Below are 70,282 nucleotides of genomic sequence, written 5' to 3' on the forward strand. Positions count from 1 at the left end.
AGGTCTCTGCCACAGGACCTACATTCTACCGCAACTGTTTTTATACATTCACCTAAACTAGACTGTGATTTCCTGGGAGCACGAACCATGTTTTTCTTTTTCCTAGCACAGTGTCAGCATGGGGTAAGTGCTTGGCAAATTGTTGTTCAGTGAATATATGAGACAGGTCTTTAAAACATTGCGAGTAAGAAAATGTGCTACCAGACTCAGTTGCAGAGAGAGAAGGAGACAGAAAGTGGGTGGATTGGATGGGGAGAGGTTGAAATATACACGGTGCAATAAGTGTTGGCAATGGACTCAATGTTCGTGTCTCCCAAAAATTCTTGTGTTGTAATCTTAGACCCCAAGTGATGGTCTTAGGAGGTGGGGCCTTTGGGAGGTATTAAGTCATGAGAATAAGGTCCTTATGAATGGGATTAGTGCCCTTATAAATGAGACCCCAGAGAGTCCCCTCACTGCTTCTACCCTGTGAGAACACAGAGAGAAGGCACCATCTATGCACCAGGAATTGGGCTGTCACCAGACGCTGAACCTTCCAGTCCCTTGAACTTGGATTTTCCAACCTCCAGAACTGTGAGAAATAAATTTCTGTTGTTAAGCCACCCAGTCTATGGTACTTTATGGCAGCTTGAACAGACTAGAACAAGTATTCCTACAGTATTATTAGTTAAGGCATTCACCAGGAATCAGGCCTTCTTGGGAATTCTGTATTCCAAAGGCTGCAAACAGACAGACAGCCTGCATGTAGTGGCTCACTCCTGTAATTCCAGTACTTTGGGAGGCGGAGGCAGGGGATTACTTAAGTCCAGGAGTTCGAGACCAGCCTAAACAACATGGTGAAACCCCATCTCTACAAAAAAAAAAAAAATACAAAATTTAGCTGGGCACAGTGGCATGTGCCTGTAGTCCCAGTTACTTGGGAGGCTAAGGTGGGAGGTTCACCTGGGCCCGCGGAGGTGGAGGCTTCAGTGAGCTGTGATTGTGCCAATGCACCACTCCAGCCTGGGCATAGAGTGAGACCCTGTCTGAAAAAGAGAGAGAGAGAGAGAGAGAAACTTGAAGGATAAAGGAGACTGTAATGCCATATTTTGAAACCTGGCATCTTGATCAGATCTCATCACAGGGCTGGTAGCCATCACACACAGCAGTCAGTAGTGCCGGTGAGTTTTATTGTCTTTGTGCAGTGGTGAATCCCTCAGTATGTGCAGCCGTTTAGCATGGTAGCTATTCTAGTTCCACCATGAGCTAGCTCTGTGATCTCAGGAATGTTTCTTGACCTCTTTACCTCAGTATCCTCATCTCCAAATAGAGATAATAAAAATATCAACCTTTTTGCCTTTCTTTGACTATAAAATCAAATAAAACATGTAAAACAAAGACTTCAAAAATACTAGCTGATATTATCATGACATACATAATAGCATTGCAAATAGTGACAAATTTAGAGAATTTTTTTTGTCTAAGAATCTCATAGCATCCCTTCAGATTAGCAGACACCTTCCTAGAAATTTCAAAGGTAAAGTTGGAAGTCATGGAATTATATGTGCAAGAAGCTGCATCTGTTGGCAAATCCATATCCCAGGAATTAAACCCAGTCATCCAATATCAAGAAGAGCCATTTGGCATCTTGTTTTTTGCCGTGTAAGCTGAGGAATCACTGGAGACTGGTCATCTCAGGGAGAAAGTAAGCCCAGTGCTAAGTAACTCGGGATTAAAAGACCATCGATAGCTTGTGACAGGCGCTTCCTGAGAAACGCATCCTGGTCAAATAGCAGCAATCATTAAATATATGAGGATCAGTCAATTTAATCTGTGCTTTTCATATGGATTGATTGGGTTAGCAAAGTAACAGAGCCAGGAGACAATTGACATTTTCACATCCTTTTCAGACATGCTGGGAGGGAAGAGAAGGGGGCAGGGAGACTTGGAAAGGGAACCTGCCCCCACCCCTCACCTCTTGTGGTTTCCACCTGTGCCTTGCTTTAAACAATCTAGAAGCTCAGAGGGCCACGATCAGGGGGAGGTTCAAAGGCACAGACAATGAAGCTGGTGCACAAGTAGCTCCTCCTTGAGTCCTGACCATGGCCTTTTAGCAATTTCCTCTCCTTTCCTTCCACTCCCCACCAAGACCAATTTGCTCAAATCCCAAATTACAAGTGGAAAGAGGCCACTGAGCCCTAAAGTCAGTGGCCCTAAAGAGCCCTCTCCACCTGGGTATATAGCAAAGGAAATAAGAAATCAATGTTAGCTTGAAATAGTCAATGGAGTCCTGCCATGCCAAAGAAAGGTTTCTCTAACTGGAACATGTCCCCAGAAGTTGAAGGGTGAGACAGCTTCCTTGAGAAAGGCCTGGTGGGGTGTGGAGAGAGGTCAGAGTACTGTAAGGCAAGACTCCATCCATTCCATCAGCCACCTTCCTTCACCGCCATTTGGGGTAAATACAAAACTTTGCTGCCAGGCGCGGTGGCTCATGCCTATAATCCCAGAACTTTGGGAGGCTGAGGTGGATGGATTACCTGAGGTCAGAAGTTTGAGACCAGCCTGGCCAACATGGTGAAACCCCATCTCTACTAAAAATACAAATATTAGCCTGGCGTGGTGGTGGGCGCCTGCAATCCCAGCTACTTGGGAGGCTGAGGCAGGAGAATTGCTTGAACCTGGGAGGCGGAGGTTGGAGGTTGTGGTGAACTGAGTTCACACCACAGCACTCCAGCCTGGGTAACAGAGTGAAACTCTGTTTCAAAAAAAAAAAAAAAGCCAAAAAAAAACTTCGCTTCTTGGGGTACAACGTACCTTTGGCTTCCATAGCACCCAAATTTGTCACAGTTGGAGAGGGAGGCAATGATTTTTGTGCTCTGAGCCATGTCCCCTTGGCACACCTGATTTCAGCACTGGGGTGGTAGACAGTTCCACATCCAATGCCAGTGGACCAGTGGCCTCTCTCCAAACCTAAGGCCACCCTCCACCAATGGACGTGGGAATGTGCATATAATCCTACTTTCATTCCGTGGGCAGGATAGTACTAAGGTGAATTCTGTGTTATTCTTCAAACTCATGCAGTCACCAAATCACTTTTTCTTTCCCCTCCTTCCCTTTTCTGTTCTCCCTTCTCCTTCATTCCTGCTTCCTGGGATCATCGCTCAACAAAATGCCTGCACCTCAGTCCTTGTCTTAGGTTCTGCTTTGGGAGAACCCAAACTAGGACCCATGGAAGACAAAAGACCAGGAGCCCCTCCAAGGGCACGCACTTCAGAGTTGACAGATACCTGGTTGGCCCTAAATCAAGCTAGGGTTGTGCTGTGCCCTCAACATGCCCCACACATCACAGGTAGACTTCACTCCCCAGAAGGTGTTGCTCTGAGGCTGTGCCCTGTTTCCTTCCTGTGGTGGGGGTGGCCTGAAGGAATGATCCAGAAATTTCTGGAGACAGCTCATTGGTACAAGCACAGCCCTTGGACATATGACATTCTAATTTGAGCCTCATGACCATCTCAGGGTGCAGGGCAGGGGACTACCCTCATTCCCAGAGGAGCAAAACTGAAAGTATTCTTGTAAAGAGTTTCTTGAAATAGGTTTGATTGATTCTTTAATAAAGTTTTCAACAAACACATGCCAGTTTGGCATTTTCTAATTCTTTTACATAATAAATCCTTGCAATATCCCATCTTTGGGGCATGTGGTAATAACACATTTTATTTCACCTCTTCTAGTCCAGTATTTTTTAAAGCATGACATATTTTAGATGATACTGTGGGACATTACTTAATAAACTTGAATCACACAGTAAAAAAAAAAAATTCCTTTTTATGTTTTCTTCCAATAATATAAAAACAAGCAGAAAGCCTCAATTTGGTGCTAATATATCTTTAGCACCTCTCCAAAATTTGATGCTCTTTCTGTTTAAAAAGGAGAGAGTAGGCCTCAGGTGAGCAACCATATCTGGCTAGAATTTTAGGATGATGTTCATGGAGTTAATTTTCAGGTTTGCATCTTTGTATAGCGAAAGAAGGTCAACTTCCATTTATGGAAGTGATGTAAGCATTTTCTTTTGAATAATGCATTAAAGCAAAAAAAATGGAGTCAGTTAAAAATATCAAGTCATTGATCATGGTAAAATTTATGAATGCTGAGGAGAATGCCTGAAGTCTAGAAATCGTTGTTGTAAGCCATTCATTTCTCCACTTAGGCTAACCCTCCTCTGCTTACGTAGTCAGTTCCCTTATTTGATCATTCAAATGGAAAACCTTCCACTAAAAGGAAGAAACCATCTGGAAAAGGATCCCAGAGATCTGTTGTAATCTTGATAAGGTCCTTCCCCTTCCTGGAACTCAGCTTCTCCATTTTTAAAGTGGGTGGTGGTAGGATGAATAAGACAATCTCTAATAACCCTTGAAACTCTGATGTTCTAGGTTTCAAATGTGGATAACTCCCAAGTTTGGACCTTTTGCCCTGACTTCTCCTGCAATGGAGATGTTGGTACCAAATTCTGGTAGCTGGATCTGAAGGAAAAAATTAATCGCGTTGGGACAACATGCAAGCCCTTTACCGTGGTCTGCAAGATCTGCCACTATCTGTCTTCTGTTTGCAATTTCTCTATTGACATCTGTTGCCGTCTCGCACCTCACCCCTATCTGTTACCTGGCTCATTTCTCCTCATCCTTTAAGATTCATCTAAGGTATCACCTCTTCCAGGAAGCTTTCTTTGATCAACTTACCCATTGCCAGTCTGAGATAGGCATGGCTTTCTTCTGAGCTCTGTCATCACCTGGCTTTGGCTTGCATCCTGTCGCATCATAGATAAGTGTCCATGTCCCCCACCGGACTGCCAGCTTCTTTGTGTGCTAAGTGTCCAGCACAGGGACTGGCATAGAGTAGGTGTTCAATAAATGTAGGATCCAGCCTGGGCAACATAGGGAGACCCCATCTATACAAAAACTAAAATAAATTAGCCAGGTGTGGTGGTGGAGCCTGTGGCTCCAGCTATACAGAAGGATGGCTTGAGCCTGGGAGTTCAAGGGTGCAGTGAGCCATGACTGCACGACTGCACTCCAACCTAGGTGACAGAGCAAGACCCCATCTCTAAAAAAATCAAATAAAAATATGATCAATGCATGAATGATTCCATTTCCAATTTATCTCATAACTTTGTAAGTCTATCACTTAGTATACAGAATTCTTTCAGTTCACTCCGTGGTCTTCCTCTTCATGTCTTGACATTTTTTCACCTGTTACCTGATGAGGACAAGGTTACTGTGTCATCTACATCAATCCAGTTCCTTCCAGGAGGCTCGAAACTTCTGCAGGACAGAGATTGCCTCCCACTTCCCTACTCCCCGCTTGCTAGGAAAACCATAGGCACTCATGAGTAACTATAATTGTCCAGAGAGACACAAACTCCTCATTAACACAAATGGAATGTCCTCCAGGCCCCTGACACTCCCCCGTTTCTATTTTGTACCTTTCTAAGTCAGGCCCATTCTGCTGCTCCTAAGTCATAGCCTCTATGAGCTATAGTATGCCAAAGTACCAGATACAATTATATATGGGGGAAAGAAATTTCTATTTTGGTCTCAAGAAAATTATGTGATTTTGCTTAAGTTCAATTTTAAAACATGGAATATGACTGAACTTAATGTTAGTACTTAAGAAAAATGTTCACGGTAATTACAGATGAAGATACATATCTACAATTTATTTCAAATTTAGTAATACAAAAAAATTCTGGATCCTAACATAACTATTTATAGCTTGGCCAGGAGAACTCTAAGGATACCAGTTATTTCACCAGAATAGGTTATTTTTCATGTATCTTATTTAAGCAATAATGCATGACAGAGCATGAATTATGGCATATTAATTCTCACCTAGTGTGCTATTAGGCTAACGTTGATGGCTGAGAGCTGTCAGTGCAACTAGGCATGAATTACTATCTAATAATTCCCCTGCTGAAATGTCTTATTGAGATTATAGCATTTTATTAGTAAAGGTTATTCCTTTAAAAATGTTTTTGTATGCTAATTGAGAACAGGGGGCTCAGGAAGGGAAAAGCTTCTCGGCTTTCCCCAGTAGCCATTTCTGAAACTTCTCTTTGAGGTCCCCAACACTTCACCCTTGTTGACACACAAATATCATCTTTTGGAAGTTTTCTTAGACACTTGGCACAGAGGAGCCCCTCAGCAGTTGGGAATCTGGACGCAATAACTTGCTTTGGCCAGAGATTTCATTCGATGAAATTCAAATGGGCCTTGCAAATGTGAGTCTGGCCCCGTGAGGTGCTAAGGGAGAAGGCAGCATGCTGAAAATTCTTCCAGCACCAGCGGGGAGGCCACTGGTGAATATGGCAAGGACAGTGCAAGGTTGGAGTTTGAGACAGAGGGTTCAAATCCTGGCTGTAGCACTTGCTAGCTGCAACTCTTGGGCAAAGTCCTTTAACCTTCTCTGGCTCACAGTTTCCTTCTAATATAGTGGGCATTCTCCCCACCTCCTGAGCCTGATGCAATACAGAAGTGTCCACTGCCTGCAGCCCCTCTCCTTACCTACCTGTTCCTATATTGAAGCCAAAGTGATCTGTGTTACAGGCTCATCATTTGAAAGTCAGCATGTGCTGCCATCTCCTGCAGTGTCTCCTGTGTCCCTCACACCTCTCAGAGCCCAGACCAGAGTGTGGCCCCTGGAGTCATAATGATGAAGGTCATGTACATGTTGAAGGGCCAGAGCCCGGTGCAGGGCACCATCCACTTTGAGCAGAAGGAAAATGAACCATTTATGGTGTCAGAATGCATTACAGGATTGACTGAACGCCAGCACAGATTCCATGTTCATCAGTTTGGAGATAATACACCAGGCTGTACCAGGGCAGTTCCTTACTTTAATCCTTTAACCAAAAACCACAGTGGGCCAAGGATCAAGAGAGGCAGGTTGGAGACCTGGGTAATGTGGCCGCTGGCAAAGATGTGTCGCCAACATGTCTGTTGAAGATTCTCTGGTCTCACTCTCAGGACACTATTCCATCACTGCCCACACAATGGTGTCCATGACAAACCAGATGACTTGGGCAAAGGTGAAAATGAAGAAAGTACAAACACAGGAAATGCTAGAAGTTGTTTGGTTTGTGGTGTAATTGGGATTGCCCAATAAACATTCTCTTAAATGTGGTCTGAGTTCCATTAACTCATCTATTATCCTGCTAGCTGTAGAGATGAAATTTGATAAACATTAAACACTGAAATCTTTATTTTTTATTTTATTTTATTTTTTTTTGTGGCAGAGTCTCACTCTGTAGCCCAGGTTGGAGTGCAGTGGCATGATCTCGGCTCACTGCAAGCTCCACCTCCCAGGTTCACGCCATTCTCCTGCCTCAGCCTCCTGAGTAGCTGGGACTACAGGTGCCTGCCACCACGCCCGGCTAATTTTTTTGAAATTTTTTAGTAGAGACGGGGTTTCACCGTGTTAGCCAGGATGGTCTCGATCTCCTGACCTCATGATCTGCCTGCCTCAGCCTCCCAAAGTGCTGGGTTTACAGGCGTGAGCCACTGTGCCCGGCCTGAAATCTTTAAAAGAAAATAAAAAACTCAGCATGGCTTCTCTCCTGCCCCTGGCGTAGAGATTAACAGTCTTATGCTGGCTTCTATTTTTAAATTTTTAAAAAATAATTCCAATTAATTAATTAATTTAGAGACAGGGTCTCACTCTGTTGCCCAGGCTGAAGTACAGTGGCACAATCATGGCTCACTGCAGCTTCAACTTCCTGGACTCAAGAGATCCTCTTTCCTTGGCCTCTTGAGTAGCTGGGACCACAGGCACACACCACCATGCCCAGCCAATTTTTGTATTTTTTGTAGAGATGGGGTTTTGCCATGTTTCCCAGGCTGGTCTTGAACTCCTGAGCTCAAGTGATCTTCTCACCTTGGCCTCCCAAAATGCTGAGATTATAGGCATGAGACACCGCACCTGGCCCATATGCTGGCCGTGCCTTATTGGGATGAGGGCTATTGTGGTCTGGGTTCTGGTTCCTCGGGCTTCTTTCTGCTCTTCCATTAGGTTAGGATTCCCCTGCCCAGGGACTGTCACCACTTCCTAACCCCTCCTCCACTCTTCCTTCATGTTAGCCTGTCACTAGTTAAGTCTTTCACACAATTCAGATCTCAGCTAAACTAGAGAAGCCTTCTCTAAATCTATGCAGCAGGCGTTCTGGATCTCCTCCTTCTAGGCGCATGGGGGATTGCCCATTCCCATTCTCCTTCAAGTTGGGTGTGGCCATGTGACTTCAACTGGGGATGAAATGTGGACAGAGTGATGTGTGTTGCCTATAGGAAGAAACATGCTTTTATTTCCCCTGTGACTGTGGAAGCAGGGTTGAGATGAAGCCCCTCTCATTCTGTTTCTGAGTGAACGTAAGAAGCAGAATGTCCCTTCTGACCTACCTGAGAGAAATAAATAGCTCCTATTAACCCCATGAGGATTGAGGGCTATTTGTTACACAGCAAAACCTAACCTAACCTGCCTGATACACCCACCCTACCTTAATCGGTCCACCCTCTCCTCATGCTTGGGCAAGTCCTTATGTAACACCTTGGAGTCTGTCTCCACATTACTTACCATGACTATAAATAGTTTTGTGTAATTATTTTCTTAGTGTCTATTAGCTCCACCAGTGTTTCATAGTTCAACAGATTCAAATTTCTGATGCATAGGTCAAAGATGACTCCTACCCTCTGAGCAATATACTCTGTCTCAAGTTTGCTGTGTGACCTTGAGCAAGAGTCTTCTGCTCTCTGGGCCTTGGCTTCCTCATTTGTTAAGTGAAGGTAATCTTTTCTGGTACCTTCCATATGTGGGGTTGGGATATAATAGTAAAGTATGTATTTCTGTATTAATAAGTTGCACAAATACATCCTGTTGAGCAGGAAATCAGAATCTTCACACTGGGGTGAAGATTCAGTACCCAAGTCCTGAAAGCTGCATGGCAGCTGGCATGGCAATTCCCACTTAGAAACCTCTTTGTAGTGTCCTTAGGCAATGTCAACCCTAGGACGGCCCCCACTGAGGACAAGAATAAAAACACATTTTCTCAGAGAAGCTGGTGAGCATCCTTTCTGATTTGAAATATATGAGGGTTGCTTCGTACAACACAAAAATGAGACTGGGAAACAATAATTTTGTATCCATAGGCTACTGGCAAGAGAGAGGCTTATCTGGTCTTTGGAGCTCAAGAAACCTTCTCACTCCCTCCCTCCAAAACAAAAGAGAGTCTATGAGAACAGAACCAGTGAAGTTGCTCACATATTACAAAATCAATGCCCATCAGTGCCGAGCTGCTTGGCTGGCCCACCTGTGAACAAATGTGCCAGAGCAGACACTGCCCAACATCCACATAAGCACTGCTTCGCTCTCTGAACAGTTTTTACAGCCATAATTAGGTTTTGAAGGGATCCAGGAGAGCCCTTCACAAGGGAACAACCAAACTAAAAGGCCAAGGAGAAATCATATCCTGAGCCCTCTTAGTGGGACAACCTGTCTCTCAAATGACAATTTTTCTGTGGAGGCATGGCCTCAGGGGAGGGGTGGCCGACAACACAATGAGGTCTCCAATAAATCCTTGAGAGCCTAGCATTTCGAGACTCTCCACTGTAGCTTGGGATTCTCACGTGACTTCTGGTTTGACTCTGAAGCTGCTTGTGTCTATGTGTACTCCTAAATACAGAAAGAATCCAAATTTTCTTTCTGGAAGTCTAGGGGCAGACAGGAATCTGAGCTTCACCCTCCTTCCTTTCTGACCCCTTGTGGAAAGCTGGCTTCTAGTCTATGACAAGGCTGAGGGGTACAAGTGATGCATCCAAATGTTCTTTTAACCCTTAGTGGGCCCCAGGTCTCCACATGTCAGGGAGGATTTACTTCAGTTTCAATCTTTGTCCAAAGTCCCCATTTCTGTCTCTGCCAGGAGATAGCCTCAGAGATCAGCCCAGAGTTAATAAACAAGCTGCAGGCATCATTTGCAAAAGAAACCAGAGGCCAAGAATTACTGCATGGCAAAGGTGGTCACTTCTTGATGACCTCATCTACCCTCTGTACAAGATATGTATGTTATCTCCTTAGGAAGAAAGCCACCTGTTAGCGAGAACCGTGCCCTGCCCATGTGTACCTGCTCAGAGGCTGAGTTCTGAGAACCATGTGATTGAGAAGAGACTGAAGAGCAAGAACCCATTGTAGAGATAGGATTACTGAGGCAAGAGGAGCAACTAACTGTGATCAAAGGGAATCAAGGCCTCTCGATTTTCTCTGTGGGTTACCCACTAAACCAGAACACATGCATCAGAACCTCATGGTGCTTGTTAAAATGCATATTCCCAGGCCCTGTGCCAAGATCCACCACAACAGAAGCTCTGGAGCTGGGGCTCTGGAATCTGCAGTTCTAGCAATTTGGAAATCAGGAGCCTAGATTCATGCTTTCTCACACGCCCTCAGCCAACATGATACTGATGAGCCATGAAATCCAAGAATCTCTACAGTAAAACTTAATTCCTCCCATGTCTCTTTAAAGTTACCTTAAAAGGAGGCAGATTTGAAAGTCGACAAAGACAGCGCATTAGCAAGAGCTAAACTGGCCCAATGGACAAATACAAGTTTCTAAAAGTCCCTTTCTTCTGAATAGTATTTATCGGGTGGTTGTGGTTGCTGTTATTAAAAATCCCTTCTCTATGCACTTGTGCATAATCCAGCCTATTTCTGAAGCCGTCCAAAGGAATCTGAACCAGGTGTCACCAATTTTGGACCAGCCTCAGAGAAAAGTAGTGTGGAGACAATGTCAGGTCTCCAGTCCCAGGACTGTACCTCTCTCCAGGCCATGAATTTCAATTTCTTCCTCCTCTTCCTCTGGAAGTGAAGTTCTTCCCTGCCCTTGCCTCCTCGGAGGTACACTTCCCCTCTCAGTAAGCAGCTGCGCCCTTCTTGGCAGCTGCTGCAGATTAGTAAATTACAAGTTCGAGATTAAAAAAGAAATGACTAAAGAATAAAACCTTTAGTCTGGCGATTTGAAGTCAGACTGCCACAATGAACACCTGTTGAGAAAGACCATTATTAGAAACTGGAGGCTCTGGGTGAAAAGATCACTGTGAATTAATTTTGATTGCCTCACGAAACTCTGCATAACAAATGATCTCCAAAGGGGGTGTCATTGGACTTGCATTTGAAGGGGGTGGGGGGGAGATTTTGTTTCGAGCAAGGTAATATAAGCTCTACCATGACATTAAAATCCACCATTGGTTGCACTTGTCTGTATCCCTCTGTTGAAACAGATTGTGCATGCTAAGGTTACCATGTATTATGCTTCTGGGGAAAAAAGAGAAACAATTGATATCAAAATCTTTTAAAAAGGTTAGTTGAGAAAGCATGAGGTCAGAGACTCATGACTCCCAAATTGTTAAATCGTTTATTTATGTCTGTGTCTATGTAAATGGAGATTTGGGTGTGCTCTTGGTGATTTAACAGCCCTTGTTTTATTTTTTTAACCATATACACACACACACACACACACACACTGCACACCTCTATAATTTTTTTTGTAAGGGAAGAATAGAGTGAAAAATATGTTAAGAAATGGATTTGCTTGCAGTTGGATGACCTTTGTACTTTGTAATGTCATCAGAAATGAGAAAAAGGCGTGAGAGATCACAAGGTACTGTGGAATAGTGGGGCTGGGTGGGTGATGGGGGGAGGATACACTGAATATTAAGTAGTTTCATTCTTTCCTGAAAAGAAAGAGACTCCAACTAAAATATGCCGGCGTCCTACCTGTCTGTCAGCCCTTGATTAAATCTAAAAGCAGGCATCCCATCTGTTTGCCCAAATGAAAAGTGTAATATTCTACTAACTACTTTATATTATTACTCAACTTCAGAGTTTCCTGCAAAATGATCCTCAGTTCATCTGAAGTTTATCTGGCTCACAAAAAGAAGCTCCAGAAAGCTTTGTGCTTTTAAGCTAATAAGCAGTATACCCAGCTGACTCTGTGGCTGAATTTTCAACACTTGGCCATTAATATCACATGAATTTTCATAGCCGTGGACTTCCATTTGTTATGAGACATAAAACCTGGAAGCACTCGGAGAGCCATGGATAACTATGAATATAAGCAAAATCTTAATCCTCTGCCCCAGTCAGACTCTTCCCAATAGTGAGAGTGTGGAAGTTATACAACTGTGTTGGGTTATGTAACAATATTTCCCTGACCAAGCGTATCATTTTATTACATGATTCATAATTTGTTCTTTCAAATGTGTTGGGACTTAGCCCCAACGTCCGAGCAGAACACATGCAAGAGCCCCCATCCCCAAACCTCCAAGGGGCACCAACTCTCACAAAGTTCGAAGATGCTTCTGGTGCCTGCTTTTGTTTCTAGGTCATCAGAAAGATTTGGGGAAGCTTGCTGTGAGCGGAGCCTACTTGGGTTGCCTACAAATGCTCTCTCTCCACGAGCAAACGCTTTTAAAAAGAATTCCAATTTCTGCACGATTTGGAAAATCTCTGGGGGGTTCCTTGGAGATATTAGATAATTGAATACAGCTTTCTCCCATTGGAAAAAAAATCCTCACATCCAACAACATCCCCCTAACTCCCAACGTCCCTTAGCACACCAGTCAATTTTATGACAAAATTAATCTGCAGCGTGACTTGTGGAGCCCCAGAGGGAGGTCACGGAGGCCGGTAAATATGTAAACGTGGGTTTTTCGGTTTCCGTTTCGCATGAATACAAAATAAACTGCGGCCCTGCCCACGCTGGAAAGTTCTTCCTTAAAGTTAATAAAATCTGTCAACTTCCATAAAGGCCGAGAGAAAGGGGGTGCACAGGTGCAGACGTTCGGGCTGAGGCTCGAGAAGTCGAGGCAGCTAATAAAAAGCCCTGGGCACCGCGCGCCTCCTTCCCCATCAATTCCCATCAAGCGTTATTAGAGTCATCTGCCGTCTCCGAGGTGCGTCCCCCGCGCTCGCCCCGCAGAAGCGACAATGACATTTGGCTGCGCTGCAGGTGCGGCTGTGTGTGGCCGCGCGGCCGGAGTGGGGCCGCCTTTGTGGCGCTCGGGTCCTTTGATCTGGGCCACAAAGGGCCGAGAAGCTGCAGCCCCCGGCTTTCTGCGGACGACTCCGCCCGGGCCTGGGAGGGGGCAGGATGGGGGTGGGGGCGAGGAGGGAGGAGAGCCGGGAGAAGGAAGGGGGCCGCAGGAGGGGGTGATCCATAATATTTATTTCAACAATAGCTTCAAATCTTTTTAAACATCATAAGAACACGGCTCATTAAACCCACAACAGCCTTGAAATTGTGTTATAAAACCGCAAAACAGAAATCAATACATTTGCTAGAAAGGAGGTAATGAAATATATTGAGTTGCCTGAGAAGTGGTTTGTATGAATCATAATATTATTATGTGCGCATCAATTCCATTTCCAATACTTAAAGTTAACCAGCTAGCGAAGAGCACCCTGAACCCTCGTTAAACAAGCTCTCCCCGATTATTTGCTAGCCCAGCCCATCCTATAAATATCCTGGGGCGGGGGTCCGATCAATGCGGCCCACCCTAGAGCTTCAGCTGCTGCAGGCCTATTGCTTCCCGGCCTGATCAATACACGCTCACAATGGCCAGAAGAAAGCCAGGGGCAGGCCCGGAGCTCCAGGCTGGAGCCTCCAGCCCAGAGGAAGAGCATGGCCAGTTTCTACAAAGGGGCCTTTGGCCAGCTGCTCGTCTCCTCCCAACCAGAGACTGCAGCTTCCCTCCCCAGCCCTCTGGTGAGGAGGTCCGGGTTCCTACTGCTTCCTCTACTCTAGGGTGTGTGAATATGAGCAACCAGGTCCCTGCACTCAGCACCCTAGTATCCACCCCATGCAATGGGCAAGCTGCAATTTGTTTTCTCATTCCTTTGTTTGTGAATGATGCTGTATTCTTTACGCTGCACTGTCAGTGAATTAAAAGTGGATGCATGTTCCTCATTCTCCTTCTTGATATATTTCGAGTAGGACTCAATTCTATAATGTACAGGAAGCTGAAAATCAGGGAGAGATTCTGGTTTTCTGGGGTCTGTAGCTTATGCAATTTGGAGGAGAGGCTCTCTTCAAGAAAAATGATCATACTTTTGCAAATTTCATAAAAATATATGAACACATTGCTAAGATCGTTCCCAGGTCTTAGAGGGGGCTTGGTGGTTGGGGACCCCAAAGCTGGAGCTTCATAGCTTCTGCAGGAGTCTAAGCCAGAGGAAGGCCAGGCTCCCTGAAATTATCCATACATTTCTGTGCTGCCTCCACTTTCTGGAATGTGTGTCCCCTAAAGGATGCAACTTTGGCTTTCTTCCCTCTGTGTCCTGAGAAATAGTGACCATCACCTAATAGGTATCGGGTGAGCAGGTGGATCTGGGAGTGATTAGCTCTGTAGGGTCAGCCTGGAAGCCACAGGCTCGTGTCTCAGCCACAGCAATTTGTCTGAGGGCTTGAGATGGGCAGCCTCTTTGTACACCTTCTGGCTCCACCTGTGGCCTTTGCACCCGTGCATTTGGACTGACTTAAAACAAGAACTGGTTGACTCCTGGAACATTCTCGGGTAGTCAGTAGAACACAGGACAGCCGCATGTAAACCCTTACATGTGAACACGGGCACACACACCATGCCAGGTCAAGGAAGGCGTGACTCCCCAGGTAATCCACGTGCTGATAAGGCTCTTTCTGGTTTTGGGTTGCCACTACCTGGAAGGCAGGGAGGAGGTAGAAGGGGTGCAACGGGTGTTTAGTGAGTAGAGGCCAGGGATGCTGCCAAATATCTTACAAGGCACAGAGCAGCCTCCAAAACAAAGAATGTCCAACCCCAAATGACAATGTTGCTGAGTTTGAGGGACCTTGGGCTGAGGCTGCACCAACTTTTTTCTTTTAAGAATTTACAGTGCTGCTGTAACTGCGTCAACCACAGTTTCTTTGACATTCTCTCTAAATGGGTTTGGGGAATGCTGAAACTCCCTGTTCCTCTTCTGCTATAATATCATGGCTGGGGAACAGGACTTTTATTCCAGCCTTCCACCTGTTTACCACCAACAGCTGTTGTCCCCAGTATGCTGCTGCTGCTCCTGTTGCTGCTGCTGCTACAGCTCCAGGCCCTTGCTCTGGTGCCACTGGAGCAAAATCTCTCCCCAAGACCCCGGGTGAAGAGTGCTGCTCCAACACAACAACCAGTCACCTGCTTGCTGAGGGTTGGTTGTCATGCTCCTGCTTGGCCCACAAGGTATCTGACTTGATTCATTTCAGAATCATTGCAAAATCATTGCAGATTCTGCAGTACAAATACAGGAATCAGACAATAAATGTGCCTGTATTTCAGTATCTAAAAGCTGGGTGACAATAATTTTTCCAGCACTAGACTTTCTCCCGCTGATGTTGTTCTTATTTTCCAGCCCCCTTCTCCTTTTTCCCCTCCCCCACTGCTTGTTGTCTCGTGCTTATCCCAGAACTGATCATCCCTACCGTCCTGGCCGTCTGCAGAGACAGACTTTGCAAGAACCCAAGTTTCTGCTGTCACTGGCCAGGAGAGATCAGTGGTCACCTGAAACAGCACAAATGTGATTTTCTTTGTCTGGAGAGGGGACTGCAATTCCTGCGACATAATCCCAATTATGCACAATTAGCTGACTCAGGCCAATGCTGGCCACTTATTGACCAGGCAGATGCTCACCCAGGCTATGATTTTGTCATTGCAGAACCTGGAAACCAGTGTAATTTGAGCACAGAAAATTGAGAAATAGCCCCATATTTCCATACCTACAGATAATCCCCTTATCATATTAAGAGCCAAACTAGAAAGTAATCTGTTCTGTGTTTTTTTTTTTTAGGGTTTTATTTTATTTATTTATTTTATTTTATTTTGAGACAGAGTCTCGTTCTGTCACCCAGGCTGGAGTGCAGTGGCGTGATCTCGGCTCACTGCAAGCTCCGCCTCCCAGGTTCACGCCATTCTCCTGCCTCAGCCTCCCGAGTAGCTGGGACTACAGGCGCCTGCCACCATGCCCGGCTAATTTTTCGTATTTTTAGTGGAGATGGGGTTTCACCGTGTTAGCCAGGATGGTCTCGATCTCCTGACCTTGTGATCCGCCTGCCTCGGCTTCCCAAAGTGCTGGGATTACAGGCGTGAGCCACCGCGCCCGGCCTAGAGTTTTATTTTAAAACATTATCCTTAAAATTGTTTTTAGTTCCAGCATGAATCTGAGAAAGGAGACTAAAAGAAAAACTCTATGGGATAAAATTCTCCATATTGTAGAGCTCAGAAATGCCTAAGAAAAATTAGCCCTGATGATTTAATTGTAAAACTTTGGAGAAGGACAAAGTTTAGAAAAACAAAAAAAAAAATTGCCCAGTTCTGAACACATTAAACTAACTCAAACAAAATAACTCAATCCTCCTTTGAGTCAGAGTTTGTCATAAAAAAGTGTTTTTTTTTAAACCAAGCACACAAAACATTAGGAATTCCTCCAAAGTTTTAAGCAATTTATTCTTGTTTACTATGTTTATGATCTACAGTGTACCCATGAAGTCTGGAAACAGACAAATATTTAATAATGTGGTCAAAGACATCTTCAGTCATAAAAGCAACTCATAATATCTACATTTCTAGACTTCATGGACATCTTTTATTATCACTGTCATGTAGACAATACAAATGAAAATCTAATTAACATTTCTCATGCCATATGCAAATATGTAGGCAAGTTGAGAGTAAATGTATCTTCTTTTACCTGACAATGTATTACAGTTGTGTAAATTTTTCAGAGTACAGATCAAATTTTAAACTATTGAAGATGCCTTTGTAAAGTGAAGAATCTTTATGAGAAGTAAATTTACCAGTTCTTTAAATAGAGGTTTTCTTTTTCTTTTTTATTAAGAGGCAGGTCCTCACTACGTCATCCAGGGTGGAATGCAGTGGCTGGATTATAGCTCACTGCAGCCTCAAACTCCTAAACTCAAGTGATCCTCCTGCCTCACCCTCCCATGTAGCTGGGACTGCAGGGGTGTGCCACCATGCCTGGCTACCTTTTTTGTTTTTTGTTTTTTGATTTCAGTAGACACAGGTCTCATGATGTTTCCCAGGTTGGTCTCTAACTCCTGACTTCAAGTGATCCTCCTCGGCCTATCAGAGTGCTGGGATTTCAGGTGTAGGCCACCACACCTGGTCTAAACTAGAGGTTTTTGTAGATTGGATTTGCTTAAAGTAAGACACAAAATGATGATAGTAATCATGATGATGAAGATGAGGATAGTAGTTCATGTTCATTGAACTTTCTTATGTGACACACATTCTGCTGTGCACTTTACATGGTTTATTTCAACAGAATCTTCTTCTGTCTTTCCTGCCTGGATCAGGATACATCTTTCAGCATATAAACCCAGTACAGCAAAGATCTTTGACTTGATTTCTAGGCATGAATTCTATTATGAATTAGGCATGCAAGAACAGGAAGATCATAGAAAACTCAAAATCTACAACCCTGCATTCTGCTCCCAGCTCTTTCAAATAACAGGCTATATGACCTTGGCCAGATCACTTACCCTTTCTAGGCCTCGGTTTCCCTTAGTGTGAAGCAAAATTGTTCTAGGGCTAAAAGTTCTAGAATCATATTACCTTCAACTCTATTGATAAGAAAGCTCCCTTTGTTTTTAACAAAGAATCCAACTAACAGACGCCATTGCTTATGGGTAGGTAAAGTGTTAACCACAACCCGGACTTTCTGTTCTACTGGGAGGCCCATTGCACTAATGGAACCATTTGAAAGAAATCTTAGGAACCAATTCTAATGCTCTTACTTAGAATTGCAAAGTCAGTTTGAACCAGGGCTTGATGACTTACTTGACAACTATTTGTAAGCTTGTCTTATGCCCCACTTAGACTTCTAATTCTTGAGGGCAATGTTAATATCATATTCACATGGTATCGCCATGGTATCTGGCAGGCAGATAGATGCTGCCTAAGTAATTGTTGAATCAAAGATGAATTGTTGAATCAAGATTTGACTTGGAGATTTCTACTTGAGTTGGAGTCATTATTTTGAGAAATTCTGAAGCTGGAAGCACATTTGTCCACATTTTGAAGTTTATTCCCTACAACCACCTATTCTTAATACCTATACCACACAAGCCAACTCTAGTCCAAACTGTTTGAATCTGGGATTCAATTGACTATGAGCAAATCCCATTTGTCACACTGCCTAAGTTTACAGTCCTTTCCAGCTGGGGTTTGATCAGTTGGATCGTATGTGGGTGTGTGTTTTCAGAAGTAAGTTCTTGTGCAGCCACTTGCATGCTTTGGTATATTTTTATGTCTGCATACATGTATATCCTGCCAGTGAGAAATGTGCTGCCTTTCTACAGCCTTGCAAATCTTAAGCACTAGCTATATCATTTTCAGCATTTGAATCAATGTGTTAATGGAAAATTACAAAGAAAATGAGTATTTGGAAACCAAAGGTTGCCAACTAAGAGCAGAAAAAATAAAATACTGCACCTGAGAATTGACTTCCCATCCATCTCTTTTATTCTTGCACTTATTTTATAGCCAACATACTCTCTTTTAGCCCATGATTGCTTATTTTAAATTGTCTTCCAGTCTCAGGACTCTGTCTCTCTTCCCCAGCTCCCCCTTCTTCTCTCAGGCCTCCCAAATGATACAGTCTGTGTCATTAGCCGATGCTGTGGATTAGAGCCCAGAAAAACTTCTTGTTTTCAGCCAACCCTGGGGAGAGGAGATGAGGAGAAGGGAAAATGCCTTCCCCCAGAAGATGATCCGATAGCAAGTGAGGCTCCACTGACCCCTCACTGCCAGTCTGAGGCTCTGCAGATGAGCCCCATAAAATACTGCAGAAGGCTTAGCTGCCAACAAGCGCAGCACACAGAGATGATCTAGTCAGAGGCACGAATCGATCTCAAGACGTGAATCACTGACCTTAGCCCACGCTCACCCTCCCTAAATCCTGAGTCCATGTTAACTAAAGATTGCATTTCCGTTGTTACATCTCAGGCAGCAATTCTTGATTTCTGTTGAGTTTTATATCTCTTACCCAGCACCCATTTGGGAAGACTTTTTGTTTAATCTTCTAAATATCTGAAACACAATTCCAAACATTTCCAAGTTAAACTCCCCTTCCATTCACAATAAACCCCAGCAAGAATCTGATCGAAGAAAAGGTGCCGCAGACATTCTCTTTGTTCTGGATTGAACCAGTGGTATTTGGATCACCCAGGAGGTATATCATAACAAATTATCTCAATACCAATTGTCTCTGTGCAAAGGTTGGGTAAAGTCCCAAAGATCTAAGTCTTGGATAAAAGGGATGAGCGCATTTCTCAACAGAAGGGAAGGGGGCTGTTTTCAGTGATTTTGCCCACTAAATGTGGAATTCCCCAACAAATTCACATATTGCAAAAGCTATAAAGTTGTGAAACCTCCACTCAAGGAAAGGCTCAGGGAACACGATTCCAAACATCCACACTTAACTAAGTGCTCATCAAAACTCCTTTTTGAGTTTAGAGATCTAATTTCTCTAATGGCCAAATCACTTCTGTGTCTTAGAAAGTGTTTTCTACTGAGCTCGATCAACTAATAGCCTGGGACTGGCCTCACACACTCTCTATGCAGCAATGTTTACATGAAAGTATGGACCCAATCGAGGATGAATTCCAGAATCAGTAAGTCCATTCCTGGAGCTTAATTTTAAAAATACAATCTCTAGTTTCACTTTCCAGTTTCACTGGAATAACTGATATTTTAAAATTTCTAATAAAATAAGAATTATGCAGGTAAAATATCAGTTATTCTAGATTCTAGTAACTCAGTTATTCTAGATTCTAGTAACTAGACTTCTAATTAGCTGAGACATGATTCTAATGCAGAATCCCAGGGCAAAGTCCTGTACTTTTAATGATAGCATGCTAATTTGAATTTTAAGTGGATGTTGAATATTAACCCTGATACTGTCCTAGATAGTGAGTTTCTCAACCTCGGCACTATTGACCTTTGGGCTGGGTAATTCTTTGATGTTAGGGGGCTGTTGTGTGTGCTGTGGGATGTTTAGTAGCAACCCTGCCCTCTGCCCACTGGATGCCAATAGCAGCCCTCCTCTCCCCAGTTGTGACAACCAAAAATATCTCTGGACGTGACCAAATGTCTCTTGGGGGCAAAATTATCCCCAGTTGAGAACCACTACTCTGAACAAGGGAAAAATTCGTTTATTAGATGTTTCTATTCCATTTAAAAGAGAGCTAGCACAAAGTTAGAATGCTTTTCTGAACATAGAGTAAAATAAATAAAATTAATGATGTATTTCCATCCACATAATGGAATATTAAACAATCACTTAAAAACATGTTTGTAAAGATACTATAGGCATTAGAGAAAAGCAGAACATGGAATTATATGTTATGTGCCCTGTATGGATTCTGTAAGATATACAGATTTGAAAATATAGAAAGTATTTTAAAAGGAAAAACACAAAAATGAAAACCATAGCTCTCCGTGGGTGGTAGGACAATGCCATCTATATTTTCTTATTTAAATTTTTCTGCTTTCCCCAATTATCTACCATGAGCACGTATTTTTATAATTTCAAAATCAGACACAGAAAAAGGACAAAGAATGTTGTATTATACAGCACATGAACAAGAAAGCTGCAACATGCTGCCATCCTCTATTCCTAATTTAATTTTCTTCCACACCCTGAAGGAAGCAAAGCAATTCCTTTCCTACTCATCTGATCCTTTTCCTCATTAAACCCTCGCATCTGCTTCACTCTGCAGTCTGAAGTTTCTAAGGCCAGAACTCATGACATTATTTTATTCTACACCTTGCTTCTCAACCTGGGTGGACTCATGCATCCTTTCATTCATTCAATTCTCTGGCACTGTGTGAGGTACTGGGAATTCAGTGGGGGGAACAAGGCAGGTGGAGCCCCTACTCCCATGGAAGACAGACAGTGAATCAATAAACAAACACACAGACAAGATCATTCTAGAGAGTAACAGGGATTGTGAAGGCAATAGAGAGACTACGGGGGAAAAAAAAGAGAGAGACTATGGGAGACAGCACTACTTTAGCCTGGGTGGTCAGGGAAGGCCCCTCTGAGGAGGTGACATTTGAGCTGAGAACTGAAGAACAAAAGGAAGCCGGGTGCAGTGGCTCACGCCTGTAATCCCCACACTTTGGGGGGCCGAGGCACGCAGATAGCTTGAGCCCAGGAGCTGGAGACCAGCCTGGTGAAATTCCATCTCTACAAAAATACAAAAATTAGCCGGGCGTGGTGGTGCATGTTTGTAGTCCTACCTATTTGGGAGGCTGAGCTGGTAGGATCACTTGAGCCTGGGAGGTCGAGGCTGCAGTGAGCTGAGCTATGATTGCACCACTGTATTCCAGCCTGGGTGACAGAACAAGACCCTGTCTCAAAAAAAAAAAAAAAAAAAAAAAAAAAAAGATACAGAGAGTCACCAGGAAACTGGGAAGATTTGGGGATAGTTTTCCAGGTTTGATTTTTTTAAGTTCAAATATACAGAGCGAGCATGGCACATTCAGAGAAGAGGAGAAAGGCCATCAAAGCTGGAGATTTTCAAGAAAAGCTGGAGGCCAGGTTGGGAAGATGGCAGGACCCTGACTGCCTGGTCCTGATGCCACCAAGCTCAGGTCTACCCACATAGGGAGGTGGCAGCAGCAAATCAGAATCTTTGGGGCCAAAGCCCTGGAATTTGCATTTTACAACAAGCTTCCAAGGTGATATTGATGCACTGGAAATTTTGAGGGCCATAGCTCCAGAGTATTCCCTCACTCAAACGTTGTTGGGGTGGCTGGAACAGAGATGATGAGTGAACTAACTGTGTGGTCCACATGCCTGCAGCAACAGCAGCAGCAGCCCCTGGGAGCCTGTCAAAATGCAGAATTTCAGGCCCCTCCCCAGGTCTACCGGATTAGAATCTGCGTTTCAACAATAACATTCTATGTCATTTAAATATACATGAAAATCTGAGCAGCACTGATTCAGACCAGCATGATGTATCGTAACAAAGCTTTGACAGAGAAGAAAATGGAAGCTGTGTGATTTTTAGTGATAAATGATCAGAGAGTAACAAAATACCTGATCATACTGTGATTTTTGCTTTGGAATTAGGAGGCCACAGGTTATACCTATGTTAGCCTTTCTGGCTGAACTGTAGGGCCTGAATTGAAACCTTGAAATCTGAACTTATTGGCTCTAGAAAGATTCTTTCAAGTGGGCATTAGACCTTGAAATTTATTTTACCATTTATATATATATATATTTTTTTTTGAGACGGAGTTTCACTCTTGTTACCCAGGCTGGCGTGCAATGGTGCGATCTCGGCTCACCGCAACCTCAGTCTCCCGGGTTCAAGTGATTCTCCTGCCTCAGCCTCCCGAGTAGCTGGGATTACAGGCATGTGCCACCATGTTGGGCTAATTTTGTATTTTTAGTAGAGACAGGGTTTCTCCATGTTGGTCAGGCTGGTCTTGAACTCCTGATCTCAGGTGATCTGCCTGCCTCGGCCTCCCAAAGTGCTGGGATTACAGGCGTGAGCCACTGTGCCCAGCCCATTTAGATTATTTTTAAAAGACAGGGAATGTTCTTCATTAATGCAACTAAGCATACACATTTACTATGTTGTATAGTATTTCATATTTTAAAAAACAGAAATGCAAACACTGCGGAATCAGTAGAGACTTCTTTCACTAACCTTTAACAATCATGAATCTCACTCATTGCCCTTTTCCTCTTCCCCACGATACTTTGCAACACTTTACACGTCTCCTTGGCGTGGTCATCTATGTGATCTTCCTTGACTCTGTAAAATGTCTCTCTCTTTTTCTCTAATTAACATGGACTTTTTTTTTTTTTTAATTGCAACAGCTTTTGGTAATTTTAGGACAGGTCTTGCTTCTTTTCTTTCAGTGGTCAGAAAAAGACCACGTTTATCCAAGCCCTGTGCCTATGCTATAGCTCTCTAATCAAGAAATGTTTCTTTCAACTGACCACGGCTCCTAACTTTATCTCTTTGTCCTTTGAAGCCGATAGCTATTATTTCTAACGACCATCACTAATTCAAGAATAAACACTCTGTTTTCTCCCAAATTGCTACATTCTGTTAAAGGGAACTAGAATTAAAATCCCAATTTCTATCAGCACTCTATTTTATGAAAGGGTACTAAAGTAGGATGCCACAAGGCTTGAGAGCAGAAGCAAAGCGTGACTTCTCTGTGCTCCCTGAGTGGCCCCTTCTCCCACTGTGACGGTCAAGTCCACCTACTTACGGGTGTTCTCAGATTGACTCTACGTGGTGAATGAGGACTCAAAGATAAGGACTGCTACCTTTCTTTTTTCTTTTTCTTTGTTTGTTTGGGGGCATGGACGGCTACTGTTTTTTTTTTTTCCCCTGTATCATCATAAAGACATTTATTCTGGAAAAGATTTGATCTTTGCCCCTTATCTGGCTGGAAGTAATTTAGACAAGAAGGGGACCTTGCCTGGGGAGGAACAATCTCCCCCAGAACCACGATGGGGGCTGTTTTTTCAGGTTTCAGATGCAGCCTGTGACTGTCTTGGTTACGCTCTTGTGAAAAGGATCCTTCCTGCATCTAGAACTTCTACAGCAGTAGGGCTTTCTGGTCCTCCAGACTTCCAGAAGCAGAAGCCTCAGGAAATGAGGCCACTTATTTAGCTTGTTCATGGCCATTGGTTGTTTGGTCTATGTCTCACCGCATTGGCTGTTGCCTTGCTCTGTGCCCCAATAATACAGAATGTAAATATCTCTACAGCAGTTATTGCGGTTACGAGGATCTGTTATTCCACTTGGGCAATGCAATAGCTTTTAGAAAAGGATCTGCCTAAAGCCACGTAAATTACTCGTCCAGACATTTCACAAGAGTATAAGCAACCTGAGGGCAGACACTTATTTTGCTTTGGGCACTGATGAACCTCAGCACCTAGAACAGTGCCCAGTGCAGAGTAGATGCTCATTAACCATTTGCTGAGTAAATGAATGAAATCCACCTGGTCAGTCAGGCACATTCCCAGGGCCTGAGAAGGACTTCCTGGGCCCCTGTCCCTTTCTGTGGCTTCGCTTTAGTGTTCTGTGTGTCTAGAACACTTCACTGCGCTCTGTGAGCTCGCACAGTGATCACCACTGCTTTGTGAGCACCAGAGGGCAATCCTGGTGCTTACCAAACTGCCTGGCACTTAGGAGGTGTTTAACAGTTTACTATTTGATGAGGGAAGGAAGCAGGAGAGGGCAGAGGGAAGGTGGGAGGGAGGGTCTGGGTAAGTGGTTAATTAGAGATTGTTCTCTTTAGCTAACTCAGTCCCTTCTGGGGTAAGCTAACCTTTTTAGCTTTTGTTGTGACCAGGCCTGAGTTGAAACTTCAGACACAAATGAAGTACAGCCTTGTGGCCAGAGAGCAAATACAACTTTCAAAATAGTGAGTGTTGGCCAGGCGCAGTGGCTTATGCCTGTAATCCCAGGAATTTGAGAGGCTATGTGGGGAGAGCTTGAGTCTAGGAGTTCAAGACCAGCCTGGGAAACACAGCCTGTCTCTTCAAAAAAATTTTTTAAAAATTAGCAGAGCATAGTGGTGCATGCCTGTAGTACTAGCTAATCAGGAGGCTGAGGTGGGAGGATGGCTTAAGCCTAGGGGTTGAAGTTGCAGTGAGCTATGACTGTGCCACTGCACTCCAGCCTAGGCAACTGAGAAAGATCCTACCTCAAAAAAAAAAAAAAAAAAATAGTGGGTGTTTCCTTGGAAAGAGCACTGGGCTCACAGGGAAACATCCTGAATTTAAATAGCTCCCTATCATGTACTATCAAACCTCAGAGTTCACAGTAAATCCTCTAGACCCCCATTTCCTCACCTGAGAAGAGGGAATGGTGGTGCCATCTGCTCTGCACTGTACAGTTAATAAAAACAGAATGTGAAAGTCCCTTTAAAGCACAAAGCCTCAGCATGCAAAGGATCATCAGCAAAACTCCCTCTCCCGCTGTCAGGGTCAGCTTCCAGCCCTTGGGTTCTTTTTCTCCCTTTCTCTGTCTAGCATCTCCCACAAGAAATTCTGCAGGAAATCCAGGGTCCTGTCTGAACCCAAAGGTTGGCTTCCGGGTGGAGCCCTTCTCTTGAAATTACCTGTAGGCTGTGCATGGCCTTCTTTGGTATCTTTGTCTCTTTACCTTGAAGGTGTCTGAGTTGGGGCCATTCCACCGCAACCTGCCCCTGCTGGACTCATCTGTGGTTGCACTCATCATGAAAGCAAAGTCTTTCTGTCTCTCGGCCTTCCTTTCCTCCCTTGCAAGAAGTCAAACCTGACAGAGGTCGGCAGGCGGGTGGATGAGTGAGATGGCTGGGTGGGAATGAAAAAAAGGTGGAGAGCACATTTGTTCCCTCCAAAGGGGATGGTCATGCCTTTGTGCCAGCCCATTGTTGAAATGTGGGAAGGCAAGAACACTAGATCATCTGACATTCAAAAAAAAATCTGGAAATCTGAACTTTTATAGGAGACCTCCTGACTTTTAAACATTGGCAACACTTACAAATTTGTTAACTATGCTGCCTGAGCCAACTAAAACACATCTGTGAGCCCAGCGCAGTCTGTGAGTCTCCAATTTGTGACCTGGGGGCTCTGGGCACCTTTTTAGCTCTGAGAGCCATGGTCTTTCTGAACTGTGAACTCTGCTAAAAAATAAAAATAAAAATAAAATACCCAAAGCTCTTTTCATACTTCCTTTTCTTCTTAGGTCCTCATTGTGCCTCACCTGAGCTATTGTGACAGCTTCTCTCTAACCTGGTAGGAATCTGATTTGGAAATAGGGTCTTTGCAGATATAATCAAGATAAGATGAAGTCCGTGGAGTAGACATTAATTCAGTATGGCTGATGTCTTTCTAAGAAGAGAAGAGACACAGAGACAGGTACAGACACAGAGGGAGATGAGGTGGAGATTGTCATGCGATGGTGAAGGCAGAGACTGGAGTGGTGCGTCTACAAGTCAAGGAGTGCCAAGGACTGCCAGTGACACCAGAAGCTAAAAGAAAGGCATGGAACAGATTCTGCCCTTCAGGCATCAGAGAGAACACTGCTCTGCCAGCACCTTGATTTCAGACTCCTCGCTTCCCAACAGTGAGAGAATACATTTCTATTGCTTTATTTGTTACAGCAGCCCTAGGAAACCAACACATTGGCCAATCAGGGGATGAGCGCCTAGAAAAGAAAGAAGCTCACCCTACCCATCTTCTCACCCCTTCTCACTTCTCCGATAGCATATCCAGACTACGAAAACCTGACCTTCCTCTCAGATTTCCTGTTTCCCAAAATTTTAACAATTTCTCTAAACATTTCCTTGATTTTCCAGGAATTTTCAAATCTAGCTTTGTGCGAACAAGAAAACATGAATTGCATTGATCCTCTTCACATAGAGACAAAAAAATGCCAGCTGCCCGTGCCTGCAAACTACTTCTTCACAGCAATAACTCAGATGCAACTTTTCCTCCTTGGTGAAAGATAGCATGACTTGCAGTCTGTGAGAAGGAAAAGGAAAAACAGTTGATTTGTTTTCCCATGAGAGGGAAAAAGAAGGAGGGGATACAAGCTCACACACTATCAGGTGGATGGATCATTTCCTCCACTGAAAAGATACACAAATAATTTGATCTCTAAGCATTAGCAAGGTCTTTGTAGGGTACGTAGTGAGGATCACATGCATGAAGAATCCATTGCTCGCTGAAAGAAGATCTTGGAATGAGTGCGTGGATCCACAATTCATGTAGATGGCTGCTATTTCTGTCTGCACTGCATGCTGAGCATGAGGGACTCTGGGTAGGAGAGCTCTTCTGGGAGAAGGAGGAGTTTAGAGAGCAAATCTCTTGCCTGTAGATCGCTAAGAATTCTTCTTCTGGAGACCTATATATAAAGTAGAGAAAGTTAAGAACATCAGAGTGGGGAAGGTGCAGGGTGAGGTTTCTTTCTTTTATAATTCCAGACCTGGGGTTTAGTTAGGGAGGGACCGTTAGCAGGTTTCTCAGGGAGACTTGAGATAGGGCAAAATAGCAGCATAGTGATGAAGAACCGGCATGTGTGCTCTGTAGCCAGGAGGTCTGGGTTCACATTCTTGTTGCTTACCAGGTGTGTGACCTTAGACATTTCACTTAACCTCTCTGCGCCTTAGTTTCCTTATCCATAGAATGGGGTCAATGATAACACCTACCTCTTGTCATAGTTACAGGGATTAAATGAGTTAATTCAAATAAAGCATCTAAAGCCATGTCTGACACGGTTATCATTGCATACATCTTACTGTCATTACTAAATACATCTTATTGAAATGGTTAACTGTGCCCCGGTGATGCTAAGTAAGGAATCGCTCCCAAGCTGGTGGCTTAAAACAAGCACCGTTTATTCCTACAGAACCGTGGGTAGGCTCTGTGTGGCTGGGTTCACTCTGGTACATCTAGGTTGGGGTTGGCTGGGGTTGGCTGGGGATAGCTCCGCTCCACAGGGCTTCCACTCTTTTCCTGAGAGCAGCCGGCACGTGCTTCTCATGTCACGTGCTTCTCAGAGGTGCAAGGGCACAAGTAGAAACATGCAGGCTTCTTGAGGCCTGGCTCAGAACTGGCACACCATAGCATCGACCTCACTCTCCTGACCAAAGCAAGCCACATAGTCAAACCCAAAGAGGCAGGGAAGTGGGGAGGGACTGTAAGTTACCTGGCAAAGGGCATGGATCGAAGAGGCTGAAGAGCTGATGCCGATAAAGGAACTACTAGGGTGGGTTTTTTTTTTTTAAATTATTATTTAAACAGGAAGTATTGAATTGAGAACCAAGAATGAGTTAGTGTATCTTATCTTCAACTCATAAGTTGACCTTGGGCAAGTCACTTCTGCTCCCAGATTGAGAGGGATAATTCTAAATGACTCAGGCCTCAACTCAGACCAACCTCTATATAGCCAAAGAAGTTCCTCCCTGGCCACTCTTAGCTCTGGACATTTAGGTAAATAAGTGTGTGTGTGTGTGTGTGTGTGTGTGTGCGCGCGCGTGTGTGTGTTAGAGTTGGAATCTTATCTTTGTTGAAGTCCTCAGACAACCTCCCTATCAGAGCAGCATTTCTACAAGGACTCTTCTAGGAATGACTTCTTAGGACTTTATACTATTAGGCTATGCTAAACCCCACAGTTAATACACAGTGACTAAGGGTGCCTAGAAATGGCAGGATTTGGGAGGGATGTTATCTTAGTTACCCAAGACTGGGCCCAATTACCAATGGGGGAGGGATCTTAAAGAGACAGTGCCGCTTGCTGCAGTCATTAAGCTTTCCTGCTCAAGGTTTTTCTTTCCCCTTCTGCACTCATGCGTGTGTTTAAGGAGAAATCCCCTTGACGACGAAATGCTATTAAAATCCTCCAAGTGGAAGCAGCCTACGAGGGGAGAACACACACAAGCCAGCACCAGGAGCCAGCGCTGGCCTCTTTCCTCGCAGAAGCAGCAGCTAGAAAACTCTGCACAGTGGATGAGTGATGGCAGAGACTCTGGAATCCACTTCGTCTTCATGTGTCTTCATCCCTGCTCTCTTGATCCTCAAAAACCTGAGTGTCAGTCCTCTCTCTGAGGACCCTGGTTCTGTGTTTCAGCTGAGAAACAGAGAGGATAACCATATCTTTTAGAGTCTTTGTCAATAGCTTTCAAACATTTTTAAACGAAGAATTATGTGTAATTAATATTACTGTAGCTTTTATTCTTTAAATGATAATAATTGTATGGGGTACATAGTGATGTTTTGATACATATAATGTATAGCGATCAGAATGGGGTAATTAGCATATCCATCATTTGAAATATTTATCATTTCTTTATGTTTCAAACTTTTTTTTAAAAATTTTTTTGGCACAGAGTCTTGCTCTGTTACCCAGGCTGGAGTGCAGTGGTACAATCTCGGCCCACTGCAACTTCTGTCTCCCAGGCTCAATGGATCCTCCCACCTCAGCTTCCTGAGTAGTTGAGGCTACAGGCACATGCCACCACACCTGGCTAATTATTGTAGTTTTTGTAGAGACAGGGTTTCACCATGTTGTCCAGGCTGGTCTCAAACTCAGACTCCTGGATTCAGGCAATCTGCCCACATTGGCCTCCCAAAGTGCTGGGATTACAGGGCACGAGCCACTGCACCTGGCCCATTTCAAAGTTGTTTTTTTTTTTTTTTTTTTGAGATGGGTCTTGCTCTGTTGCTCAGGCTGGAATGCAATGGCACAATCTCGGCTCACTGCAACCTCTGCCTCCCAGGTTCAAGCCATTCTCCTGCCTCAGCCTCCCGAGTATATGAGATTACAGGCGCGCGCCACCACGCCTGGCTAATTTTTGTATTTTTAGTAGAGACAAAGTTTTACCACATTGGCCAGGCTGGTCTCGAACTCCTGACCTCAGGTGATCCTCCCTCCTCGGCCTCCCAAAGTGCTGGGATTACAAGCCTGAGACACCATGCCCGACTCAAACTTTTTTGATGTCAACTCACGCTAAGAACGGCACCATGCCCAGTGCACACATATATATAACTGAAATAAAAGCTTCACAAGACACCACTTACCCTTACTACATGTGGTATACTCTGATATTTTCTGTTCTATTACATTAAAAAAAATAGTCCTGGCGATTATATATTCTGATTTCATAATGCACCAGTGGGTCACATCCTGCAGTTTGGAAAACTCTAGGCCGGGTCTAAGGTATGTATTGACAGATATGGGCAGTGAGATGGGGTTTAAATAAAACTCTGTAAGACTTACAGACCTCATGCTTGTCTGAAACAAGAGACAGATGGTTAGAAGAGAACCCAGAAAGGGTGTCGATGAGTGAAGCCGTGGGATTTGTTCAGATTACTTTGAATTTGGGGAACGTCACCAGTGTAAAACCATTCTGCACTATAAGGGTTTCTCTGGCACAGGATTAGAAAGACTATTGGAGATAAATGAATTTAATGTTTCCCATTCCTTTTGAAATAAATATACTTAAGTTTTAAAAGGGGAGTCAGCTTAAATTATTAAATAAGTAAAAGTAAAGATGGGATTCCACTAATGTAGTTATAAACATGGCAAGAGTTTGAAGGAAGCTACTGGAGCCTATTGATGGAAGTCTAACCTCTCATGGTACAGTTTGGGGAATGGTACCATTGATCAGGCAATGATTGCCAAATGCCCAAAGTTGGCATTCAGGCTAGTGATAGCTCCAGGTCTCCTGGTGTCCAAATGTTCCTTCTCTGCTCTCAGGGCCTTAGTTTTGTCATCTGTTAAGTGGATTGTTACGATGACAAGCAAGATGAGACATGGAGAATTCCAAATTCTGAATACAGAAGCAGGTCTGCAGGCTGATTAGTATAGTTATGTTTTGTCTGGCCCTAATCTCAGGAGTGGGGTCTACCATGTTTACATGTTTACCCTTGTTTCCAGGTGACTTCCAGGACCTCATCCTGAATGTAGTTGGGATGAGAAGATGATGTGACCTCCTGGTCTCCAGGCATCCATGACCTAACAGACTGCACTGTGTCAGGATTCAGCTATGCCTGGTGCAGCTGGACTAGGTCCCACTCTGGGTCTTATAAGGAAGGATCGACTTGTGTGTGGCCTCCAATGCAGTTTCACTTGTCTTCAAAGCCCTCCGCAGAATGTAAGTAAAAATCTGATCCTGGAATTGCCCTTGGCGAGGTGAGCAGCCAGGGGCCACACACAGAAAACAGTCTGTTCCTGGTGGCGTTCGGAAAGGCCAGTCACACTTGCCACCCCCGTTGTCATCGTCCCTAGCTTCAGAAAGCACTGGAGCCAGGTTGACATGCGGCCGATGAGTCTTTGTTCAACTTGAGCTCAGATGGACACAGAAACATGAGAGGAGCCAAGTCCTATGTTTAAACAGTTAAGAGGAAGCCAGGCTCAGTAAGGAACTACAACCCGGGATTTAGCCTGGTCCAATTTTCCTTCTCTGGGATTTCCTGTCCTTTTTTGTAGATGTTTCTATCTATCGAATGTTCCCTGGTCATTGGTTGAAGGCCATCAAGTCGGCGGTGAAAGTCTTACCCAGTACTTACACAGTACTTCAGCTTAGCTGCGAAAATATCAATGAGCTGCCGAACTGTGTGGACCCCAAGCCAGGCTGATGGGACACACGTGCCAGGCCTCTGTCCATCTGCCCTTCACGGTGGAAAAAGAGCCCAAACTTTAAGACTGGGCTTAAACAAAGCATCCACACAAAGAAGTCCAGCCTGCTACCCCAACAACTGCCAGGGGGGCAGGCCACATTGGGGTTGGTGGGGGACAGAAAACCGGTGGGTCTTTAAGGAATGCAAAAGAAGGGAACCCCAAAGGCCCCCTGCAATGTCCTCAGACTGCAGTTAAAATTTAACAAATTTTTAATGTAAATCATCTGGCATACTCAATTGCATGGGGTACACGGGATGGGTGGGGGTGAGGGGTGGCAGCAGGGAGGGAACAATGGCTAGGATTAGATAATTTACTTAGTGCTAAAATTCCAGGAAGTTTGTGTTGATCTGGGCCTGGATCTTGTTACTTTTTAGCTCAAATCTAAATCTTTATCTTCCTCTAAGAGTTGAGAGGACATTTATTACGTCGTCATTTTTACAGTTGTAATTTTTACTCCCTTTCATCAAATAGAGCTGGTTAGATTAGCAGCTCTTAGCACTGAGATGAAAATATTGGTAGGGCCCAATGGGTCCTGTTTTGTTTATTCTAACAGAGCAGGCTTTGATCTAGACATATTTCCTGGGGTCTGGACGAGATGACCTAATTCCTGTCTTATCCGTCTCTACTTTTCTGTGAATCTCAGATTGCGCTTTACTGTGGAGCCCTTTGAAATTCACTTTATACTTTTTTCCACTTTGTTACCCACTCTGACATTTGTTTCATTTGGGATGGAGTGTGTAACTCCTAGCAAATAATCCATTGCTTTATTTTTCTAACAGGACTGCTAAGTTTTAACAGAGTAGGAGCTTTTTTTTTTTTTTTTGCTCTCTCATTCTTGACATTCACGACATGCCAAAAACAATAAGCAAATAATCTACTGCTAGAAATTTATGTCAACTGCAAATCATTAAGAATTTTCTGTTTGAAGACATTTTTTTCTTGTAATTAAAAAAAAAAAATGCCCTCCCTCCACTCCCTAAAAAGCCATTTGAATAGACCTGGCCTGTGAAGATTGGGATGTAAAAACTCAAAGCGCAAAGCCAGCTTCAGGTATCTCCAGCTGATCTGCAGGACCCCTCCCTTACGCTACCCACCCTTCCCCAACCCAGACCGGGGGTGGGGGTGGGGGGGGAGGGAGGGAGGGAGGGGTCATCTCGAGCAGCTTGGGTTTGTCATTGGTTCTCTCTCTCTTTTTTTCCCCTCCCCAGGTCCCTGTCAATCACCAAACTGCTCTTCCAAGTATATTTTCCAGGAAGAAGGAAGCCCGTGGCGGGGGGGTGGGTGGAAAAGGGAGGGTAGTGGAGATGACGGGAGAAGGAAGAAAGAAAAAGCACGACGGAATATAAGGAAGGAAAGATAGAGAGAATGAGAGAATGACAGCTACCCAGGCAGAGAGGAAGAACAGGAAACGCAGTTCCTGGGGAGGGGTGGGGGGAACAAAAACAACAAAAAACCTCGAATAAACTACAAATTCCTAACGTTTGTAAATTTTGAGTGATAGACACAAAGCGTTTCTTAAATTCTTCTCTGGGCTGTTCTGTATTTTTACAATTCCCCCCTTTTTAAAAAAAAAAGCTGGGGAAACTGTCACCAAAGTGAATATTTTTAGCTAAACAATTCTGTGAACTTAGTTGCAGCAACAATCCTTCCTTAATTCAGTGAATTCGGTTCTCGGTGATTTCAATACCACCACGAGGCACCTCTAGTGAGGCGTAGCGGGGCAAGGGTCGGGGAGTAGGTGAGGAGGGGGTGCGCGCCCGTCAGCTGCCTTCACCTCAACCCTGTTGCTTTGTAAATGTAAATCCAGTTCTGTTCTGCGGGCCGAGCCCAAAGGCTGAGTGTATTTTTCACACTGGGAGGAGAAGCAGGGCAGAGGGCGATTTCTTATTTTGGAAATGGATGGAAAGGGGAATGAATGGGCAGGTAATAATCAATAGATTAGAAAGATAGTCAATCAATAAATGGATAGGCAGGGACAAAAGGAGACACAGAGAGAGAAAAAGAGAGAGAGAGAGAGAGAGGAGGGGGTTGGAGAGAAAGAGACGGAGAGACAGAGAGACCCTCTGACCTTTTCCTAAACTCTTCTGATGGCTCCGGAAAGAGAAGTGACTTTTGCTCCCCTTAACTCACTTTCAGAAACCGCTGGAAGGTGGGAGGTTAGTGATGAGAGGGAAAGGGAACACAGCGCCCCCGCTCCCCTCTCCCCACTGCCTGCCTCTTGGAAATGGACGCGCAGCCCAAGGTGGTGCAGGGCGGTGACCTTCGCGCCCGGCCCGGAGTGCGGGAGCCCCGGGGACTTGGCGGCGGCGGCCATTGGAGAGCGGGGTCCAGCTGCTGGCAGACGCTCGGTGGAAAGTGTCGCGGCGCAGCCCCTGGACACCTTTGGAGAGGGCCGGCGAGGCGCCGGGCATGTGCGGCAGGGTGGCGCTGTCGAAGCCTGCCCCTCTCGGTGGGCGGCAGCCCCCCGGATCACTTCCCTCAGATGTCCCCAGGCCCTGTCCCTGGGCGTAAAGGGCGCGCAGCCCGGGGCAGCCCCTCCTCGCCACGCCCAGCGATGGGAAGTTGTGGACGTCGTCTGTGCAACGGAAACAGCTCCATCTGGCCCGCGCAGAACCAGAGTTCTGGCTGGAACTCCGGCCTTCAATCCGTGTCCCCACTCTTGGGGAAAAAATGTCACTCCTGGAGCGGAGGGGACGGGACAGGAGAGAGGAGAGCGAGAAATCTGTCCCTCTAAATGTTCGGGTGCCAAGCCTTCGGGGTGATTCTCAGCATCAATCACGACGTCGCGCAACCCTCTCCCCTGCCCCCCCCGCCGCCCTCTCTGGCTTTGGGGGCTCCCACCCCCTCCCCTGAACTCTCCCGGCCCAGGTCAGCGCCCACCTTCTGGAACGCCGGACCCGGACCCGGACCCGGACCCGGAGGCCGAGCAGGGGTTGAGGGCGCCCCCTCGGCACAGAGTCTAACGACAGGGTCGGGGGAGTGCGGACCCGAGTGGCCCGCGCCCTGGTGGAAACTTCTGCAGGAAGCGGCCCGACGCTTTCTACCTTACCTGGGCACAACCGCCGGATGCGCGGTTCACCAGCTCCCTGAAACATTAAAAAAAAAAAAAAAATCGGCGACCCCTCTGGACACAGCTTCCCTTCAGTCCGTTTGCTCACCTCAAAACAGTGCTCAGGAGGAAGAAAGCCTGTTCCCCCCTCCGCCCCAGAACAACAGGGAGAGGGGAAGAATCCATTTGAATTTGCTTGATGAAATATTCAAGCTGACTCTACATAACCTTTCTAATAGACTTTTTCTTTCAAATATGCATGTGCGTTTAAATGCCTAAAAGACCAATTAAATAAAGAACATGTTGACCTCTCTGGGTTGAGGCCCAGTTTAAGTCAGATTATATAACCCCGCAGCATCAGGAACTCCCCAGCAATGTGGCTCTCAGCTGCCTGAAAAAACGTGACTGCATTAAGTGAAATAAAACCAGAATAGTAAAAGTGAAATCTAAATCGGCATAAATATCTTGCTTAAAAGAAACTTACCTGTTGGGTTAAAACCTCCAACAACATCTTTTTATGTCATTTCGTTGTTTTGCTTTTCTTGGGGGTGGGGTGGGTAGCGAGTGGAGTCTATAAAATCCATTCCTAAATAAATCATAGATACTGGGAAAATATCTAGGGCCTCCAAATTTCAAAATAAAAGAAAACGCAGGCCCATGCAAAGCCGTTTGTTATGCCTTTTACAATTCCTCATTTAAAGAGGGATACACACTCACATACACAATTGACTGCTGCCTGGGGAAATGTTAAAACGCATTTGGGGCCTGGCTAAATGGAAATGCACTCTAAAAACACAGACACAGTATTTTGTTTTATCTGTTGCAAAAAAAATGTATTTGATTACTTGAGTAAAATTACAGTATCTCTGTTGTTAGTAAGTATTAAATGTTAAAGAAATTGGACCCCCCCTTTCCTTTCAACTTTCCAAGAAAGTGCATGTAACAGTCCAATTTTTTTCTTCCATACCTAAGACAAAATAAACAAACACTATACCTGCTCTCTTGATCAAGAAGAAGCATTTGCTCTTGTAAGGAACATATGTACATTTGAATGAAAGTGATATTTCTTATTGTATATACAAGAGCATCTACATTTTCTCCACTGAAGGTTGTTCAAGATGCTATACTTAGCAGCATTGTGAAATTCCAGCACACATTTTCTATCGTGAATATACCTACAAGGCAAAATGTTACGTCTCAGTTTCAACTACCAAAACAACGCTTGTTTTCTTTTTCTCTAAAGAATTCTGCGTGCTTATTACTGTACAGAAACTTATTAACATTGAAGACGACTCAAGTAAAAAGCACAATACAAATAGCAGTTCAAAATGGAAATGGTTAAATCGACAAAAAAAAAGGTTGAATTTTAGAATAAAAATTAAAAAACCAAACCTTTCAAAGAACCACACTGTTCAGTCTGTACTTTCAGTCCTTTCCTTAAATCTGTTTTGAAAGATTAGACAATGTGTTTGCTGATAAAATTTTCCAGCAGGATCAAAGTGTACATGTATATACAGACTTTATTAGAGATCTAATGCATCACTGAGGCATTGCATCAACACCAGATTCATATTAAACTGGATATAGAAAATAAGTTAATGCCAGATTACAACTGCCTAGCAGGGCAACTTGCAATTGCCATAAATGTTACAGCAAGTTTACAGCACTCTAGTCAATTAGTATTTAGTCCAAAATACAGAAGACCAAAGTTAACGCTTGCATTCTGTTTGCAAAGCAAGGTTATATCGCTAATAAATAAGCTTTCTTAGAACTCTAAAGTTGAACAAGGTACAAAAGAATGTCTTCATAATGTTGTAGTTCATAGATCTGGGGAACAGAAGGAAGGGGCGGGGCGGGGTGGGGGGCAAGGAGTAGGAGGCCACCATAGGTCGCATTCTGAACAGGAATGAATGCTATGTCTCCAGCCCGAGCTGCTTTAACTCGTGACGATCTCCTTGCTGTCCTCCACGAAGCGGGTGAAGCGGAAGTTGGTTCCGTTCTCACTGCTTGCCATTTTCTCCAGGCCGGCCAGGGGAGCATTGGGCTCTGAGTTCTGGAGCCTCTCCAGGTTTCCCGTCAGCCCACTAACAGGTGAGCTGTTCCCACTGCCGAGGCTTCCAGGAATTGGAGGGATGCCACCGTTCTGAATGACGGAGATCTCGTTGGCCTTCATCGCCAGCCCGTTGGAGAGCGCTGCTGCATACTGATTCCAGAAGCTGGAAGGATCCCCACTTCCTGATCTTGCCGCCAAATCCTTCTGGAACATTTCTGGGAACTTGACGGGATTGCCTCCTAGAAATGTCATGGGGCCATCCACAGAGAGCCGCCGACCCCGTCGTGCAGGGGTGCTATTCCACATGTGAGTGCCCATGTGTACCTGAGATATGGGGAGGGCAGGCAGAGAGACAGAGAGAGAGAGAGAAAAAAAAGAGGAGGGGGAGAGAAGCTTAATAGCTGAATCTGTCTCAACTCATATCCCAAATGTCCACAAAGCAAGTGGCCTAAATGTCTATTCTCATCATGTGACAGACAGTGAAGGCAACAGGAACCATCCATTCCTCCTGTCTAGTAATAACGTGTTCACTCTCTGCAGCCCTGGGCTGTCTCCCCTCTTCCAAGGCAAGGATGCCTTACTTACTCTTTTTTTATTAACCATATTTAGCTTATAATGGCCTCAAGCAAGCCAGGCAGTGGCGGATAGCTCCTTTCAGGGTTAGAATTGTTAGGTCCACTCTCATTGCAATGGTAAGTATTGTATCTGACACCCTTTACCCTATAAATGTCCTTTTCAGATGGGGAGAAGGTATCCCTCCCTGATTGCCCATTGGAGGGCCTGCGTATGGAGAGAAAAGCCAGAAAGTAATTATTCATCTCACATTACTGGGAGCAATCTCCAGAGAAATACTCTGTCAACAGAAAAATGTACACACTAAGAGCACTCAACTGTTGCTCTAGAACTTAAGCATATTTGCTTTATTTCCAACACATATCAGTAGGAAATGCTGTATAATCAATTATCATAATACCCATTAGCAGAGCAGTGACGTTATTGTTTTTAGACAAACAAACCATGCTGGACTGCATAGTTATGAAAAATAGATACATACGCCGAGAACCCTAATTATTAAGTGATACGGGCAGCACACAGGCCACGTGGAGGTCTTTAATCAATACCCCATGGCAACGCTAGGCTTTCTTGGTAGGTAAAGCAATTCATTTGGTGCACTTAGCGAGACAACAGAGAGAGGCCGCTGCTTCGCTTAGGTACCAAATTATTCAATGTGCACTGACATTCAGTGAGCTGCAGCTTGCCCTTGTCCCTGCCATGATCCTGACCCTCCCAGGCACCCTCTCCCCCATTTCTCCCCCGTCAACCATGTGCAGCAGGTTCCCTTGCAAGAGCTCTCTCCCTGAATATCTGGGCTGATGACTCTGGGGGCATGCATTATAGATAATCAATGGCAGTGGGACAGGGTTGATGGAGCAGGTATGGTGCAGAGAGAGCAAGGTACCTTAAGATTGCCTTTAGTCGTGAAAGCTCTTCCACAAATAGTGCAAGCAAAGGGTTTCTCTCCAGTGTGAGTTCTCTCGTGAATCTGCAGGGCACTCGATGAGGAGAAGGTTTTGCCACATGTGTTGCAGTAGTGCTGCTTGGGAGTTCTCCTGGGCAGAGCAGGGAGCAGAACTGGGGATGTGGCAGAGGAAGACAGAGGCCCAGACGGGACGTGACTGGTGGGGGTGTCCTTACTGTCCTGAGGAGAAACATGCACGAAGCCGTTGACCTCTGTCTTGATGAGAGATGACAACGAGTTGGCGGGAATCACCGCTGAGTTCTGATTGGGGCCAAGGTTGGAACTGGGCTCAAAGAGCTGGGATGGCAGATCTCGCATCTGATGTGTCAACATGTGCTGCTTCAAATTACCCTTTGTGGAAAAGCCACGATTGCAAACTGTGCAAATAAATGGTCTCTCTTTGGTATGACTTCTATAGTGAATGTCCAAGGCACTCTGACAAGCAAATGTTTTGCCACAAATGTCACAAGCAGTGTTTTTAAATTTACCCCGGTCTCTAAAAGGGAAGAGGATCCCCAAAGAATCTTCTTTGATGATTTTCTCTGCGTGACTAGATGTCAAATCCAAAGCCCCACCATTCACTGGGGTGGGAGACAAACCATTGGCAAACTCGCTTGGGACCGCTCTCTGTGGTTTCTCCTCAATGCTGGGTGACTTGTGGAACTCCTGCGTGCTGTTGGACGGGGACAGAGCCTGCATGGAAGAGGTAGACTCTGAGATGGCTGGGCTGCCAGCACTTTGGCTTTCCATGTCACCACCCACTGAGGATGAATCATTGGTCAGGACATCCCCCTCGATGGACCCATTCTCCACTGACTTCAGGCTGGCCTGTAGCTGCTCTGCCAGGCCAGCATTGATCATCTTCATCTGATTTTCCAAAGCAGCGATGCTCGACATCTCGAGGGGCAAAGGCGAAGAGGATAAGCTGTCTTGGGAGGCGTCTGCAGACTTAGGTGTATCAGGGATGCTGCCCTCAGGACAGTCTTCCATGTTTTCATCAGAGAAGTTGTCTAGGTCATCAAAATTTTTCTCATCAAAGGAACCTGTGTCAGACTCCATGGACTCAGAGTAGCTGTCGGGGACTGGGGTGTTGGGGATCTGGCCTCCCATATGCATTCGGATGTGCTGCTGCAGGACCACAGCGTTCGTGAACTTCTTCTGGCAGATGGGGCAGGAATGCTGGACTCTGAGCGGGGGCATAGCACGATGGACACTGTAGTGGGTTTTAAGATTCCCTTTCGTGGTGAAAGCCCGGCCACAGATCTTACACTTAAAGGGCCTCTCCCCAGTGTGTGTCCTGTAGTGCATTTTCAAGGCGCTCTGGCAGCTGAGAACCCGGTGGCAGATGATGCACTCATTGGGGTCAGTGGCCTTCTTGTCAATGTTTTCTACCAGTTGCTGAAGCTTGGACGTCTCTGATGCCTGAGCTGAGTCCAGGAGTCCCCCAAAAGGAAACTTGGCCTTGAACTGCTCGGACATGAGCGGCAACAAAGGGTTGGTGAAGGTGGTGGCACTGCCCGCGGGGCCGCAGTCTGCCGCTGGGGAGCTCAGGACGCTACTGCTCGCCGTCGGGACTGAGTTGGTGACCATGCCACTCTCTTCGCTTTTGCCACCAGAGGGTGGCAGAGTGGACCCTTCGGCTTCCTCTGGGAGCCCACCTAGGTTTCTTGTGGCTGACTCAGGGCCCCCGGAGTCACTTTTGACTGAGCCTGGGGGGCTGGTGGCAGAATGGCTGATGGGGATGGGGGCTGGCTCTTCCGTCTTGATGAAGGGTATGAGGCTTGGGAGGGTTGGGGGCAACGGCAGGCCGACTGAAGTGGTCAGAGTAGGCAGGACTGGTTTGGTGTCTAGCCAGCTGGTGACTGGCTTCTCTGGAGGGATGGACATGCCATATGGGATGCCAGTACTCGTGGGGATATTGTCCAAATGCTCAGGCACAGGATAGGGGTTCATCTGGATATGAGGGTATTTCTCTTTGTGGCGCTGAAAGTGGACTTTCAGATTCCCCTTGGTGGAGAACCTGTTCCCGCAGATGTTGCACTTGAATGGCCTCTCTCCGGTATGGGAACGCAAGTGGATCTGCAAGGCACTGTCACTCCCAAAGACCTTCGCGCAGAACCTGCACTTGTGTTTGAAGAATGCCTCATCGGAAGTACTTTTCGCTTCAAAGGCAGTGACATTTGGTGGCTTGCTTTTTCTTTGCTGGGCCAAGGCAGACAAGGAGTTTAAATCCTCTGCAGTTGTTCCGATGTTGGGCAAAGGGCTGGGGAAAACCGAGTTAGCGGAGGCTTGCTGAGGTAGAAGTGGATTAGACGCAGGACTTAATAAACTGCTTATTGCAAAAGCTGGTGAGGACGATGATGAGACCGCTGGGTTGCTGACATGGGAGGCCCCAGCACTTGAAGCCACTTTTTCAGAGGACGGGGTGGTAACTGCCGCTGCCAATATGTTCATATTGGGAGAAGAGCCGCTGTTGGATGGAATGATGGTGTTGCCAGAACTGCTCTGAGGTAGCTGGATTGGGGGTAGCTGTTTCACACCACTAATGCTGGCAGATTGGCTGGCGAGGCTCTGTGCCAATCCAGCTGCTGCTGCCAGCTGCTGAGATAAATGGGAACTTAGCGTGGACAAGGGGTTGGCAGATGTTCGTAAAGTACCTTGAGAAGGACTAGAAGATGTTGGCAAGTCTGCATTCTGAGAAGCCAACAGCAATATTTGGTGACGAATCTGTTCGATCAATTGCAGCTGGTGGATCTGCTGCTGCTGCAGAGCTAGGAGTTGTTCCATGAGGGCTGGGACGGCCAGCTTGCCCCCAGAGGCCCCGCCGCACCTCGCTTCCTGGGAGAACTGGGCCACCGCCACCTTGGTGCTCTGGAGGTTCTCGATGATGACGTTGCTGTTGATTACGGAGAAGTTGCCCAGTGTTGTCAGGTCCCCGAGTTGAGGTAGAGAGGTTGTGATCGCTGAGGTACCTGTGGAGGAGCTGCCGCCGCCGCCGCTGCTGCTGCTGCTGCTGCTGCTGCTGCTTGGGGCGGTACTGCTGTGGCTGCCGCTGGAAGTGCCGCTGCCGCTTTTGTTAGCAACCGGGGCCTCCACCTCCATGGACTCTTCCCTGTCAAGTCCGTTGTGTTCTGAAAGGTCGCTGCAGTCCACTTGATCTGTTTTGTTAACTGTGTCATTCATTTGTTCATCAGGATTATCAGGAGGGGGGCTGGGGGAGAAGGTTTCGGGTGGGGAGGCTGGATTTTCATTTACGATTAAAACTAATTGATTTTTAGTACAGTTCTTCTTGTGGAGCAGAAGATCTGATAATTCAAAGAACTCGGCACAGCACCGGCCACAGACGTGGGCATCCTTGCTCTTAGTAGGGCGACTCGGTTGACCCTTTTCTGTGTCTCCTACAAATGTCAAAAAGGTGCAGGATTAGAAAAGGGGCCAGGACACACAGTCACCTATGACTTAAAAAAAAAAAGGCTAATCAATGGTTTTCCACCTGCAAAACTCAAAACTGTAGCCCTTGAAAACCAATCAATATTACCTAAGAACATCCATAATTAATTTGTAAGGGTATGGAGGAATTCCTATCCATCCGGTATTTCAGAGAGTCATGGCCTTCATATAATTCATCAAAATATAAAATACTACAAATGGGAGACATTGGTGCATGATGAAATTCCATAGCAAAATATTGATTTCCAATCTTTTATACACCTTATTGTCTACTTGTCCGGAGAGGGTCCACAAACCATTCTGAGGACTTATTAGGCTCTTGAGTTTCTGTCAACCTTATTCATTTTCAACCGACTCAAAGATATCTGTGACAGTTTGTTCTGTCACTAAACTAATTTGTAGTCATTCAGGTTCCAATCAGTTGTTGACAAGGGGGAAAAAAATGCATATCACCAAGCTGTAGACTGACAACTTGAAAATCACCTCAAGCCCCTACCTCGAACCTGCGCTAAGTCTGATCCCTGACAAACGCACTTTAGTCACATCAGTAACAAATCCTCCAGACCGTTCCTCAAAACTCACTTGAACACAAAGGGATGGCAACACACACAATGAAGAGAAACACAATGATCCTAATCCATTACAAGGCTTGCCTGGCACCTATATATCACCCCATGGCATGTTTATTTTTAAAATTAAAGATGTAACTCCGGCTACCATTCCACTAATCAAAGAATATATGCCACCATGCTCCGAATGGCAACATTATGCCTCTAAATATTTCATCAAAAGTGCTCTCTATGTCTATAAAAACTGGCACAAGATTTACATTTCTGATTAAACATCAACTTCAAGAAGGATGTGCAGTTGAGAAGTGCTCCCATCTCCTAAGAAATAATTCTTGGTTTAGAGTTTGAAAATGCTTTGCAGCTCTCCTTGTCTGAATGCCTTTAAAAACAGTTTGCTCTTAACTGTTATCAATCGTTTAACAGATTGTCCTGAACATTTTATTATAAAAATCCCTTTATTTCATGTTTGTTTCCATTGGTTGCTCAGATGTCTTCTCACTAAGATCCATTTGTAAATTAAACAGAAAAATCTCTAACTCCAAGCTAACATCCTATTCAAAGACAGGATGGCTTCCCATTGTTTGCCCAGCATGGGGAACACCAACTTCTGTTGTACAAATGGTGTGTGGTCATCTACGAAGGCTGTGAAGAAAAAAAAAAAACTGTTTAATTCAAGGATTACCTCCCTGCATGCTTTTCTGCAGAACTGAATCAGATAATAGGTAGTTTCCATGACTTCCAAATTGAATCTCCCAGAAAACTTGCAGAAAACAAAGTAATTGCAGATATGAATAAATGTAAAATCAAAATGCTGCTTTTTTCAGTAAACTTAAAAGTCCGTTGGAAAGGGTCAGCTGTTTGCTTTTTTGTAGTAAACATTTTTAAAAACTTGACTAGTTTTGCATTCCAGAAAATAAAATTAATACCTAAATACTAACTTCTGGAAATTCCTTAACTCTATTTGCCTTGAGTGATGCCGAAGTTGATTAGAATCCCTGGTGAAGTATGCCAAACGTACGCACACTTTATTCACTGGGAGTGTTATTTGAGTAGCTAAGTTATACTTAACAAGCTAGCTTTCCTAATACCCATCTTTTAATCTCCACAAGGGCATAGTGCAAGATGCATTAACACCACCAAACAAATCTTAGTTGCAGCAGAAAATACCAATAATGATTTGGTTTTAATTTAATGTTTAAGCATTCTAATTGGCACTGGATTCCTATGCACATGGAAGGTGCTGTTTTAAGCCCTTTCTGCTTCTCCCCTGCCTTAAAATCATATAAACAAAATATTAGATGAAATTTGCTGAAGTTATATTGCTTAACTTGGGACAAAAATAATGTGACAAAAATTCTCTTTAAAGCTTCTTATTTTGACAATCAATTTTAAATGATGCATCCATTTCAGATGCTTATTTTAAACTAGGAAATGCAATTCCTAATATATTCAACAGAAATGTTATTTCTTTCTCTTTGCACATTTCCATATGTAATGGTTATGTTTCCATCTACTTTTACAGCCAATTATGAAGGAACAAAAGCTATTCTGTTTGTTCACACATTTTCAACAAAATGCATTAAAACTATTATGTCAGCATGTTCTATTAAGCTCTGCATTCAGTGGAAAATACTTTTCAACCAGCTCACATTTATCAAAACATAAAGCCACTTTAAAACACAGTTTTGCTTGGTCAGCTGGGCTTAGACAAATAATGACAGATTCAGAACTAAATAACTAGCAAGGGAAATCAGAAAACTGACTTCATCAATTGTACACATTACAATGTAGTTGCTTCAAATATTTAGCACATCTGTGCTCACGATTAAAAGAGATTTTAATTCTTTATAACTTGCAAACATCTGATATTCTCATAATATACAGAGAAAATAAAAGGAAGGTTACTTTACAGGATTTAGCTGATTATTACTTTCCTGCACTCAAATTCTGCATTTGTGCTGCCTCGAGACTCACTTGAGAATTTTCAAGTTTTTCAATCTAAACATTTTTATATTTAGGATTGTGCTAACTGGATGGAAAATATAGATGTTTAAAAATAAATGCAAATGCCTGCTTGCTTTTAAGAGACTGTGTTAAAAAGTTGTCCATATTTTAGCTTAGGTTTTCACAACATTTTTAATAAGCTGACATTTGATCTCACTGTAGAGTGAACTAATTTAATTTCCTGATGTTTATGAACACCCCCACATCCCCAAAATACTGGTATCTATTTTGATTTATTTCAAAAGCAGGTGTCGCTACACTGCAATAATTCTTAACTTGAAATCTATCTGCATTCGGAACAAAATTCCAAGGAAACAGTCTTTTACTTAAAAAAAAAAAAAGACAAAACATGAGGACTAGTTGGACTCTTTACCAAAGGGAATATTTTAATTTGTAGTAAGATACACACACACACATACACACACATTCTCTCTCTCACACACACATACACACACACACACACACACACACACGTACACACGAACATGTTATAATTAATTTTTCTGATTGTCTGCTATCTTGTATCTCTCTCAGTAATCTGTTACACAAGATTGCAACTGGTGACCCCATTATAGTAAATACAGTTGCCTTGTTCCTTGTACTATGGTGAAAATAACATTCCTGTTCCTTTTCTATGGATTTTGCATACAGATTATTTTGTAAGCAACCCTAGTCAGATAGCAAAATTTAAGAAGCAGTGGTTTTCTAAGTATGTGCACACAAACAGATATTTGGAATTTTCTGGGCCTTTTGTTGGGGGGGCGGGAAGAGTGATCTTATACCTCCACCAAATTTATACTAAAATCCCAGATGCTTTAGTTCCTGTTGTACTATTTAGGTACCTGATGCCTAATTCAAATTTGTCAGTTTTTCATCATCTGAACCAAACTGCAGAGTCGGAAGCAGAAAATTGAAGTGTTCTACCATATCTGTCTACTGAGAAAATAAAAATAAAACTATGTCCCACACAGAAAGGTTTAGCCAGCCAGGAAGGGAAAAAACAAAACAAAAAACAAATGCAACCACCTTACTCTACTAGGTTTAGTTTTCTTTTTTGGAGCTCTTCAGAAAGACACTTCACTGTACTTCCCATTATCTTAAGATTGCATTTACACTCCCTAATAGAATTTCTCATGATAGTGGTTTAGGAGTCCTTAATTTTAACAGCCTGTTCCTTTTTTTATCACAAACATATTTGATTGATTGGTCTTTTTTTTTTTTTTCTTTTTCTTTTTTTTTTTTTCTGCATCGACCTGGGAAAAGTCTGAATCCAAATGGAAAAGTCTGAATCCAACTTAGGATTCCAAAGAAATTTTAAACACTACGACATATGCTGTGCATATTTTCTGTGATGTCTAAAGTTTCCTCTATGTGATATGCCACCAAATGACAAATTTCCTGGTACCCTTCAAGTTCACTCACTGTTCTGACGGGGATTAGAGTATTCTCTTGTGGAAGAATACAAGTGAAATCTCTGAAAAAATAACAACATGGACGAGGCGTTGCTTTTAAAATAGTGATCCAAGCCCACCTAATGTACACAATAAATGAAAGGGGAAAATGTCTTTCCCATGGATGAATCAAACTGAACACTAGATGGGGTTCCAGTTGCAAGGGTTTGTTCAAAAACTTCTTTGTGGCTTTCCTATTGCAGTGACGCGTAAAAAAGAGACTCCTTAAGGCGAGATCTAAACTTTGACTACATAAACATTGGCAAAGGCACAAGAAACTAAATCCCTGTTGTTTGAGGGTAAAACTGAGCTATGGGAACTACCTGTCAATCTTCCCCTTTGGGGGTCTGGCATCTGAGGGTGACAGGGGAATAAGGTTAGGAAAAGACGCCAAGCTGATAAGGTGAAACTAAAATAAACTACTAACTTCCTGCTAAGTGACTAGCAGGATTCAATTTGGGGGTCACTGGGAAGATACTGAAGGACATATTATGATCTGGACCTTGTCACCTTTGCATGGGAGGAGGCTAGCAAAGGTTAAAACAGCTTGACACATCTAGGTTTTCTAAAGCCTGGCACATAAACTTTTTTCTTTTTTGGGGGGAGGGGTGTTAGTTCTTTGGTTAACTTTCCACCTCTTTTGCCAAACTACTTCAGTTTTAATAATCTAAGAATATTTTTGGAATATTCTGGTGCTATCTGCACCAAGAAGTGTCTCAGAAAAACCTAGTTGAGGTTGTAGAAGGAGTTTATTCTAGTTCCTACACAGAGCTTGGCTTTTGACAATTTCAAAAACTTAACCAGTCTGCCTATTTCTGCCCCAGTAAGATCTCCACCATAAAAATGTGGAGTTCTACCTTCTAAAAGGTTCTGTTGGTAAAGACAACTTGCTACCTCCAAAAGTATAAAGAAAACAAATAGAGCCCCCAAAGAAGAACCTATACGTTGGCACTTGTGCCAATGAACTCTAGGGGAAATGTGATGTAAAATAAACCACAAAACATTCAGTATCACATATTCACTTTCACACATACTACCCTCATGCCTAACTAGACTTTGCTCATTTATGTGTTTGTTTTTTAATATTTTACAAAGTATGTGTGGCCTGAAGCAAATCACAAAAAAAACAGTTTGCATTTTCTCATTCAGAATCTTCCATTATGACAAACTTAAAACAGCTCTGATTAAACATGAATTCTTTCCAACTGCCTTATCTTGCAGGTGTTGGTTTTTTTTAAAAAAAGCAATTAATTACAGTTCTCGCTAACCTTTTGGGCCCAGAGATCAATGTGTTGCTATGAAGCTGCTCAAAATGAGCAAATTACTTCGGTTAAATAATAGAATTTCATTATTAATATAAATAAGAGGAATTTTTATGATACTTCATATGATTGTTAGTGTTTTATCTGCAATTCATGGTGTTTCATTCTTCCAATATTATCTTTTCCTTGAAAAAACTGAGCACCAAAATACTTTTTAAATAAATGAATGGAGTCTAAATGGGCCATCCATGTAGAAGTTACAGGAATCTTAAAAACGCCACCAAAGGAAGAACTCCAACACACACACACACACACACACACACACATGCACACATGCACTTACGCACACAAAACACATAACTGAAATCCCAATTTGTAGTAAAGAGCCCACATATAAAATCATTAGATTGTAATATTCCCTTTCCTCAGAATTATTTAACTTGATAAACAGTCTTTCCAGTAGCAGTCATCTTTCTGCAAGTAATTCAAGACTTGTTGAATATCATTTAGGAGACAAGTCATATTTGCCATAATCTTGGTTTCATAAGAAGCAGAAAAATTACCAAGTTTAGAGTGTTTCTGGCATAGCAGCTGTACACTAAAGTAAAATAAAATACCAGCATCCTGAAATCGACCAAATACTCATTTTTGTTTTTGTTTTTGTATTTTGTTTGCATTTGCTTCAGATGAAGCTGTCTGTGTGGCTCCTTAGCATGGTCTGGATTTTCTTTGTAAGCACACACACACTCAAACACACACAGGCAGGACACACAACACCAAGCAGCCCTAGCTGCTTTCAGCTTTGGGAGCTGCTTCTTTAGGGCTCCTGTAACTTAGGTCTACAAACTTTTCTAGGTCTCACTCTGGGTAGAAGTCATACAATCTGAGGTGCTGATAAATGAGAAGTGCATGAACTAGATTTAATTTGGTATGTTTCATATTTCATTTGTCATATTTCAAAGACCATCTCAAGACATAAGAAAAAGTAATCAGAATGTTTGAAAAGGGGCTTGCCTTCTAAAAATATAACAATGTTTCTTTACGTAAAAAACAAAACAAAACAGAAAATCCAGCTACTCCTAGAAGTATGGGTTATATGTGGGGAGAAGAATGAGATTGCTGAACTCACTGCAGAAAAGGTGACTTTTAAAAGGTAACCTTGAGTTATGTCATGAACTTTCAATGCCATTTATTTCAGAACTACTCCCAAATAAAAGAACTGGAGTATGTTAGGCCCTCCTGTATGTCCAGCGTTGGGGGAGGATTACTTGTGTACTAATATTATTACAACACACTAAATCCTGAAACCCTATTACAAAATCTACCCTCTAGGCAACTTCTCCCAAACTTATTGTTCAACCATGTAAAAACAGTCATAACCTAAAACCATTACTACTGAAGAAAAAGAGGAGGGGGTGGGGAGAGGTGAGGAAAGAAGGCTGGGAGGGGGTGTTTCCTAGGGAGCCCCTAACAGTTTACTGCTTCTTTAGGACAATGTACCAGCTTTTGCGAAGAAAAAAGAAAGGAAGGAAGAGAAAGAAATCAAAAGAAGGAGAGAAAAGAGAAAGAAAGGAAACTTGATTGAGTTACTTAACTTACCTCAAAGCTCAAATAAACTAAATTGAAAAAAATAGTACTAATAAAGAATAATGGTAAGAGGTAGTGAACTCCTTTTATATTATTGCTTTATGAGAAGACTTAACTATTAAAAATTCCTGATACTGAAGGCAAAAGGCAAAGATCTTCCACGCATCATTTCTCCTCGAAGGCCGAGACTTTTTTTTTTTAAATGTAGAAAACCAGTACAAATTTACAAAACACACTATATAATGCTCTCTTATCTCTAGTTTGCTTTTTTGTGTACAAACTGTTAACCTGAACAGTTTTCCGGTGCAAAAGGTCTCACCAGAAACTTTAGGAAAGATGAGTGTGACTGCGGGAAGCAGAAGAAACTAAGCTGAGAAAACCCGGAAAAATACTCGGCGCAGCTGCTGCGGCCTTGGGTCATCTCACCTCCATCTACCCCGCGTGCTCGCTTTCGCTTGGGGTGGAAAGCGGGGTTCAGGGGCTCTTTTCAGCGGACTGAGAAATCGCAGAGGCCGTGGGTAAGGATTCAAGCTTGAGGAAACACTGGGGGCCGGGAGGAGGGCTATTGTAAAGCATTTCTTAATTAATTTCAAGTCCTCCATTTTTTTACAGGGACCCCAAGTCAGGATTCCCCTTTCCCGACATCAGGGGTAAAGGGAGCGGGGGTCCCTTCGCTTCACTGTGCCCCAGCTCTACCGAGAGGCAGGCCTCTGGGAAACGAGCCGGGGACCTGGGGGCCCGGGCGGCCGCAGCTTAGTGGGCTGAGGTGCCGATCAGGGTCACGCTTCGGAGCTCTGTCGGGGCCCAGCTCCCTCCTTCACACCCCAAAATGCCGCCTAGGGCGTGGGCATCCCGAGTGGCATCCGGAGCCGCTGAGACCCCGCCGAGATTGCTCCTTGTGCGTCCTCCCACAGCCGAGAGGCCAGCATCGTGCCGGGACGACCCGGGGACCCGAGTCCGGGCGCCGCTACACCGCCTCGGGCGCTAGGCCTGGGAGCTTTGAGGCCGGTACCGTGAAACACCTTTAGGAGCAAGGAGGGATTCCAGGTGTCCTCCCTTTGTACCCCAACTCCCTGCCCGGATCTCTTCCACTCTCTGCCATAGCCCCCACACACAAACTTTGTTCTGGACTTGTTCAGCCCCTTCGGGACCCACAGTTGTCGCCTCCATCGGAGAAAACAAGTGCCCCTGTTTCAGGGGGGATTCCACTCTGGCTGGCCACCCGCAAACCTGGAAAACTATTCTATGACTTCTTCCCTGACCCCCCTGGAAGTAGGGAGCACCACGATCCGCAGAGGGCGCATACCGACCAGAAAGATTTTGGGGGGCAGAGGGTGCAAGTGTTGTGGGAAGAGATGCGGAGATAAATTTTGCGAGCCAGACCCCGACACTTTCCCCGTCCGTTTGCACCGTCTCCGGAACAACTGGCGGCCAGCAGCACTCTCCACCCCGGCCGCAACCCCAGCGGGTCAGGCGCTGGCGCCCCGACACCAGTCCCCATCTTCTTGCAGCTCTGAACCTCCAAAGACACCCGGTTCTGCCTCGCAGGCCGAGGGGGAGTGTGCGTGGGGGCAGGGGGGCGCAGCGAACTCCCCCACGCTCGGAGTTCAGCCCAGCGCCCGAAGTAAACTTCCTTACCGCTGGCAGCAAGGCCGGGCGGCGGAGGCCGGGCCGGGTGCCCTGGGGCCGGCGCCGGGAGCGCTAGGGGCCCCGTGCGGTCAGGCCGGGGCGACCTCCACCCGCACCCACGCCTCATGGGGCTCCCGGGTCTTGGCCGCGGCTGGGATCCCCGGAAAAGCAGGGACGGAGAAGCCAGGCCGGCATGCCCGCCCTCCTTCCCCCGGGAGGACCCAACAACTCCGGAAAGATCCTGCCGGGAGATGTGCTCGCTTTCCCCGGGGCAGCGGGGGAAAGCCCAGCAAAGGCACATTGAAAATTAAAAAGAAAAAAAAAATTACGCCGAGTGGAAGAAGCAATCGGGGCCGCGGCGGCGGTGAGGTAGGGGGCGCGGGGGCCAGCCGCGTGTGAGTGGGTCCGAGTGTGCGTGAGTGTGAGTGCGTGTGTGTGTGTCCACGGCGCGGGCCGGAGCACTCACCATCTCGCCGGGGGAGCGAGGCCACTTCGGGGTCGGATTGGAAATGTTGAGGCTTCGCTTGCTTCCTCCGCGACATGCTGGCTCAAACATCAGCTGGGGCAGAATAAAAAATTACTAAAAAAAAATCTTCTCAAAATTACGGAAATCGAGCGGCGGCGGCGGCGGCGGCTCCCCCCGCCCGCCGGCCCGCCCGCCCCCTCCCCGGCTCCCCGGCCCCGGGCGCAGCGCGCATGTGTCCTGCTATAATTATGATTATCAATAATGCATTGCGATTAATCATAGAGGGGCTCTTTGAAAGGCGATTGGCACCGGGCCAGCGCTATTCAAACCCGCTCGCCTTAATCAATTAGTTCGTGATTTGCTGCAGACCCCTGTCTCTCCGCGCGCTGGCCCAATAAGCCGGCCGCGGGGCTGGCTCTGCGCGCCGCGCCGCCCGACACTGGGTTAACCCTCTTTGCGACCGCCCGGGACTCCGCGGCCCGGCCGCCGGGGGCCGGCCTCCTCTCCACTGCGGGCCCGGCGCCCCGGCAGGCGCCCCCCGCTCTCTCCCTCTCCCCTCCCTCTTCCCTCCCTCCTTCGCCCCCCCCCACAATCCCGGGCTGGGCCGACCCAAATTAGCATGCCCTCCCCGGAATTGAGCCGCCCCGGGTGGGGGGTGGGGCCGGGCGGCGAGGGCTGGGGACCCGGGCTGCCGGCGCGCTGCGAACTTCCCAACTCGGGGGCGAGGCGCGCCGGCCCGCGGGGGGAGGGAGTCCCGCGGCGGGATCAGGGGGGAGGGCGTCCCGTTTCGTGAGTGTTTCTTCGTTTCTTTAAGAGCTACCAGAAAGCAGCCCACCCCCACCCCCATTAAAAAAAAAAATAAGCGAGTGGGGAAGAGCCAGCCCCACGCCGGTCCGCCTCCCGCCCACGGCTCGGCCTCCCTCCCGCCTGGCTCGGCGCTCCTCCGCCCCGAGTTCTCCATCCCCTGGATCCCGGGCTCGCGGGGGCGCGGAGAAGAGGATCCAGGAAAGGTTTGGGAACCTGATGGGTTTGTGGCTGGGGGGAGGGGCAGTTCTCCCGCCACCCCATCCCCTCCCCGCCAGGGGCACTGATCCTCCAGCTTCTTGCTTGCTCCCTCGCTCCCTTTCTCTACCTCGGACATTCCCAGGACAATTAGGGCTGAAGTTTTCGGGAGAAGCAGCCCCGAGCCCGTGGGATAAGGGGGCGGCCCGGCTCCGCCCAGGACCCCTCCCGGACCTCCCCCCCGGCTGCCCCGGTTGGCTGCAGGGCGCGTCACTCCGCGGGGAGGCGGCGGCAGCGGTGGCGCCGCAGAGCCCCGGGCGGGCGGAGAGCGGGGACCGGCCTGGGCTCCGAGTTCAGCTCCGGCCGGGGGGAGGGGAGGGGCTGCGGCTCACACTGAGCGCAGCAGCGAGCACCGGCCTAGGGAGACACAGCCCGGGCGGACCCGGCACTGGACTGGGCCAGTCCCTGGGACCCCTGGGCACCCCGCCCTGGGGAGGGGGCCGCGCCCCAGCCTTCCGGGACGAGGTGGCGGCGCAGAGCCGGAAAGCGGGGTGGGGGGAGGGCGGTGGGGAGGTGTTCTGTCCGAGGCTGCCTGGCGGCGCCGAAGCTCGCCTCCACTTTTTGGGCACTTGCCGAGCGCGGCGCCCGAACTTTTCGCTCTATCACCATCTCCCTCAAGCTGAGATGCAACCTCCCTACCCTCGCCCCAGAGCCCAGAGCCAGGAGCCCGATCCCTCTGCCGGGCTCAGGCGCCCGCGAACCTGAGACTCGGTACGCGGCTCAGCCTAGCTCTTTCCCCTCGCGCCTCGGGGTCTCCTCGCTCCAAGGTTCTCGAAGTCTTGCGCCCGAAGGACTAAACTAAACTAAACTTCGGCTGAGTAATGGGGGAGGAGGGGGGTGCAGATACACAATCCCTGCCCTATCTCACGATCAGGAAAGGAGAGGGCTCATAAGGACGCCCCAATTCGCGAGCGCCCTTGAGTCTGGCCGGTGCCACGGTCGGTTCGCGCGAAGTGGGCACCGGTCTCCCGAGCCGACTTCGTGTACTCCGGACCTGTACTGCGCTCCGGTAGAGGACCCTTCCCTTTCTCTTAGCTTCTTAAATCTTTTCTTTTAAGGTGTAAATGTGTGTGTGTGCCGATGAATGTTTCTGTTTTTCATCTGCTGACTTTATTTTTTTTTATTGGTATAACTTCTCCCTTCTCTCTCCCTGCTCGTCCGTTTTCCACCTTTTCTCTTACTTATCTTCTGCCCTCGCTCACTCCCTAACACACACATTCACACCCTCTCCGCCTCGCTCTCCCGTTCTCGCCAGGTCCTGATGGGTACAGTAGATTTTGATAAAAAGACAAACGAAGCTATCAGTGGGGCTGATGTTGAAGAATGAAGATAATAATGTTTCCATAGGTGGTGCTTCAAATGCCATTATTTCTCACTGAATATTTAAAGAGATCCCTCGGCAAAGATGGATCTGCGCACTCCTGGGGTGTGAGCGGCTCGCATCTCCCAGACCCCGGGGAACGTGTACGGGAGCACGTGTAAATCCCGCACCCGCCTCCATCTCACAAACAGGGGTCCTCGCACACCCACCAATCCACACTGTCCCAGGTACACGAACGCGTTTGTGTGCACTTGCACACTCCTTTCCCGGAATGTGCCCGTGTTTGGAGCCGCCCGCATCCTTCTCTAACAATCTTGGCTTCTTGAAAGTCCGGGCCTCCCGGGCACCGCATGCAGCCAGGAACCTAGCGGAGCTGGCGGTCCCGCAAAGCTTTTCTCCTGGTGCGCGCCGCGTGCGCAGCAGGAAGCTCCCGGGAATAACTTCACACGTGTTTGTTACTTGGTCTACGTGTGATTTAAGATTAAGTGTAGGAAAAAAAAAAATTCCCCCCCCCCAAAAAAACACCACAACAAACAACCAAACGAAATGAACATGCGAAAAGCAGCTACGCGATGCTTAATTAAAAATGGGCGAGCAGAGACGAATAAATTGGGGGATCCAAACTTTAATAACTTTTTTCGTTTTTTTGCGTCCTCGACGGCGTAGAGGCGGGCGTTTCGATCTGCGCTTGGCGTCCCCCGCTAATTTCTTGTTTGTTTTCTTTCCCTCGGTGGCCCCGGGAAAGGAGATGGGAGGTGGAGGAGGGGGGGATGGGAGGAGGGGGATGGTCGGAATGGCGGGGAGAGGAGAATTGGTCTTTATTGTTGATGGCAATACATCAATTACGGGCCATTGTCTCGGTCCCAAGTTCCGTGGTTCGCTGGTGCGGGCGCTGCAGTGTCAGGGCGCTGGCGAGGCTCCGCGTGCCGCGATGCAAAGAAATACATCAATAAAAACAGAAGCAGAGTGGGGGTTATTCTTTATTTTTGTGCGGGTCGAAAGTAGGCGGCGAGCGGGAGTGAGGTGCCACTCCTGGAGTCCCTCCACGCGCCCTGCTCACCCCAGAGACCTGCGCGCTCTACGTGCGGTAGCACCCTCCTAACTCTGGGTGGAGGTGGGGTGGGGGGGGGACTACTGGGGAATCCGGGTAGCGAAGTTTGGACTTGCAGGTTCCGCCAGAGGGCCTGGTACTTAGGGGCTGATCCGCAATAGCGAATGGGGATAGCCCGAAGTGAGGCGGCAGCTGCGCCGGGGTCGCGACCTCACTGGCGGAGAGGAACCGCACCCGGGGGAGGCGCTTGGCGAGTTTTGCAAACTCCCATCTTGGGGGATTGATGCTCGTTCCTACTAATACGTCCCCTTAGTTTTCCCAAGTCCTAGAGTATCCTTGGTGGGTTGGCGGGGCCGAAGGTCTGTGCCCCAAGGCCGCAGGCCACAACTGGGGTCCCAGCCATGAGGTTTCCAGGCTTCTTTGCTCAACCTCTGGTCCTACGAAGGGCAACGTGGGGGGCGTCAAGGCTCGCGCATTCTGAGGCCTGGTTCTTCTACCCTCAAAAGTATCTTATTCTGGCCCGATCTGACCTCGGGTCTGGGATGGGGCCTGGGATGAGGCCTTGCCTGGGCCCCAGACCCTCTTTTCCGTTCCGTTGACGGTGCTTGGCCACCCTACCCCAGAAATGGAGGACGTCTCCAAGTGCTCTCCCTGCACCCCTGTTTCCTCAGTCCCCAGCTCAAGGCCCCGCTGGCCCCCGGCCGAGGCTAGAAGGGCAGTAGTGGAGGTTTCGTTTTCTTAAGCAAGGCAAAAAGCGGCGAAAAGGCGGCAGCGGCGCCCCGGGGGCGGGGGACGAGGCACATCGATGGTATCAACATTATTGATGGGGAAAAGTTCGGGGCAGGAGCCCGGAGATCAGGTTCCCAGTCCCTCCCCTGCCCGGAGGTGGGTGGGACAGAGCGGGTGGCCAGCTGTGTGTGTGTGTGCATGTGTGTGTGTTGGTGGGGGGGTGTTCCTGAATGCACCCGCATTAACCACCTGGGGTTTATTTGTATTTTCCTTGTCTGAAAGTTTGCGGGGGCAGAGGGAAAAGGAAGGGTTGAGGTGGCTTGTACCCTCTAGCCCTTAGGGCTCTTAACTAGGGTTGGGGTTGGGGTTGGAGTTAGGGTTGGGGGAGGGGTGCGGGGAGAACAGGAAAAAAATGACAGAAAAAAAGATCAAGTTTGGAAAGCTCTCCGTAGATTCGGTTATTTTTCCAAACCCCGGGACCTTGCTTCCCCGGGAGTTTCAGAAACTCCTTTCCTACTGAACTGCTGTCACTCAATCCTAACCTCTCTTAGAACACTGGAGCGGCTTCGAACCCGAAGTATGGAGCAGGCTTGGGTGGGTACCTCGCCCCTGGCCAAGTCTACACTGTGCGCCCTCGGCGCACTCGCTCTCCAGCAGTTCAATACCAGCAGCAAAACGCAGGTTTTTGGGGGAACTCCCGCCGCCCGCCACCAAGGGCTATCTCCAGACGGGCGCCGGGTGCAGCGCCGTGACCGGGCGCCCTGGCGCCGGCTCGGGCGCGAAATTCAGCGGTGGCAAGCGGAGGGTGGGCTTGGTAACCACCCGCGCGCGCCCGAGCCAAGAGTCGCGTACTGTCTGCCCGCGGCAAAGTTCGTCTTTCTCCGCTTGGAGGGCTGTTCCTACACCGGTATTAAGAAACCGACTTCGCTAGCGACTGCAAGTGCTTGCGATTTTGACTTTCCGTCCACAGTTGAGCGTCTTGCACTTAAATTCACTGCGCCCCGCATGCAACAGTGCCTCGCCAAGGGGCCTCTGGGTATGAAATTCCTCCCAGAGGAAATGTCCCGACGTAGAGAAAGTGGAAAAGGCTAATCGAATTTATAAAAAGAAAATCTTTCCTCCTTTTGGTTAAATCCCTTTGCGGTTTTCTGAGCGCGAAAAAAAAATTATCACCATGTAATAGAGTGTAGCTAATTCTTAGAACCTAGTAGTAGGATGTTCAGGAAGCCCAGCAGGACGCACAGATTCCCATCTGCCGCTCCAGTAGGACCTTAGTTAGGATCCAGCGAATAGTGGTTAGTTCCTGTGTCTTCTGTTGGAAATAGGTGTGAGATCTGTGGAGTCCTGTTCTCGGAGCGTGTGCATTTGGAAGAGACTGGTAGTCTGCCAGGAAACTCACTTTCATTCATAAATGAGATCCCCTCAAACGACCTCCTTATGGCATTCCTGGATGAACTAACTTAGCACATCTCTTGCAACAAAGTTTTATTTAAAAAAAATTTACGCTGCCACTTTTTCAGCAGAACTTCCATTGTTAAAGAACAGATAAAAAATTCTCAGAGATGTGCATCTTGGTTTTTACAAAAAAAAGTTGTGTGCAGTGAACCCTTGCTGGTGAATGGCTTCTCTTCCTCAGTTTTCATGCAGGAAAAAGCACCTTTTGGTTTCTGTTTGGTGGAAATGAAATGGCAAGGTCTGATTTCAGAACTGTGCTGGCGTACTGACACTTGGCTGTGAGCAAGGTCTGCCTGTCACTCACATTATAGATAATTTACAAACCCCTCAAGTCTCAGCTGAGCTATGACTTTCATAGGGAATATTTCTCAGGGTTTCTTGCTACTGACTTTTAAGCAAAGATCATTTTTTGTTTTTTCCCTGATGGAGAGAGGTGCTTCTTGGGGCTGCAGTTTGAATCACATTTGTAGCTTTACCCTGCCCCCACAATGAACTTCAATTCGTCAATCCTGTGCAACCTTTTCAGTTCAAACCCACATTCTTTCCTTTTCAGCTCCATATGTGTGGTCAGTAAGGAAGGGGTAAAAAAAAGGGTGTGGCAGGGATAGCCCACTCTTCTCCCTCTTCCCCTTTTCCCAGATTGACTAAACTTTCTTAATTATTGCACTATAATTTCTTTCTTTCAATTTTTATCTTTGTCTCTTCAGCCACATTAACAATATTGTTCTCTTCAACTCAACATCCAGTTTGACATAGAGTTTTACATTTAAGACACCAACATTTCCCAACCCCAAACCCGTGTCTCCCTGTTTTCTTATGCCTTCTTAAAACAGAAGCAATTATCCCTGAAGCCATAATCCCAAACCCACACACTAATGTTAGCAACTAGTTCCAGTCTTTTCTTCCTCTTCATGTTTATAAATTCTCCTTCTGTCCTGGCCTCCCCTCTTTCATCCTGGCTTTCCTCACTTCCCCAAGACTCTTTGACATGTTTTGTAGTAAATTCCAATCCTCGAGAAGATTCACCCAGAAGTTTGCTCAGGGTGTAATATCTGTAACTTTTGCTGAGAACTGGGCCCAGGTCTTGCTGTGGACTTTGCTCATGCTGTAATGGATGCCTGGGAACTAAACAAGGGAAGATGCCAGCACATTCCTCCTTCTCCAACCAAAGCAAAATGATTTCAAGAGAACTGGGGTGCAGCCCACATTTTCCAGGTTTGTTTTTGTTTCCTCTTTCTTTCCTGGACCCCACAACACGTTCAGTTTGGGAGAACAGTGCTGAATAACCCAGTTCCTATTATCTCCACCCCATGGACAATCTCTCCTCTGCAGATCTCACATATTTGCTGTGGACTCGCTTGATTCCACATGTGCTACTTGGGAGTTGAGCGTGCAGACTCACAGTCAGGTTATTTGGGTGCACATTCTGGCTCTGCCATTTAACACTGGCCAGGGAACGCAGCCCTAAGCTTGCCTCTGCGGATCGGGGAGCCTTGTTCAAATTAAGATCGCCACTTTGGGAGGCCAAGGCGGGCGGATCACGAGGTCAGGGGATCAAGACCATCCTGGCTAACACAGTGAAACCCCATGTCTACTAAAAATACAAAAAGCCTGGGCATGGTGGCACGTGCCTATAGTCCCAGCTACTTGGGAAGCTGAGGTAGAAGAATCACTTGGACCCAGGAGGCAGAGGTTGCAGTGAGCTGAGATTGCGCCACGGCACTCTGTCTCAAAATAATAATAATAATAATAATAATAATAATAATAATAATAAAAATTAAGATTGCTACCCTCCATTTTCTGCTTCATAAAATGTAGCCAAGGGAAAAGAAGCATAGTGCTTAAGAGCATCTAACAAGGATTCGGCTTTGCCTCCTACCAGCAGTGTGACCTGTATATGTCTCCAACAGTTTCTTGGTCTGCTAAATGAAGGTAATAATCATTCGTATTTCATAGAGTTCTGGAGGGTTAAAAGAGTTAATATGTATGAAAAATTTAGAATAGTGGCCGGCATATAATCAGCACATTATAGGTGTGAACTTTTATTGTTATTACTTCTCAAGGTGGTTGTGAGAATAAAATTATATCCTATGGTTAAAATATCATTCTGTATTCACCCATCCATCCATCCATTTATTCATTCACGTCACAGAGGTGCGTGCTAGGCATGGGATATCTTTTCCTTGCTTACAAGCAATTAATCAAACCTTATTTCCTGAGAGCATGTTATTGCCTGGCTCAGTGTTGGGGGTGAAGGGAACAGTGTAGTGGAAAAAATAAAAGCATTGCTTGATCTCAGGTAATTTCTAAGATTTGAATGGGTGGTTCAAGCTAGTAAAGAAATTTGAGACTACAGCAAGTTGTGCATGAGCCAAAGCATCCTTTTGCCTGTGGGTCTCCTGGGCTGGGGACAGACCATCTTCATGCTTCTAGAAGGTTTAGAAGCACCGGTGGACATGTAAGTGGCCTTTTGCTCAGGTGCCAGCATGTATTCACTTGGTTGTTTTATTTGGTTCACTTAAAACAAAAAATTGTGTAGTTTTCCGAATTGTGCAGAAAAAGAAAAAACAAAACAAAACAAAACAGGTGCCGTTTTTTTGGGGGAGTGGGGACCTGTAAGGTTTAAACCACTTACGGTCTCATAGGCCTCACTTTTCTGGCAATTTTACTTCCCATTTTGTCAGATTGTAAAAATTAGTCATGTTTATTACAACAGAGCAATCTGCAGCCAAATCTAAGAGTTGGAATGGAAACTCCTCCCATCAGCCTGTCCTGCCCTTAAAGGTGTGTGTCTCCTGGATCTGCATTCAGACCCTGCAATAGCTGCTGCATGGACCAACTCATTATTGGCATGATAACCATGTTGTGACCAAATGTAATTTAACATTTGCAGGCAGAAGGCACAGTGCCCTTGTGAAACCCCCTCCCTTGTGCTTTCAGATTAAAACACTTTTTATGGTTAGAATCTGGAAAAGGAATGAAAATCAGAGCAAAAAAACCTGTTACCAGCGGAGTTGTATAAAATGAGAGACAATAGCATCTGTGTATGGTTTTCAATGTAATCACGGCTTCCCTGGGAAGCATCTGACAGCGAATGTAGTTTAAGACATTCGCAGATGTCCCAGCAACTGGAGGGTGAGGTTTCTTTTCTTCCTGGTGTTGGGGTAGCAGACTTGATGTAATCTGTCGCTGCATGTCCTTCTCCTCAAAAATAGTGCTTGGGAGCCCTCGGGGGCTTTATTTAGAGGCTCTTAGGAGCTTGGCAGTATGTAAATTACATGTGAGTGTCCTTCAGGGTCCCTAGTGGTCACAATCAGAGGGATTTAAACATGATTTAGCATTTCAAATGATTTGTAGGAGCACCGGAGCCAGCCAGTGTGGTGGGGATCACCAAGGCTGACTTGCTCACCATCATGTTAAATAGATTTTCGTGTCACAGCTGCTGGGTTTGGTCCAGGCCCTTGTGCCAATCCATGAGCAAGCCCGTGTTAGTGGGTGGCCTTCCAGATTTCTTTACTCTATTAGGGAGTTCTGAGATTTTGCAAAAAAAACCTGTTTTATAACTTTTAAAACTATAGTTCAATCCATAGTGGTCTTTCATCTTTTCATACATTCATTCATTTATTCTCTTATACTTTCACTTAACTAATATTTATTGAGCACCTACTATATAGCAGTCAATATTATAGGCATCTAGGGTATAATGGTGATCTTGGAAGACCTCTGAGGAAGTGACTGGAGCATTGAGGTGTGAATGATGAGAAGGTATGAACTATGTCAAGATTTGGGAAACATTCCAGGCCAAGAACAGGGCAAGTGCAAAGATCCTGAGGTGGGAATGAGGGCAGAGAAGTGGGATCCTTTTTTATTTTCCTTTTTCCTTGTTATTATACTTTCAGGAGGATTAAAAAAGTTAAATTTCCTTTTTCAAAACTGGTTTTTGCAATTGCATAGTAAACAGTTTCATTCAGTGGAGTACTACTCAGCAATATAAAAGGAATGAAGTACCGATACTTGCAATGATGTAGATAAATCTCAAAAGTATTATGCTTAGTAACAGAAGCCAGTAGCAAAAGAGTACACACAGTGTAATTCCATTTATGTAAAATTCCTAGAAAACACAAATGAATCCATAGGGGCAGAAATCAAATTAGTGGTTTCACGGTTGCCTGGAGTGGAAGGGGAGGGAGGGAGATTGTCAAGGGTCACAGGGAAATTCTGCAGGGAGATAGAAATGTTTGTTATCTTGATTGTATTCATGTTTTTACAGTTATATACCTATTTCAAAACTGATCAAGCCTGGCATGGTGGCTCATGCCTATAATCCCAGCACTTTGGGAAGCCGAGGCAGGCAGATCGCTTGAGCCCAGGAGTTCGAGACCAGCCTGGGCAACATAGTGAGACCCTATCTCTGCAAAAAATTTAAAAATTAGCTAAGAAGGGTAGTGTGCCCCTTTAGTCCCAGCTACTTGGGAGGCTGAGGTGGGAGGATTGCTTGAGTCCAGGGGGCAGAGGAACTGATCAAATTGTACATTTGACATATGTGTATTTCCACAATATCTTGATAAAATTGAAAAGTTAAGTTTCTCATTTCCGAATCTGTTTGGAAATGGTCATTGTACATAAAGAATTTAAAGGGAAAAGGAAAATTGCCACTGTCATATTTCAGCGTTTGAACGCTAAAAGTTCTCTGGGGCCTGGTTGCATTTGATGTGGGAACAAAGCTAGGGTGGGGACAGGATGGGGCTGGCACTGAGCCACCTACATTGACTCTGGAGACAGCATAAAGTTTTCCTTGTGTTTCTGAGTAGTAGTAACTTATTCTGTTATTCTGCCTGGAGGCAAAAAGACCTTTGGCTGTCAGGTACTAATCTAGTCTCACAATTAGATGACCTGTCTGTGGTGAGAGTGAAGGCCACAGCCCCCAGTGGCAGACATATCCAGGGGGAATTCAAGGTCTGAAGCTGAAACATGACTCAGAACCCCCAAACTGACATAACTCACCATTGGATGATTCTTTTGGTATGCTATGGATTGGTTGTGGTGAAGGACTAATTGGTTTTCTTTTTTTTCCAAATGTATTGTGGACCAATGTTTTGGGGAATACATTAGAAAAATATTACTTGAAAAAAAGTGAAATAGAAAACAGGGTCACAGAAAACATTAGTCCAAAATTGTATGATGGATTTAGCAACCAAGAAATTATTCTGGCAAAATGCCAAAGTAAGTTCTCAATGCTTACTTTCAGTTTCTGTAGTTATGGTGTTGCAGATGGATTACAAACTCATGGATCACACTGGTCCATGGACCAGAGTTTGGGTGGCTCTGAAATAGTCCAGAATCTCACAGCCATTGTACCCACCAGGTGGTTAGTTAGATAATGTTTCCCCTTAGTGCTCAGGGTGGCTGGGTATGACCTGGAACAGCCAGAGTACCCCAGAGCCAGTTGCCTTGGGTCACAGGAGCTTCTAGCTTTCATCACAGTGAGCCACACAGATGTTAATACTTGTCTATGTAGAAAAGGTTAGGAAGCACCAGAGACCAGTGGGTTTTACATTTTAGTGAGCACAACAATTAGAAAGATGGGTAGGGAGAACTTGGGGAAAAAAAAAAAAGCGTGTTTCTGAACTGCAACCTCCAAGAGTCTAAGCCAGGAATCTGCATTTTCATCAATACCCTAGTAACACCATCAATACCCTAGTAACACCATAGTTGACTCCAATGGGTGTGTTCCAAGGGCTTCATTTTCAGAACTACTTCTGTAGACATAGTGGAGTTAGGTCAGTGGTGGGGATTTTCTAAGTGTACACATTTATTTATTTCTACAAGTTACATTTAAGACCAGGAATTAAACTGAGGTTTGCTTCTGTCAGGGTTCTTAGCTTCAGCAACAGAAACTGGTTAATTTAAACACTGAGAGGCTGGATGAATTGGCTCTCGCTGGCAATCCCAGCACTTTGGGAGGGCAAGGTGGGAGGATTGCTTGAGGCCAAGTGTTCAAGACCAGCCTGGGCAACATAGTGAGACTGAGTCTGTACAAAAAAATAAAAATAAAAAAGTAGCCTTGTGTGGTGGTGCATTTGAACGGGGCTCTGCCTCCTTCACACTCCCAGCTCAGCTCAGTTGCATGTGTCAGAGAGTTGCTAGGGAGACTCATCAGGTGCCATCTGCCCTCAGCAGAACCCTGGGATGTTTTCAGAAGAAAAGGGAGGGAGAAGGTATTGGCCTTTTACTGCACACTTTCCAGGACTCCAGCTGAGCACAGTACACCCATTATCTCAACACATTCCTCCAAGAACTCTGTCTAGTGTTTCTGTTTTCCCCATTTTACAGAGGAGAAAACTGAGACTCATGAGCAATTTCCTTGAAGTCATGAAGCCTTGGAGTTGCTTGATGCCTAAAACCAGGTCTCATGACATTTTTACAAGAAAATAAAAACTACATGATAACAAAAAAAGGCTTCAAGTTTTAGGAAGCCCAGGTGCAGAAGGATTTGGGGCAGGACTTTGGAGTTCCCAGCAGTGACCTGATCTGGGTCCCTGTTTTGGTTTAAGATGTTAGGAAGATACAGTATGAGGGTGCAGACTCATTAAAATCTCAGGAGCTGCAGTTGCTTTGTATTTTTTTAAATGGGTGGTCTTTAAATGCCTTTGATTTAGAACTGATGAAACTGATGGAGAGCTTAGAGCAAAGCTAACTCCACCCCAGTGAATGAAACTGTCTCTGAACCTCTGATTCTGGATGAGTTCATGACTGATGCCAGCCGCCAGTCTGTGTGACCCCTATCCTGCAATCCTGCTTTTAGTATGATTCAGTAGTTAGGATATGCAGAAACCTCTGTGTCTTCTTTTTACCCCAATGAGTATGGTTGAAAAGTAGTATGAATATAGGAGAAAGGGGCAGGATTTGGGAAAAGAATGCCTGAGTTAAAACTCTTATTCTGTTTATTAGCAGCGGGATTTTGCCCAAATTTCTTAATCTGGTAGAGCTTCACTTTCCTCCTATGTTGTAAACTGAGTGGCTTTATCTGGGTAGTCACCAGCTGGGCGGGGGTGGTGGCCAGAGGCCACCAGACTGTCAGCCCCACATGGGCAGGACATGTGGTAGGCATTCGAGAAATATTTATCAAATGGGTGAATCCAGAGAGTGAAGGGATGCTACGGTCCATCTGTGCACACTTTAACATGCTGACAGATGCTAGCAGCCTTGGATTCTTACCACAGAGCAGTATCTCAGACTTTAGTGCATTCACAGATAACCTGGAGAACTTGTTAGAATGAAGATTCTGAATTGCAAGGTCAAGGGTGGGGCCCGAGATTCTGAATTCCTTAATGAGCTCTGGGGTGCTGCTGTGGCTGTGGATCACGGACCACTCTTTGTGTAGTGAGAGTATAAATGAGTGGCCAGTGAGTCCACAAGTACATGTGTGGTTGAGTGGGATAGGGCAGGGGTCACCTTGACTAGTGATTTTCCAGTAGGAGCATGACTCAGTTCTCCAGCCCATCCTGTGTCAAGAAACATCCCCAGTCTGACAACACAGGACTGTCAGCGAAGAAAGAGCACACTCTCTGTTTCCCCTGCAGCAGTGAGGGCAGCCTGGCCATGCTACTTCTTGTTTGCCATATTTGGTGAACATGATGGCTGTGGCTGTCTGTTACTGTGAGTCACCAGCCCGTGGCACCAGCATTAATTGCCATGAATACTTGTTAGAGATGGTGGGTGTCCAGTACCAGGCATATGGTTGGTATGTGATAGGCACTCAAGAAACAATAGCTGCTGTGATGAGGATGATGATGGTGATGATGATTATTTTATGAAGTCCTTTCACATCTCATTTAGTGTTCTCAGGAACACAATGACATGGGTAATAATTGTGCAGTGTTTGTTTATCTCTGGATCCTGGATATACCAGGCTTGTTCCCACCTCCACACCTTTGCTGGGAGCAATGGTTTTCAGATGGGAGCAACTTCCATCCCCAGGGACATTTCGCAATATCTGAAGACATTTTGGGTTGTCATGACTGAGGGGTGCTACTGGCACCTAGTGGGTGGAGACCAGGGAGGCTGCTGAACACCCTACACTGCACAGGACAGCCCCCCCTCCAAAGCAAAGAATTAGGCCACAAATGTTAACAGTGCCGAGAGTGAGAAACCCTGGCTTAGATGGTTCTTCCTATAGAGATTACTTCCCCAATTCTACCGTGGAATATTCTATAAGCTTGCTAAACTGACTTTGGAGTGAACACGTGTTATGATGTTGTCTTAATTTTTAAAGCCTAGAGTCTCTTAGTGGTACAAGTTTAAACTAGAGGCCTGCAGAGGCTTCCTCACTGTCCCCTCACCCTATACCCCCCACCCCCAACTTTTACAGTAGGGACATGAGAGGGACAATTTCATATTCCCATTTAAGATGTGAATGGAGGGTTGGAGAAAGGAGCCTCAGTGGGTATATGCTTGTGTCATCAATTTCAGAACTAGACCACAGTTCTTTGTTCGCTATCTACCCTCCCTAACCAAGACCAGCAAGGGATGCCAGCCCAAACAAGGAGGCAGAACTCTTAGGCCCACCTTGGCTGTAACATCCACAATAGTTTTTGTTTTTTCCAAACACAGCAAAAGGGACTAAAAAAAAATTAGCATTGTAAGGAACTAGTTTGGCAAAATAATGCATTTTCCTCTCCAAAAAATAAAGAAGGACTGATGAGGTATGGCCTCCCTCTAGGAATTTAATATGGAATGGATCTTGACAGCACATGGGTTTTTGCACCACCTTCCTGAGAGCCAGGAGCTGCTACAAAACCTCCAGCAGCATTCCCCATTCCACACAATGCACAGGAATAAAATGCAATGATCCTTACAGGTGGCCTGGCTAGTACCGGTGAGCCTGGGAAAAAGGTGGTTTGTTTGTTTGTTTGTTTGTTTTTTGAGACGGAGTCTCGCTCTGTTGCCCAGGCTGGAGTGCAGTGGCGCAATCTCAGCTCACTGCAACCTCTGCTTCCCAGGTTCAAGAATTCTCCTGTCTCTGCCTCCTGAGTAGCTGGAATCAGAGGGACCGCCACCACACCCGGCTAATTTTTGTATTTTTAGTAGAGATGGGGTTTCACCATGTTGGCCAGGCTAGTCTCGAACTCCTGATCTCAAGTGATCCACCCACCTTGGCCTCCCAAAGTGTTCCGATTACAGACATGAGCCACCTTGCCTGGCTGGGAAAATCTTTTGAACAACATAAGGAAATGTCTATTGGGAAGTGGAGTGCAGATGGCAGGCAGGGAGCACGTTGCCTCCTGGAAATGGTTCTTTTGCTGCGAGCTCATGCAGGAGATGTTTGTCAGAGAGGGGTAGATGGCCCACAAAGGGAGGAGCCTCAATTCTGTCTCCAGCAGCCTTTTATTGCTAGTGATAGGTGCCATCAGTGTCTGGCCTGAGGAATGGTCGTGCTCGCAGGCACCTCTGTCAAGTATCCTATTGATCTGTGCTTCCTCTTCCCTGGAACAAAGGAAGAGTAGTAAAAAAGTCAGGCACTGCTGGCTGGGGAGGGTGGTGGTGTGGGCTCCCTGGGGTGAGCTTGTGCTTGGTCATCCTCACAGCTGCCCTCCCTCCAGAACCGCAGATCCTCACCATACTGGTCCCCACAGACATAAGCCCAGCTCACAGTGACCTCTCAGAAAGATGCATGCCTTTTCTGATGTTTCTTTCTCATTGAAGTGGTGGTGGTGATTCATTTTTCTACCATTGGTGCATTAGATATCTGTTAAATAGGATTGAAAGCAATTAATCTGGAGCAGAACACCTGAATATCCCATTCGTAAATAATTGTTTTTCTTGGTGCCCCAGCATTGGTGTGTGAGGGAAGATTTACAAGCCTAAAGCCTATAGGCCAAACTCGTAGAAAAAAAGTGTGGACCCAATCCTCTGACTGTACATATGAGATTAAATGGCCATGATTCATATATTGCCATAAGCACCCAGGGGACATTTTTATGGCATGTTCATAAGAGTTTATAATGTAGAAGAGACAAGATCCACCACTAGCCCCCACCAGGGCATAAAACCCATCTTCCAAATAAAAACACAAAGGCACTTTAGCAAAAGTTCTGTTGCGTGGCTGTTAAAATGGCAGAGAAAAGTCTGTTGAGCATAGGGCAGGCTGAAATTAGTGTCCGAATGTGTAAGTGTGTGTTTGGAAGGAAGGGCATCTCTGGAGCAATATTGCTAAGTTATGGCTGCATGGCTAAGGACCCTGCCAAACCTGGGGGTGAGTCATGGCTCTATTACCTGCTAGCCATGTGACCTTGGGCAGGTCATTCAAGTACTCTATGCATCAGTTTATTAATGAACAGAATAGTACCTGACCTCCTAATGTTCTTGCAAGGATTCCATGAACTCGTGTTTACAAAATATTAAACCTGTCCCTGGAGCATAATAATAGCTCCATAAACGTTAGAGAGGAGAAAGACATGCTGTTGATGATGATGGTGGTAGTGAGGTTGATGGCAATGATCCCTGGTGTCTGGAATGTATCAACTTACAAAGTACAGCCACGTGCCTCAGTCATCTGACTCGTTCCTCTGTCAGTTAAGGAACAGGTTCAACCACTTCGAAACATGCTTGATGGTGCAGACAGCCAGGTAGAGCAGTTGTAGGACATGTCCCTGGGACAGTCACTTGTCCACTGGAGCTGGTCTCGGATCTCTGCCCTCAAGCCCCTGTTCCCTCAGTGCCCTGACTCCCTCGTGCTGCCCATTGGCTGTGTGTCCAGAGACTGTAAAGTGATTTTAACATCAGGACTAGCACACCATGGTTAAGAAGGAGAACTTGCTGCCAGCATTGCCACTCAACATTTTTGTTTGTTTGGATTTGGCTTTTGGAGGGTCTGTGCCTCCATGCTGTTGTGTTCATCACATGTTGCCAATTTGTGGTGAATGTGGCAAGCGTGAGACTCCAAGCAGCCAAAGTTAAGTGTAGAGGGGAAGTTTGCCAATTCAGCAACTGGGATACTGTGTACCCTTTTTGGTCAATCAAAACCTTGTGTTGAACTAAGATCATCCCTTCATGGGGGCCATCTGAATCTGTACTCATCTCAATAGCTAACGTGTATGGAGCCCGGCTTTACAAGAGTGATTTCAGTGAAGCTTCGCCACAGCCTTATAAAGAAGACCCTTTCATCTGCCAGCATTCTTGGCTGCAAGCAACAGAAGCTGACTTGCTTTCTCAAAATGAGAGAGTTTATTGGAAGGAGGTTGTCAGAAGCTGGAGCACAAGGTTGTGAAAAGGAAGGGGGATTCATGGAACCCCAGAGAATCAGGAAGGCTGTTCCATGTGAAACCTCTGTTACTACAATCAACAAAATTTCCAGTCATCTCCACGGCCTGGAGTCCCTCAGTTGGGATTTGCTGAGCTTACTTCAAGACCTGCCATTTGGCTGGGCCAAGGCAGGAAAAAGAGATCTTGTCTGTTAAACAACAAGAGAACTTAGCAGGCTCTATCTTTCTCCAAGACTATATATCATTGGGGGAGCTCCCCAAAAAGTTTTGAAGGTGGGGGACTGGATTCCAGATAGTCCAAATTGACCAATCACCACCACAGTAACATTAATGTCCCTATTTACAGATTAATACACTGATGCTCAGAAGAGTTGGGTAAATTGCTCAATTTCATACCAGCAGCAAGTGGCAGAGCTGAGATTTTCACTCAAAATTGTTGCTCTTTTTTTTTTTTTTTTTTTTTCCACAGAGTCTTGCTCTATTGCCCAGGCTGGAGTGCAGTGGCATGAGCATAGCTCACTGCAGACTTGAACTCCTGGGCTCAGGCGATCCACTCCCGCCTTGGTCCCCCAAAGTGCTGAGATTATAGGCATGAGCTCCTGCACCTGGCCACTGCTCTTCCTTTAATTAGAGAATGCATTGGTTAGGATGAGTTCAGCTGGCAGTAATAGGATGCACTACTCAAACGGACCTAACAGCATGGACATTTATTTGCTCCCACACTCAGAATTAATCCAGGGCCTTCATCATGACATCAGGGACTTGTAGCTGCTTCTTCTGAAGGCTGGGTCCCCTCACGGCTTCAGGGTGGCAGCCACAGGCATCAGAGCTCTTTGCTTCCCTGTTCACATCATGTTGGGGGAAGTGAGAGTGGACTTTCATACTCTCTGTCTCTCTCTTAAGTGCATGAAATACCTTTCTCAGAAGCCTCTGGCAAACCTCTCTTTAAGTCTTATTGGCTGGAATTGGATCACACGTCCACTACTAAACCACTTGCTGAGAGTGATTAACCTCAGACCTACCACAGGAGCTGGATTCAAACCCCAAACTACATGGCCTTTGCAAGGTGACAGGGTGGTTTAGCTGTTGGGGAGTTGACCATGGTCCACTACGAAGAATAACAATGTATATGTTTAACTCCTCTTTTATATAGAACAAGGACCCAGGCCAGTCAATATATTTACCATACTGATACCTGTGGTCAAGTTTAACTCTTTCTCTAGCTAGTAAATGCTTTACCTCATAGCAGTAGTATAAACAGAATGAACATAAATTATTTCTTCATTGTTCTTCCCAGCCTGGACTTTAACATCTCACTGATCTATGGCCAAAAGACATCTATTACAGACACCTTGCTCTGGAGCTTGGCTAACCACCTTCCATTATCATTAAGGCTCATGTTATTTTCTGATGTTTTTAAACATAGTTTGTGACTTGACTTCCTTCTAATATAATGATGGCACCATCTATGGGTGACTCTCGGTTTGAGGTAGGGGCAAGGGTTGGATAGAGAAGAAACTCCCCCAAAGGTGTGATACTTTGTAAGCATAGCGACTTCCCAGAGCAGTATTGCAGAATTCAGAGGCCATGGGTTGCAAGTAACAGAAACTCAAGTTGAGCCAGTTTATGGAAGAGGGAGACTAAAGAGGAAGACTTTTCTGGAATATCCCAGAAAAGATGCAACAGGACCTAATGGAATGAGGGGTTCAAATGGGATCAGGACAAGTGATCTTTTTTTCTGCTTCCCGCTGGGCATCTGCTCATCCTATCCACTTGCACACTGGCTTCTTCCATTTCTGACACCCTCATGGAAGGAAATGTGGCTACCAAGAACACTTCACGCCTTGCTTGAAGGTACTGGAGGCTTTCTTTTATTTTAATTTCAAGGATTCCTGAAAGATCTCTTTTTGGCTCAAAGTGACAGGTGCCAACCCCTGAGGCTGTGGTCAAGAGTCAGGTTGGACTTGCAGGGTGATTCCCCTGATGACCATGTAGAAGATGGGAGATGGGGAGTGATGGGACAATTCCTGGAAAAGAAGTCCTGGGAGGACAGTCCCATAGGCTGCATCATAATCATCTAGTGCCATTGAGGGGAGCAGGTGGCAGGAGAAAAAGAAGGGAATTCCCCTTGTGATTCTGTAGACTTGGCTGTGCCTGCAGTTTTCCAAGGCAACTAGAGAGCTCTGTCTTCTCACCACTTCTTCTGGAGGATTCCCTGAGGAAGCTGCTGGATCTTTCAGAAGGTGCTGATGAACAGAGCTGGGCGAATGGGCATGGCATAGTCCATGCCCTTATGAAGACCAAAGGCTGGCTGGGGAGAGAGATGTGTGCTCAACTCAGGGCCTTCACTGGGCTTCCAGAGGTCCTCTGCTGCCACACTCACTGTATATGGTGACAGCTGTCTATGGGTGGATTTTTTTTTTTTAGATGGAATCTCACTTTGTCACCCAGGCTGGAGTGCAGTGGCATGCTCTTAGCTCACTGCAACTTCCGCCTCCTGGGTTCAAGTGATTCTCGTGCCTCAGCCTCCCGAGTAGCTGGGAGTATAGGCACATGCCACCACACCCAGCTAATTTTTGTATTTTTAGTAGAGATAGTGTTTCACCATGTTGGCCAGGCTGGTCTCGAACTCCTGACCTCAAGTGATCTACCCACCTTGGCCTCACAAAGTGCTGGGATTATAGGCATGAGCCACTGGGCCTGTCCAGTGGGTGGACTTCTTGAGGGTGGGGAGCTGTGTCTGGGTCTCCTTGATGCTCCAGAACTTAGTTATTTTCCTGACACTGCACAGGTATATCAGGTGAGTGATTGAATAAATTCTTTCCCATGCAAGGCCAAAGAGAGACACAAGCTGGTGGTTTTGAGGAGGAGAGGTTGGTTCTTTCCAACTGGTGGACTGGGGCAAGTATCACATATGTAACACCCACTGAGCTGTGCATGAGTGGTCTGCAGAAATGCAGTAGATGGGAAGAGGAGGGGTGATGCATGAAAGGCAAGCCCCAAATTGGGGCTTAGCCTGAGAGGGTTCTTGGCTTTGCCCAGGAAAGAATTCAAGGGTGAGATGGTGGTAAGGTAGAAGAAAACAGCTTTACTGAAGTGTCAGTGTTGCAGTTCTGACAGT

General features: G+C 45.7%; 2 protein-coding genes and 1 pseudogene across 6 annotated transcripts, besides 4 other annotated features; 1 reads left to right on the forward strand and 2 right to left on the reverse strand.

Moving 5' to 3' along the window:
• Positions 6,694-7,134, forward strand: SOD1P2 (superoxide dismutase 1 pseudogene 2; annotated as a pseudogene).
• Positions 12,215-13,845: an enhancer, noted in NCBI's record as "VISTA enhancer hs152". NCBI's record gives its function as "enhancer in: neural tube[5/6] | hindbrain (rhombencephalon)[6/6] | midbrain (mesencephalon)[6/6]" and the evidence as "EXISTENCE:transgenic organism evidence [ECO:0001131][PMID:17130149]".
• On the reverse strand, positions 32,862-35,005 carry LOC105371253 (uncharacterized). Its single transcript, XM_017023963.3, has 2 exons — positions 34,290-35,005; positions 32,862-33,919 (listed from the first exon to the last, which is right to left on the reverse strand). Exons 1-2 carry the CDS (start codon positions 34,333-34,335, stop codon positions 33,315-33,317), a joined length of 651 nt encoding a protein of 216 aa, XP_016879452.1. The 5' UTR covers positions 34,336-35,005; the 3' UTR covers positions 32,862-33,314.
• SALL1 (spalt like transcription factor 1) lies at positions 35,096-51,448 on the reverse strand. 5 transcript variants are annotated; one of them, XM_047434443.1, is made up of 4 exons: positions 51,412-51,448; positions 50,280-50,372; positions 37,802-41,259; positions 35,096-36,666 (listed from the first exon to the last, which is right to left on the reverse strand). In XM_047434443.1, exons 2-4 carry the CDS (start codon positions 50,353-50,355, stop codon positions 36,226-36,228), a joined length of 3,975 nt encoding a protein of 1,324 aa, XP_047290399.1. In that variant the 5' UTR covers positions 50,356-50,372; positions 51,412-51,448; the 3' UTR covers positions 35,096-36,225. The 5 variants fall into 5 exon arrangements, with proteins under 5 accessions (XP_047290399.1, XP_047290398.1, XP_047290400.1 ...); XM_047434442.1 differs by having other exon boundaries at positions 51,300-51,448; XM_047434444.1 differs by lacking the exon at positions 51,412-51,448 and adding an exon at positions 50,889-51,277.
• Positions 49,581-50,081: an enhancer, noted in NCBI's record as "H3K27ac hESC enhancer chr16:51184378-51184878 (GRCh37/hg19 assembly coordinates)". NCBI's record gives its function as "activates a minimal SCP1, AML or CMV promoter by ChIP-STARR-seq in naive H9 embryonic stem cells {active_cell/tissue: H9 hESC(naive)}" and the evidence as "EXISTENCE:reporter gene assay evidence [ECO:0000049][PMID:30033119]".
• Positions 53,737-54,726: an enhancer, noted in NCBI's record as "NANOG-H3K4me1 hESC enhancer chr16:51188534-51189523 (GRCh37/hg19 assembly coordinates)". NCBI's record gives its function as "activates a minimal SCP1, AML or CMV promoter by ChIP-STARR-seq in naive H9 embryonic stem cells {active_cell/tissue: H9 hESC(naive)}" and the evidence as "EXISTENCE:reporter gene assay evidence [ECO:0000049][PMID:30033119]".
• Positions 54,727-55,715: an enhancer, noted in NCBI's record as "H3K4me1 hESC enhancer chr16:51189524-51190512 (GRCh37/hg19 assembly coordinates)". NCBI's record gives its function as "activates a minimal SCP1, AML or CMV promoter by ChIP-STARR-seq in primed H9 embryonic stem cells {active_cell/tissue: H9 hESC(primed)}" and the evidence as "EXISTENCE:reporter gene assay evidence [ECO:0000049][PMID:30033119]".

This window comes from Homo sapiens, chromosome 16 (assembly GCF_000001405.40).
Source record: "Homo sapiens chromosome 16, GRCh38.p14 Primary Assembly".
In the NCBI taxonomy this organism is placed as follows: Eukaryota; Metazoa; Chordata; class Mammalia; order Primates; family Hominidae; genus Homo; species Homo sapiens.

What these genes read in the sequence shown, in the direction of transcription:
- SALL1 (XM_047434443.1), bottom strand. Translation starts at nt 50,355, where the DNA reads ATGTCGCGGAGGAAGCAAGCGAAGCCTCAACATTTCCAATCCGACCCC. An exon ending in CTCGCTCCCCCGGCGAGATG is followed by an intron (nt 41,260 to 50,279) that starts GTGAGTGCTCCG and finishes TGACATTTGTAG; the next exon opens with GAGACACAGAAAAGGGTCAA. An exon ending in CGACTAAAGGCAATCTTAAG is followed by an intron (nt 36,667 to 37,801) that starts GTACCTTGCTCT and finishes CCCATATCTCAG; the next exon opens with GTACACATGGGCACTCACAT.
- LOC105371253 (XM_017023963.3), bottom strand. Translation starts at nt 34,335, where the DNA reads ATGTTTCAGGGAGCTGGTGAACCGCGCATCCGGCGGTTGTGCCCAG. An exon ending in CATCCGGCGGTTGTGCCCAG is followed by an intron (nt 33,920 to 34,289) that starts GTAAGGTAGAAA and finishes CCTCCGCTCCAG; the next exon opens with GAGTGACATTTTTTCCCCAA.